This window comes from Cucurbita pepo, chromosome 6, assembly GCF_057944985.1.
Source record: "Cucurbita pepo subsp. pepo isolate OVF chromosome 6, ASM5794498v1, whole genome shotgun sequence".
Taxonomy (NCBI): domain Eukaryota; kingdom Viridiplantae; phylum Streptophyta; class Magnoliopsida; order Cucurbitales; family Cucurbitaceae; genus Cucurbita; species Cucurbita pepo.
In genome coordinates, this window is record NC_141803.1 from 14954596 (window position 1) to 15026684 (window position 72089).

The window sequence follows — 72089 nt, forward strand, 5'->3', positions numbered from 1 at the left end:
AGTACCCTATTCCGGGGACACTATGGATGCGGCCCACTTTTGTATATGATATAAACAATGTGATCACTAAATTGTACATGTGGAGACATGTGAGTGGGGGCGTCCTATGCAATGAGTATTGCATAAGATCGGACCATGAAGAAAATCACTCTCACTTTATAATGTCGTTTACTGTTGAGACAAATTTTCTTTTCATTCGATAACCTAGGTAACTCGATTTTAATCTTGAGCTAACCATGAACTCCTGTTTATTCGGAATTATCCTTAGATTTGCATGGGTGAGAGTGGCTCTAGTTCGCCGACTCAATAGGCCTCCCATTTCAGGGGTAAGACTGGGTGAATGGCTGGGGACGTGGGGTGCAAGATGGAATTCGCTCCTACCCACTTTTAGGGATAAAAGAGAGGTAGTTCCCTCAAGCACTAACTCCAGGTCTTGAACAAGGGGCCCCACCCTCTCATTGGCCTGAGAGGGATTCAGTTTACTAGTTGGACCACAAACCAATTGTTCATTAGAGGATCAGTGAGACATAAGGAACAAGAAGTAACTTCAAGGGTAAAACGGTAAATTGACCAAGCCCTAGTTACGAACAACCTGTGAAGGATCGACTTACTAATCATGGTTATATCAAATGGACAGAAATATATCTATAGTGAGGGGAGTGCAACTACTAGGCTATAGAGGAGTGTCCTAGTAGTTAACGAATGTTGGTTAACAAGGTTAATGAGTTTAACTGGTTAATCTTGGATGTTGGAGCCCATGATATATAGGTCCATTAGGACCCTCTGCTAGCTCATATCGGACTAAACCATAGAACAGTGTGACGAGTGAGTTCGAAGTGTTCGAATTCAAATTAGGGAATATGCGCTACATATATACGATATATTTAACCGCATTTTTGTTTTATTTACGAATTAAACAAAAAGAGAGAATCTGAGATATTTAAATAAGTTTTAAATATCTTAATCAATTATGGGTTGGAATTGATTGAGATTGGCATTTGAATTAATATTAAACATTAATTAAATAGTTTAATTATTACTTTAATGTTACTTAATTTGAAATTAATTATTCAAATTAATTGTTGAACTAAAATGAAGAAAGTCAAAATGTTGACTTCATTTAATGGAAAAATCCATGTTAGTAGAATTTTTAGGTGTCAAAATTTGGTTTAACTAAGCTTGCATGCTTGCCAAATAAACTCCACAAGTTTGAGTGAAATTTTGAGTGTCAAAATTTGGTTAACTCAAACATGCTTCCCACATAATCCCAAACATTTGAGTGAAATTTTGAGGGTCAAAATTTGGTGTTCTCAAATTTGCATGAACATGCAAACATGACTCTTTAAATAGAGTGATCATGGTACATGGAAGGTCTTCTGCTTGGTGAAAAACCTTGAGAAAAATCTCTCACAAACACTCTCTTCATATATACAAAATCCCTCCCAAGTTTAGTCACTCACCGGATTTCACAATCCCGTTCTTAGGGCGGAGGATAGTGGAGAAGACATTAGTGGTGGTTTGAAACCGGTTCGGGAGGAAAAAGGTGTTTGAACTACAAAAGATTGGTATTCAAACTCATTAAGTTTTAATACTTATGAATATGCTAGTTATTTACTATAATTGATGTTCTAAAAGTGCCTAAGATCCAAATTTCTCCCGTATGTGTTATATTAACATCATCATGCCGATATAGCTTGTTGTTCGCATTGGTCCCAAAAGATAAGAATGAATCAATTCTAATACTGTTGAAGCTCTACTCTTTGTGCTTTGGAAAGGAAAACGATGAGACTTGCCATATTGGCAGCCTGGACAAATCTCATCATGCTGAATATCTTTAGAAACAGGGACACCATCAAGAGGTTGTTTTGTAGATATTTTTTGCAACAACTGAAAACCCTCATGATCCAAACGAGCATGCCAAAGCGTTGAGCTTGCATTATGACCAGTTTTCTTGATATATCCATCACTAGCCGATAAAACATACAAAGATTCTTTTCTTTTTCCACATAACAGGATATCAGCAGCAACGTGTTTCACATTAGAAAGAATTTGAACATTTTTGGGACTAAAAAGAACATACCTTCCTGAATTTGTTATTTGTGATACAAAAGCAAGATTTTTCTTCAAACCAGGAACATGAGAACATACCTTCCTGAAGTCACATTTGTTGGTTGGTCTAGAACTTCAATAGTTAAATAGTGTTCCCAAAATGGGTCTGAAGAATTTTTATTTTCATGTAAACATTTGCTTATGATGCTTGCATTTTGACTTGGCAATTTGGCTTAATATGACCTGGCTTTCCGCAACGATTACACACCACTTTCACCCGACAATCTCATTTAAGATGACCAGGTTTTTCACACTTGTAACAAGATTGAAATGGCTTTTTTGACGACTCCTCACTTCTGAATTGATTCCCATTGCTTGATGAGGGCTTTGAATGAAAATTCTGTCACCTTTGATCTTTGACATACAACACATCTTCTGACTTTGAAGAAAACTTGTTGCTGCTAGTCATATTCTTAATCAAAACTTTCTGATTAGAAAGAAAATTCTCAAATTTAATAATTTTAGGCTTATTTGCCTACCCTTGTATTGAGAAAACAAAGGGCATAAAGTATTTTCATAATCCACGAATAAGATAATGTCGTAATCGAGCATCACTCACTGGCTCCTCAACATCTAATTATGAAATTTTAGAACATATATGTTTTACTTTCAAGAAATATACTTCAACGGAAAAATTACCTTGAGTTACCACAGCTAGTTCATTCTCTAGAAATTGCAATGAGATATTTTTCTTAGTGAACAGCTTTTGAAGTGTTTCCCACACTTGCTTTGGTGACTTTAAATCACGAACATGATCAATATATTCCTTGCTAATCAAAGTTCGCAAGGTAAATAAAGCTTTTTCACATTTGATCTTCCATTTTAAGTGTAAGTCAGCATTCTGTGGAGTATCTACTGGACTTTCTGTGTCATCACCTTCAATTAAATCCCACAAATCTTGGCCCTGTAGATAAGCTTCCATACATCACTTCCAATAATTATAATTATTGCCAACAAGCTCTTCCATAGCTATACCCGTAGAAGCACTTCCACCATTCATCTTGTTGAGTAATAATATCAAACCCTTGGTTAACAACCTGGCTCTGATACCAACTGACACAATATCTAACTCTTAAAAGTGTGAATAAATCTAAAATTATTATTACTCAAACAAGACAATATAGAAAAACTAAAATATGAAGTATTATACTTATGTAATTTATTAATAATAGGACTTCTATTTAAACTAAAATAACTCCCATAAAGACTCAACTTATTTGTATAGAACTACTTAACCTGTAACTAATTTATTTGCAGAAATAACTAATAGAAATCTAAAAATAAATAACTTGACTAATTCAGACTATCCATAAGTTGCACTAAATTATGAAACCATGTGAGCTCTAAATATTTTTGACGTATGAACCATGTTGAAAAGGATGACACTACTAGTAAAGGTCTATTATAAGGACTTAAGGTTTTTGTGCTAACGGGAAAATCTATGTATTTGAAGAAATGTTTATGACTAAATAGATTAGGGCTGACCTATTAAAAAAATTTCTTTGGTTATCCCTCGAGAAAACATGTTAATAGAGGAAAGCATGTCAATCTTCACTAAAGTGGGAAAATTGTTATTTAAGGTTCAATTAAGTATCAAATTGGTTGTGATTTCATAAAAGTCATACAAAATTCTTTTCCTTTAATCTCTTACTCAAAACTAAATATTGGTAACCAAATTAATATTACTTAATAAAATAAAAAGAAGATTTAACAACGACTACTGACCTCTTCAAATGACATATCTCTTCGGCCGAACTAGGTTTTGTTGACTTCCGACAATCACGAGGAAATCGTCGATGGATTAAAAACGGCCGAAGGAAATTTGTTGGAAGAAAGAAAATAACGGAAGATTAACAGAGAGAAAGTATGCGCTGAAGACCCGATGGATTGTTATTTTCATTCAGTTGACATATTTAAATAACCATTCTATCCTACAATTATCAGTAGGGGCACAAATCTTGCGCCAAAGTTGGCCCAAATGGCTAGCAAAAAATACGCTCTTCCATTATACTGGGAGCATTAATTCAGATATCCAAAAACTAAAAAGACAACTAACTAATTTTGAATAACCTAAATAAGGAAAAACGATAGCTTGTATCTAACAATCTAAAGCTGTGGTATATCTACCTTATTATTTGAACTCCGATTATTGAGCGTAGTTCTTTAAATTTTACCCACGCCAAGGACTTGGTGAAAATGTCTTCAAGCTGTTCCTCTGTTCGGATGAAATCAATCTTGATGAGCTCCCGATCTATACATTCTCGGATGTAGTGGAATCTGATATCTATGTGCTTGCTCCGGTCATGCAAAACTAGATTTTTTATTAGGGAGATCGTAGCTTTGTTGTCCACGTATAGCATTGGTGGATCGCCTTCTCTTCCGATGAGTTCTTCCATCAGTCGCACAAGCCAGACCCCCTATGTTGCCGCCGTCGAAGCGGCGATGTATTCTTCTTTGCAGGAAGACAAAGCAACTACCTTTTGTTTTGTTGATTGCCAGCAGATCGCGCCATTTAGAGGAAGTAAATCATCCTGCTGGTACTCTTACGATCATCAACGTCACCAGCCATGTCATTATCACTGTAGCCGATCAACTCAAGCTTCTCCTTTCCTCTCCCTACGTAGTATCTCACACCCCAGCCTTTGGTTCCAGCCACATAGCGCAGGATGCGCTTGACAGCCACAAGATGCTCCTCTCTAGGTGCTTCCACGAATCTACTCACGTATCTAACGAAATAAGCAAGGTCAGGGCGTGTGTTTACTAGATAGCGCAGGCTGCCGACAATGCTGCAGTAATTGATGGTGTCGACTGCCGTCGTAGTGCCGGCCTTCCTTAGTTGGAACTGGGCCTCCATTGGTGTCATTGTAGGGTTACTGTCTGCAAGCCCAGTTGTGTCCAACAGCTTCTTCTCGTACGCACTTTGGCAGATGGTGATGCCGACAGTACTCTGTTGCACTTTGATGCCGAGGTAGTAGCTGAGCACGTCGAGATCGCTCATCTTGAAGTTCTTTGACATCTCCCTCTTGAATCTTCCAAGGACTTCCATGTCGCCTCCAGTGATTATGAGGTCGTCGACGTACACTCCCACGATCAATCGCTGCTCGTCGTGGCCGTGCGTGTACATGCCATACTCAGAGGTACAGCGCTTGGGCTCTGATCCGAAGAACGAGTCAAGAAAGATTTATTCAAATTCCCCAGAGACGCTTGGGGAGTGGAGTAGGTCGAGTTTGACTGAACCACCGTAAAACTACGACGGTGTTATATTTTCTAACCCTTTCCTATTTAAATTGTAAATTATTATTAAGTTTTATTGCAATGTATTAAGTTCTTTTGTTATTACAAAAATTTAATCACATTTAAATTATTATATGGTTGAAACCCTATTCACCCCTCTAGGGTTGCCATATCGATCTAACAAAATGGTCTCATGTTTTTTAGGTGACCGAAAGGAACTAACCGAAGAGAAACACAAATTTGGAGCAGGTGCTACAAAGAGCCACACCGTAATTATTTTAATCTTTTAAATTATTTTTCTTATTAGGCCCAATGTACTATTTTAATTTGTAAATATAATATAATTATGTTTTGTTTTAAAGCATAAAATCTTATTGCATTATTTTACTTCGTCGCGTATGTTTTCAAGTAAGTCTTAAGATAGTCTCTGACTTGAGTTAGGAACCTACCTTTTATGAGTAACATACGTGGCTTAACAATTTCTTATAAACCTTGAGTAAACATGCTAGCATCACGTGTGTGGCATAATATATAGAGGCTTCATGCATCATACAAGATTGAGTTTACAACAAGGTCCATAGCGTAGAATAATGATAACATAAACATAATATAATAGACATCAAACAATCACAAAACACGACACATTTAGGGGTTACTGTGTACGCCATTCATACTTCATACCGTTCATCCAACCAATTTCATAGCAAAATCATTTACTTGTTGGCCTAAATCAAAATCACTACCCTATCATGATGATACTTTAAAACCTTCTCCTTCCATTCTAGTTCTCATAATTTAGAATTGAAGGTGGAAAATTGGCTCACTAAATTTCCATGAAATAATTTAAACTCTAATTAATTTTCCTCCCATAATCTAAACTTAACTTTAAATGGCTAACCTAATTTTCATGAAACAATCTAAACTTAACTTCAACTTATTTAAATTTATTAAAAATGAGTCATGCTAACCTTAAACACCTCCATAAGTGTAAAAAAAAAACGACTCTTGAAGATTAAAAAATGTAAGAAAAGGTTCCAACATATCAAATCCAAGGCTGATCAGCCTAGAAGTTGAGCTAGAGCCTTTAAAAAAATGTATTATTCGACTGACTTCAAATCCCCCAAATGAAATGAAACAGTGTAATTGTTGTGACTCAATAAGCCTAGAGACCTCCCTTTTATACCGACTCCTCACTTTTCCCAAACCTCCCAAATGGGATGAAAATGTATAATTGTTGTGACTCGATAAGTTAAGGTTCGTTTTATATTAGAGTCTGACTCCTCACTTTCCCCATCTAACCGATGTGGAACTTTATTTTATTTTATTTATTGTTTATTAAATATTTATTTTATCTTTAGTTTTTTTTTTCTCGTAATTCTCGAGTTTATATATATATATATATATATATATATATATATATATACACCACTTGTCACAATCGCACTCTTGATGGCAGCGGACTTGCGATTGTGCAGCACTCACTTTTCCACGACAAGTGAGCTAAGCCAATTCGTTTTTGCGTCGCCGACGACCAAGTGACGTATGCTCGAGCCTCTGGCCTTGGTTTTAAGAGAAGGTTTTAGAAAACGAGGGCAGAGAGAGAGATTTTCGAAAGAGAGATTTTTTAAAGAGACTTTATATAACCTTGGGTCTATATATATACATGTGTGTATGTATGTATATATACATTGAAATAATTATCTTGTAAGATGCTTATATTCTTTATCAACAAAGTACGACCTTGTGAACAAAATGACTATATAAATAATGCTATATTTTAACATTGTTTTTTGTAATGCACTATTTATTTCTTCTTACCTTTAAAAAAAAAAAAAAAAAAAAAAAAAAAAAAAATTGCTATAACTCTTAACTATATTTACTTCGAGAAATTATATATAATTAATTTATTACTATGATGCTAATAGCCTCTTGTTTACTAATATAAATTTATATTATTTAATTTACTAAAAAAGTTTAATATTAATTTATAAATATATTTTAATCGACAAATTAATTAGTCAAAGTATTAATATTTTATTTTAAAGCAATCAAAGTATTAATGTAATATAATTGGTAAACAAATAAATACTAATATAGGCAATTAAGATTAATTTTAATTTTAAGGCTAAGTTTTTAATGTAATTATTTACGTTATCAACTTTACCTTAAAACCATAAGCAACATATTCTCAAAATAAAATAATAATAAAATAAATGGGTCAAACAAAAAAGCACTAAAAAAATAACACAAATATAATATATATCAACTAGAGAGCTGAGAGGGACATTATTATGTTAGATACCATTATCAAATATTATATTTTAATACATATAGCTTAAGAGAGACATTTTGAGATCATACATAAAACTATATACCCTAAGTTATTCTCAACTTTAATCTTCGAACACATATAGCTAAGATATTATTCTAAATTCAATTCATATATCTTAGTTTGTTTGGCCGCCACCGCCACTGCTCTTAGTCGGTCGAGGAACACGTCTAGCGAGAGATGTCATAAATGTCTCGATACAGTGTGAAAACTGTAGTTCGAGTAATTTAAATTTGGTAAATGCCCAAAGTTCGCCGAGGGATTGGGAGATGGGTAAACTGGAAGAATCCTCACCTAAGCCATCACTTTGAGTCAGTCACAGGCAGGCGCACGGGTCAAAGTCAAGTCAAGGTGGTTCGGGTCGTGGGATGTGAGTCGATTCCTGATTGGTTGTGGATTCTTGGGTGAAAATGGTTGGGTCGTCGGGTTCTGGGCTGCGTATGCATGTGGGCTGGGGCGAAGATTGTGGACTGGGTCATAATAATAAAGAAAAACCTTTAACTACTTTAAATGCTCATTGCAAGTCAAACGACGATGATTTGAACGAACGCGTTTTGGAAAAGCGAGCCCAATTCAACTGGACCTTCGGAATGAACTTTTGGCATACGACTTTGTTTTGGTGCAATTTTAAAAGTTTGAATGGACATGCTTCATTTGAGGTATTTTGGCCTAAGAAATCACATTGGCTTTCTCAACGATGCGATGCTACAAACTGCATTTGGGCAGCTTTTAATGATGGATTTTACTTAAAAAATACTCATTCCAAGAAGTTAGAATTTATACCCCTTGGACAAAATGAAGTAAAATCTCCCTCACTCATTTTGGACCCACAAAACCTACCTTTTTTTTTTATTTTCTTTCATGTTTGATTGCTTTCACATGTAATAATTTTATGGAGAGCTGCGAGGTTTCTTTATAGACTTAAGATGTTGTATATTTAAGTCTAATAAAAGTGGGAGGAATCTTTTAAGATTTTATAGTTGTTTGGATGTTGATAATTTAGTTCTGTTTCAAGTTTCTACTTGTAACTGCCCATGTGCAAGCTTTGAAATCTTGATTTGGCAGTTAATGGCCCTAATATTCCCATAACAATATTGTCAAGTTATTTGCTCCTTGCTTCTAAAAGTGAAAAACACCATAGACCAACATGAGTCCTTCCAACATGTCTTTTCCTCACTCACATGTTTTCTACGGAAATTCTTAAGAGGTCTCCCAACATAAAATCTGGGTCACTTTCATTCGCATAAAATCTTGGTTTATTCATATACTCTATTTTACTCGGGTATCACTCTACACAAAACCCTTTCAGGATTAGAAATACTTGAGGTTTTAAACTTGAAATGGTAACAATTGAAGTAAAAAAGAAAATATGTATAATAATTGGAAAGGGGAAGGTTAAGATTATAAAACAGATATATGCAAAGAACTCAAGTCAATTTTCCTTAAAAAGAAATGATGATAAATTGCTTGCAACTTTTTTATATGGAACCAACCAACCCGCACACCATTTTCTTCATAAAAAATATCATTAAAGATTATTTGTCATGCTCGTAAAGAAAGAAAAAAAACATGTACAAGGAAAATGATCTTTACAAGACTATGAAAGGGAAGAAACTATGTGAAGACAGAGGGAAGAGATCAAGGAGAAATACCAAAGTAATCCTAATATTAAGACACTTTCGAGGAAGCAAGTTTCTTCTAGACGTGTATGATGTATGAACAAAATAATAATAATAATAATAATAATAATAATAAATTATTTATGTGTAATTAGACAGTTAGTTTAAATCATTAGGAGCAAGTTTTTATGCATAATTAGGCTTAGCTAGTTTAAATTACTACGAGTATATTTTAAATTATTTCTTGCAAGATTAGGTGAGTCAACTCCCATGTTAGTTCTAATTTAGGCCCAATTAAATTTCATAAAGCAGCGTTAAGTAGCGCTAGCATCAAGGAGTCATAGTAGCTTCGGTCTAGGACAACCAAGTAAGTGGCTCTACCATCATAAGATATAGAAATTGTATGTTGTATGTTTACACATGCCCGTGGTTTCGCACGTGTCATAATTTGTAAGTTGAGACAATTATGATTTAATACTAAATGTTATGCAACGTGAACGTTAAGTTATTTTGGATGAATTGATATGTGATATAATGTGATGTGATATGTTATGCTTGGATTGCATTATGTGACTGGTAAGGTATTTACTGTATGAATTGAGTTTTATGAAACGTTATGTTGAAAGCATGAAAATATTACGTTATGTCTTGTGAATTGCATGTATAGCATGATATGAATGACATGAAGAACGATAAATAGCATGAAATATAACCCCGATATAAGCATGAACAATATGATAACTGATATGAGAAATGGTATGATATTAATAAAATGATAGGGAGTTATATTTAATAATGTTGAAAATGGAAAAATATTGAGACCTCATGCATTAATGTGTGCTCATGCATTCAGGGATATCCCTATTCCTTCACGACAGTACGAGCGTTTACACCACTTGTCAAAAGAACTACCATTATGTTTTACATAATGCTGCCATGACAACTACTATTTTTAACGGGTATCTGGCATAGAGAGCTACCAAAGCATGCTCGCCCGATAAGGAAAGAGACCTAGGGTTATGCGAACCGACTGATGGGTCCATACTTGCATGTATGGGCCATGTGTAGACTATATGGTACACATCCAAGCTGTCCGTTAGAATAGTATTGTAGGAAAATTGATTGTTATGATAGGTCCCGTCATTGCATTTGCATGTTCTTGCATCATAACTCCGATAGGGGGTCGCTAACTGAGTATTCTTAAAACACTCAAGTCTCAAGCTACTACATTTTTTCACATACAGGCAAGGTGCCCTTGTAAGACTGACGAAGGCTTCGCAAACCCGAGATAGTGGCACATGCGTAGGATAGGTTCGCATTTCAAATTTAATAGTATAGGTTAGTATAGAATTAGTTTTATTTGCAATTGACACTAGTATAGTAGTATAGGTTGAGTTATATTTGCATTTAATAAAATATAGTTTAGGCCATTAGTTAGTATAGAGCATTTAATTCAGTAATGTTTTTTCTTTCTTTGTATATGTTTCTGAGGTAATAAATGAGAAATGAAGTTAATGTGGAATTTATAGTAAGGGTTAATTACGAATTAAATGTCAGGTTAAATGTGTAGTAATTATTTTAGGTTAAATAGGGCAATTTAGGATGGAAATCTTTCCTTAGCGCATTTTAAAACGGTGAAGGGTTCAATAGGGCAATTTATGGTGGAAATCTCTCCTTAAAGACTCATCTTAAAACTGTGAAGCAGACGATGATAAATAACGTGTTAAAGTAGACAAAGCGAACAATATCTAGTAGCGATGAATCTAGCTGTTATAGATCTTCTATTTTTGTGTTAAAATATCTGTGGTGAAATTTTTTTACCGTTGGACCACAGCTTTTAAATTTTGATTTTGTTTTGATTATCTCATTCTTATTAATCATATCTATTTTTCTTCGGGTTTAAATCAACTTGAGAATGCTAATTAAGAAGAAAATATAGAAAATGCAACCGTGTGGTTTATGTTTAACACAAATTGGTTTTCCCATCTCCACCAAAAATAACAAAAGAAAAAGAATTGATATTTATAAGTGTGCAACAAATATGGATATCCAACTTAAAAACATTCATAGAAATTAATTTTTTTGGGTGGATATTAACCTTAAATTAGCTTCCCAAACATCTTTATCAGCTTGTTCAACACAATTTTTTTTCCAGCTATATAATGAACCAAAATCCAAATGATTAAACATCAATAAACAAATCTAAAAAAATGAAGCCTCTAACTAGTTTGGGTTTCCTTTTATTGTTTGCTTTTGAATCAAACATTATTATTAACACTTGTTTTGCACCAAATGGCAAGTGACTATTTACAATTATCAAACAAACTCAGTTTTACATGCTCATTGCAAGTTAGAAGACGACGATTTGAGTGAACGAGTTTTGGAGAAGCAAGCCCAATTCAACTGGAGCTTCAGAATGAACTTTTGACATACGACTTTGTTTTGGTGCAATTTTAACAGTTTGAATGGACATGCTTCATTTGAGGTATTTTGGCTAGAACTCGCTTTATAGACGATGCGACGCTACAAACTGCGTTTGGGTAGCTTTTAATGATGCATTTTACTTAATAAATATTCAATCGAGGAAGTTAGAATTTAAACACCCTTGGAAAAAATGAATTAAAATCTCCCTCACTCATTTTGGTGCCACCAAACCGACTTTTTTTCTTTTCTTTCATGTTTGATTGCTTTCACATGTATTAATTTTATGGAGAGTTGTGGGGTTTCTTTATATACTAAAGATGTATATTTATGTCTAATAAAAGTGGGAGGAATCTTTTGGGATTTTATAGTTCTTTGGATGTTGATAATTTAGTTGTGTTTCAAGTTTCTACTTCTAATGGCCCACCGTAGTAGCTTAGCTTCCCTCCTCGCTTTTAAGAGTAAAAAATATCTACACAGACCAACATGAGTTCTTCTAGCATGTCTTTTCCTCACTCACATGTTTGCTAAGAAAATTTTTAAGAGGTCTCCCAACATAAAATTGTTCCAACAAAAGCACACTTAATCTCGAACTTCTTATGGTTAAGCCACCATAAAGGAAAGTACATCTAGTTGATATAGGTAGTAAGTTTCAATTCTTTTTAACCATTTCTTAGTCATGTATGCTCTGGGTCAGTTTCTTTAGGATATAATCTCGATTCATTCATGTACTGTCTTTTACTCGGGTATCTTCTACACAAAACCTTTCACGATAAGGAATATTTGAGGTTTTAAACTTGAAAGGTAACAATTTAGGACAAAAAAAAAATATGTATAATAATTGGAATTGGGAAGGTTAAGATCATAAAAGGGATATATGTAATGAACTCGAGGCAATTTTCCTAAAAATAAATAAATAATAATAATGGTCAACTTTCTAATATGAAACCAATCATAAACCTGTATAAGGAAAATAATAATAATAAAAATATCTAATGATTATTTGTCATACTCTTAAAGAAAGAAAAAAACATGTACAAGGAAAATGATTTTTACAAGACTTTGAAACAGAAGAAACTGTGTAAAGACAGAGGGAAGAGATTAAGGAGAAATACCCAAGTAATTTGAATATTAAGACACTTTTGAGAACGAAAGTTTCTTCTAGACGTGTATGATGTATGAACCAAAAAAAAAATATATATATATTTATGCTAATTAGACATAGTTAGTTTAAATCTTTAGGAGTATATTTTGATGCATAATTAGGCTTAGCTAGTTTAAATTATTAGGAGTGTGTTTAAAATTATTTCATGCAAGATTACATGAGACTAACTTCCATAGTAGTTCTAATTTATGATTGTTGGACACCTTAGGCATAATTAAATTTCAGAGACCAGCGTTAAGTAGCGCTAGCATCAAGAAGTCGTAGTAGCTTCGGCCTAGGCCAACCAAGTAAGTGACTACTGTCGTAAGATATAGAAATTGTATGTTGTATTTTGGCACATGCCCGTGGTTTCGCACGTGTCATAATTTGTATGTTGAGACCATTATGATTTAATACGTAAATATTATGCAACGTGAACGTTATGTTGTCTTGGATGAATTGATATTTGATATAATGTGAGGTGATATGTTATGCTCGGATTGCATTATGTGACTGGTAAGGTATTTACTGTATGAATTGAGCGCTATGAAACGTTATGTTGAAAGCATAAAAATGTTATGTTATGTCTTGTCAATTGCATGTATAGCATGATATGAATGACATGAACTATAAATAGCATGAAATAAAACCTCGGTATAAGCACAAACGATATGATAACTGATATGAGAAATGGTATGATATGAATAAAATGACAGTGAGTGTTATATTTAATAATGTTGAAAATGAAAAAAATATGTGGACCTCATGCATTCAAGGATACCCCTATTCCTTCCCGATTGTACGGGTGCATACACCACTTAGCAAGAGAACTACCATTAAGTTTTATATAATGCTGCCCTGACGGCTACTATTTCTAATGGGTATCCGGCATAGAGAGCTACCAAAGTATGCTCGCCCTACAAGGAAAGAGTCCAGAGGTATGCGAACCGACTAGTGGGTTCATAGTCGCACGTATGGGCCCTGTGCAGAGTATATGGTACACAACCAAGCTGCCCTTTGGATAGTACCGTAGGAAAATTGACTGTTATGATAGGTCTCGTCATTGCATTCGCATGTTCTTGCATAATAACCCTGATAGGGGCTTACTGAGAATTCTTAAAACACTTAAGCCTCGTGCTACTTCATTTTTCACATAAAGGCAAGGTGCCCCTATAAGACTGATGAGGCTTCACAACCCCGAGACCATGACACATGCATAGGATAGGTTTGCACTTCAAATTTAATAGTATAGGTTAGTATAGGTTGAGTTTTATTTGCATTCGACAATAGTATAGGTCAGTATATGTTGAGTTGTATTTGCATTTGACAGTAGTATAGGTGTAACGATTCAAGTTTCTGGAATAAAATAAAATCAAATAAATATAAAATAAATAATTAAATGTTCTCATGAAATCGTGGGATTTCCCGCGAGACATTTATTGCCTAATAGAAACATTTTTATTTCTCTAAGTTTTCCTTATTCTAAAAACTTTATACCTAATCAGTCGACCCCTTCCCTTAAAAGAAAACATACAGTTTTTGAAGAGGGAAATCGTAAGACGTACGGAAGGCTTCGAGTTTTTAGTGATGATTTTTGGGTAGAAGCGGAGTAACGTCGTGGGCGTTGCACAATGAGGAGTGGCAGACGAAACAACAGTAGGGATGAGCGTAAGCGTCGAAGTCTTGTTGTAATCGAAAGGAAAAAATCGTGTCTAGGGTTTTTGGTGTCTTTCGAGTAAGGAAGAAGAGGGATTGGATTAGGGCAGGTTTCGGCGTCTATGCACCCACAGGCTCACGCCACAAAAATCGCCGTCAACTGCAGCTCCTCTTGGCTCGACTTGGAGTGTGTGTCGGCTCAGCTTGACAGCTTAATTGGTCGGTTCGGTAGCATGGCTTATCGGCTCAGTATCGCTTTAATATATCGGTTCCTAGGTTTTTGGCCATTCTGAAGTCGTTTCTGCCCTTATTTTTACCATCCGAGGTCAGTATGATTCCTAACTGTCAAAGACAGATTATGTTGGGAGTTTATTTTGATAAATAGCAAGAGATTTAGCTAGTTATTATAGGACGTAATTAACCGTTGGAATTAGCTTGTTGTGAGTGACTTTGGCCAAGGCCATCGTGGTAAGTGACTTACTGTTGGAGTTAGCTTATTGTGTGATGTATGATGGTGCATGGCCTGTGGCCCCTGCATGCACCATTTTTTATATGATATGACTATATGATGTATGGATTATGTGACTGTTTACGCTATGAAAGGTTATGGATTATGTTGACTGTTGATTGTTTATGCTATGAAAAGTTAGTTGATCTACTAGTACTATATGCCATGAAAATGTTGATCGATGCCATGTATACACGTAGTATTATCGAGTCATGTCATGAAATGCTTATGAAACTGGAATGTACTTTCATGTACGTAATATGCCATGTAATGTAAGTTATGTGATATGCCATGTAATGTAAGAAACGTGTATGTGATGTTAGCAATGCTTATGTAATGCCATGTTAGGTATGTTAAGGGACCTCATGCATAAATGTATGTTACTTGCATCGAGATTCTTCCCCTTTATGTTAGGAAAGAATGAAATACAATATTTATGTTCGCCATGATATCATGCAGGCCCTTTTCTGTTCTGTGGTGTCCGGCAACATGTAATACGTTGTGCCCAACCAAGCCAGATCCAGGGGGTACGTATACGAGCCCGCCTGGTGGGTCCATGTGTGCGTACATGGACCGTGTGTAAAGGAGTACCACACATCTAACCCTACCTGGAATAGAAAAGCACCCAAGGCCATGTAAAGTTTATGAAAAGATAGGTCCCGCTCATATGTTGCATGTGTTTTCATTTCTAACCCCAACAGTGAGGTGACTTACCGAGTATTTCATAAAATACTCAAGTCACGTGCTGCCTACATTTTTCAGGTAAAGGCAAGGCACCAATGTACGGTTGACGATAGAGTTGAGGACACCATAAAAGTTAAAGAGGGGGACATTTTTAGTAGTTTATATTTATTTGTCTGTTTTAAGTTAAAGCATGGAACATTTTTTTTATTTAGATTTTTTTTAAAGTCAATTATTGAAAGTTTTATTTGGGAAATATGTTTGTTTTGGTTTTTTGGACATTTATGAAAGACTTTGTTGTGTTTATAAGGTTATTTATGATGAGCTTCCGCCTAATGAGTTATGTATGCATGGGTGACATCACTAATTAGATTTAGAAAATTAGGAACGTTACAATAGGTCAATATAGGTTGAGTTGTATTTGCATTCAATAAACTATAGGTTTAGTCGTGTTTTGGTTTTTTTTTTTTTTTTTGGACCTTTATTACAATAGGTCAATATAGGTTGAGTTGTATTTGCCTTTAATAAACTATAGGTTGAATTGTATTTTCATTTAATAAAGTACAGGTTTAGTCGTATTTTTAATTATTAGGCCATAGGTTAGTATAGGGCATTTAATTGAGTAATGTTTTTCCTTCTTTCTTTGTATATATTTGCATTTAATAAACTATAGGGTGATTCTTTGCTTTCGGAAGAAGTGATCATAAACAATTGATCTTCTTCTTCTTCTTTTTGATCAATTACCTGTGCATCTACTTCTTTCACCTGATCTTTGGCTTTGCAGATCACAACTTCATGTCCAAGTTGATTGCATTTGGAGAAGAAGGCGTCAGGTTTTCTCCAACACTTATATGGTGGATGACCTTTCTTCTCACAATGACGGCAAGGTGGATAGAATTTTTTGGAAACTCCTTTTGTCTTCTGATAATTGGCAAATGAATCTCAATACGTCAATTGATTTTTGAAATTTTTGTTGTTTTTATACCTGCTGCTGTCTTGATGCTCAACAAGTAAGGCATTTTCAATCACCCCTTCTTGCCTCATAGACCTCCTTTGCTCTTGTGCTTGTAAAGAATTCAAGAGCTCTGTAAGAGAACTTTTGACAAGTCTTTAGTGTTCGCTAGAGTAGTAATGGTGGCTTCAAACTTCTCTGGAATAGTGACTAGCAGCTTTTCAACGATCCTGGAATCATTTAATACAGAACCAAGCAATCTCACCTTGTTGGCAATGCTGAGAAGTCTGTCAAAGTACTCTTTGACCGACTTCGACTCCTTCATCTTCTGCAACTTTCATTCCACGAATCCTCTCATCTCCTTCATATTCAGCATTGAGATAATCCCAGATTTTCTTTGCTATTTTGAGGGACATTATTCGCATGAAGATAATTTGAGATACAACGGCAAATAGACAAGCTTTTGCCTTTGATTTTCTTGTCTTCTTTTCCTTCTGTACTTTGATTTGTGCTACAGTAGGATTTGCTGAAAGTGGAGGGACCTCGTAATCCTCTTCTATTGCTTTCCAAAGATCCAAGGCCTCCAGATAAGTCTCCATACGAACTGCCCACATTTGATAATTGTCTCCATCGAAGACGAGTGGTGCAACAGTTGAAAAATTGGATTCTCCTTCCATCTTGATCTCACAGATCCCTTAAGAAGATAGCTCTAATACCAATTGTTAGTGACAAAGTGAGTGATTGAATGGTTGATAAGAAGATTATATTATGAAGAGCAAGAATGCTCTATAGATAACCCTAATCCTCAACGGTATACTCCTCCTTCCATCCCACGACCATGAAAACTCAAATTGAGCTAATTTAAAAGTAATTAGAATTGCTTTGAAGGAATTTGATGAACCGTAGTCTCTTAATTTTGAAAAACATGAGATCAATGAAATTCATAACCCAAAAGCTTCCAACTCGAGTTTAAGGAAATTCAAGACTTCATTTTTGTTTAAATGAAAGCCCCTACTTAATACTTTACAGAAGAAGGGGTAACTGATAGTGAAACCTTAAAATCCTCTTAAATTTGAAGTTCATTTTTTAGAAAAATTAGTAAAATGACATTTTTGCCCTAATGCTTACGTTTTCCTTAACAAACCTTTTTCAAATGACTTGAATCCTTATCATTTCTTCCTAGGGTAAAATTACTTACTTAGGCCCTTTGTCTTTGCTTAGGTCTCTTAGTTCCTATCCTTGAGTCTTTTAAACATATTTGAGTTACCTTAACCTTACTTGGGGCTTTACAAGTAAGTAACGTGACCCTGTCGCAAGGGATACAGGGGAATGGACAGGACCACTATGTGTTAAATCTAATATTTGAATCCTGATCTGAATCTTTGACATGATTCGTTATAAATTGTATTAGAGCTCTAGGCTTATAGATTCTGTAGACTCGCATATGATGTACACTCAGAATGTTTCCATTGTCTGGCTTACCAAATATAATAAAAGATATTATTTTTACTTTTTTGTGACTTGCTATACTTAGAATGTGAGTGGTACATGATGTATTGATGATTCAATACCGGTTTAGATTTAGCAAAACTTGTATTCAAATCCTATGTTGGATGAAAGTCCCACGTTAGTTAATTTAGGGAATGATCATGGGTTTATAATCAAGGAATACTCTCTCGATTGGCTGAGGCCCTTTGGGGAAGCCTAAAGCAAAGTCATGCCCAAAGAAAAGCCATGAGAGCTTATGCTCAAAGTGGACAATATCATACCATTGTGGAGAGTTGTGTTCATCAACATGGTATCAGAGTCATGCCCTAAACTTAGTCATGTCAATAGATTCCTCAAAGGTTAAACAAAGGACTCTAAAAGAAAAAGGAGTCGAGCTTATGCTCAAAGTGGACAATACCATACCATTGTGGAGAGTTGTGTTTATCTATTAAAACTCGTGTACGCATGATTTTGCTCAGGAAGATTAGATGTTTTAATCGGATGTTTCAAACCATAAAAAAAAAAAAAAAAAAACAAAAAAAAAATGTAGTTTCATGATTATTAATGTTTTCGAGGCTTGTATGGATGTGGATTGCAATATGAGGTGTCTAAAATATGACATACAATTATGAAACTATGAATTCGGATTGAGCAAAGTGGGAGATTCACGATGATGAAAGTATATTATGAATTTTTTTCAAACCAATCTAGACTTTTCTCAAGTTTTACTTATAGGAATCACTAAAAAAAAATCTATATTAACTCTAATTTAAGTAAGAGTTAAGGGATTATGGAATAATTAAGACAACCAAAATTTAAAGTCCTAAACCAGACAATTTTGTCGAGATTCAAGTGACTTTAAAATAACCCACTGAATGGACTCTAATATCCATGATATTTTAATAGAAGACTTAGCATGACATGATTTGGCTAGGCATGAAATTTGGAGGTCATTTGACAATGTTAAAGGGTTGAACAAAGGATAAGTGTAAAATAACCAAAATGACTCTAAAGTTACATACCACTAGTTTATGACCCATGTTAACGCACTCAAAAGTGGGAATAAATTTGAAATTATTATTACTAAAACAAGGACAGTACAGAGAAAACTGAAATATGAAATGTTACTCGTATAACAGTAAGACTTCTATTTAAACTGAAATAACTCCTATAGACTCAACTTATTTGTATAGAACTACTAAACCTGCCACTAATTTAATTTCAGAAATAAATCTAACAAACTCCTAAAAATGAATAACTTGATTAATTAAAACTACCAATAAGTTGCACTAAATTCTGACCGCCTCCTTACTGCAAGCTTATTTCTCAATAACTCTTAGAGTCTTACCAATAACTTCAAACTTCACTTTGGCAAGTGTCTTAGTTAATATGTATGCAACATGCTCATTAGTTTGAATTGGCCGACTGAGAGTAGTCACAATTTCTTGAATAAGTTTCCTGAGCCACAACCATTTTCGAGTAGCCATTGTAGCAGCTACATATTCTGCTTCACAACTTGACAAAGCAAAAGTGCTTTGCTTTTTACTGTTCCATGAAATTGCAGCAGAGCCTGCTGTAAAACAAAAACTTGTTGTGGAGCGTCTGTTGTTCACGTCACCAGCCCAATCAACATGCACAAAACCACTCAAGAAAAATGACTTTTATTTCCCATACACTAATCCATAATTTAGGGTGGCCTTGATGTAATAAAGAATCATTTTCGCTGCAAGTAGATGAGTTTCATGTGGTTGATCCATAAATTGAGACACAAATCCTGCTGAAAAAGCAATTTCTGGCTGTGATAGTTAAATAGACAAAACTAACAAAAAGTTGTCGAAAGAATGTAGCATCTTCTAATTACTTCCCGTAATTTCTAGCTAATTTGAGATTTGGTTCCATAAGAGTAATTTTATCTCTTGAATTCTCTATACAAAACCGCTAATAAACTTGCTGCATATTCTTCTTGAGAGAGAAAATAACCATCACATTTCATAATTTCCAAATCAAGAAAACAATTAGTTTCACCTAATCTTTTCATTTCAAAACGAACTGACAAGGCATCTTGGAGACTACCGCTTTCAACAATATCATCACCAGTAATAATCATGTCATCAACATAAAGTAAGAGCAAGGTGCATACAGTTGCTGTTTTCTTAACAAACAAGTTTGGATCAGCACATGAAGACTTAAAACCATAATAATTAAGATCTTGAGCAATCTTACCAAACCAAGCACGAGGAGCTTGCTTGAGTCTATACAATGCCTTCTTAAATCTGCACACATAGTCAGGATATTCCTTAAAGGTAAATCCTTGCGGCTGCTCCATAAAAATATCACGATCTAAGTCTTCGTAAAGGAAAGCATTTTTCACATCAAGTTGCCATAATTTCCATCTTTTACAAGCAGCTAAAGAGATGATTGTCCATAATGTTACCATCCTTGTGACCGGACTAAAAGTCTCATCATAGTCTTAACCATATTTCTGAGAGAACCCACGGGCAACAAGACGAGCTTTGTGTCTATCAATTCTACCATTAGCTTTTTTCTTCAACTTGTAAACCCACTTACAAGTAATTAAATCGACATCATGAGGCTTTGGTACAAGCTCCCAGGTGTCATTTTTTCAAGTGCTGAAATTTCTTGCATCATTGCATTTTTCCATTCTAAAATCCTTTTAGCTTCATTGTACAACTTCAGCTCATCTTCACTTGTATCTGCCATAACAAAACAAGACAGAACAGAAAATTGATTAATATCAACTACAAAATCAGACAAATGATCTGGTAACCTTTTCTGTCTTTGAGGATTTTTTTCTTGTGCCAACTTCAATATTTGTAGTGGCTTATGTAGTCTCCTTAGCTTGAATGTCTATCGCAATTGAAAAATCTTTTCTCCCTAATGTATAATCATTAGGAAAGAGTGCAACAGTAGTTGTACTTTTGCTGCCATTTGCATTGTCTTTTTAACTTGAAATTTCATCAAACGGAATTTCCATTGTTCTTTTCATCAGAATTCCATTAATATCATTACAAATATCTTGTACTAAAAAAAATATTTATATATCAATATGATTTACATGTTCTAAGAAATTACATCATAAATCTGTCATAAAAAGGAGTTTAAAATGGATCATAAGTGGCCACATTTTACTTAAAAATTGTAGCAAAAGGGGAGAAAATTAAAAAAAAAAAAAAAAAGTTGTATGGTATTTACGATGAAACTGAAAGTGATAGTTTGATAAAATGGTACGTTTAGCAGACATATGTATTTATAAGACATATTTACAAGTGTGTGGCTGTTGCAAGGTTGCTTTGAAAATTGCCTTCTACAGTCCCTTTATTTCGTCATGAAACATTAAGATCAGTTGCATGAAAGAGCTAGAGATCAAGAATTCACCTCATCTGGACCTTAGCTAAAGTTATAAGCTTCAAAGTTAGTTCGAAAACTTAAATCTCACTAGAGTTAAAACCTAGAAACTTGTTATTTGTCGAAACGCTCTAGGCAATTTTAGCTCCCGATTCTTTCATGAGGTTTCTTCCTTATCTTTCTCTCAACCTAGGAAAATTCTCATGTATGCCACAAATTTCTCGATTCTTTCTTTCGACATGATACCAATTTTTTTTTGCAGATTCTGAAGGTAATTGCGAAACTTGATAGAGAGCTCGTCCGGTGTCAACTTCTTTATGAAATATTCTTTTCTCATCCTCTATAGGTTTATATAATCCTTGGATTGAATCTTAAGGGACCTTAGTCGAAAAATTTGTAGTTTTTTCCTAAACGAATCTCATAAATTTTTTCTTTGATTGTCCTTTATTTTTAGGTCTTTAGATTTTGGGTCTTCATGAAACTTCTTCATTGAGTGCCTAGAAACTGATTCATATTGGTTTGAATAGATGAATTTACTTGTAGTCTTAGCTCAATTTATGAGTCAAGGAAGTATATATTATAGCAATCGTGCTTAAAGTATAAATGAAAGGAGTGGCACAAAGTGTGGCTTCGAGAAACATGGGTATAGAAAGTCTTAAAGGGAGATCTTTCTTATCTTTCACAAAGTGACGGTGATGAAAATGAAATTACGTAGAATGAGATGAAGAAAGATCATGCTTTAGCATAGTATGTAGACGGAATCGCTTTCCAATTAAGAGGAGGCTTTTGCTACTATAACCTTCCCGACCACGATTTCTTTTTTGTTCTAGTTATAAAGGAACTCGACTTTGATTCTTAAATAATCTAACCTTCGGATGTAAATAACCCTAATCCTCAATGGTATACTCCTCGTCTCCTCCCACGACCATGAAAACTCAAATTGAGGGAATGTGCTTGGGATTTTTTCAACACTTGATTCCTTTGTGAAACTTGTTGGGGAGCTACTTTAAAAGTGATTTGAATTGCTTTGAGGGAATTTGATGAACCGTAGTCTCTTAATTTTGAAAAACATGAGATCAATGAAATTCATAATCCAAAAGCTTCCAACTAGAGTTTAAGGAAATTCAAGACTTCATTTTTGTTTAAATGAAAGCCCCTACTTAATATTTTTACGGAGGGAGAGGAAGGGGAACTGGTAGTAAAACCTTAAAATTCTCTTAAATTTGAAGTTTATTTTTTAGAAAAATTAGAAAAATGACATTTTTGCCCTTTATGCTTGCGTTTTCCTTAACAAACCTTTTTCAAACGCCTTGAATCCTTATAATTCCTTCCTATGGTAAAATTACTTACTAAGGCCCTTTGTCTTTGCTTAGGTCTCTTAGTTCCTATCCTTGAGTCTTTTAAACATCTTGTGGGCTTCTTAAACATACTTGAGTTACCTTAACCTTACTTGGGGACTTACAAGTAAGTAACGTAACCCTGTCGCAAAGGATACAGGGGAATGGATGGGACCACTATGTGTTAAATCTAATATTTGAATCATGATCTGAATCTATTGAATCATGATCTGAATCTTTGACATGATTCGTTATAAATTGTATTAGAGCTCTAGGCTTATAGATTCCGTAGACTAGCCTATGATGTACACTCACAATGTTTCCATTGTCTGGCTTACCAAATATAATAAAAGATATTATTTTTACTTTTTTGTGACTTGCTATACTTAGAATGTGAGTGGTACATGATGTATTGATGATTCAATACACGTTTAGATTTAGCAAAATTTGTATTCAAATCCTATTTGGATGAAAGTCCCACGTGAGTTAATCTAGGGAATGATCATGAGTTTATAATCAAGAAATACTCTCTCCATTGGCTAATGCCTTTTGGGGAAGCCCAAAGCAAAATCATCAGAGCTTATGCTCAAAGTGGACAATATCATACCATTGTGGAGAGTTGTATTCATCTAACATGGTATTAGAGCCATGCCCTAAACTTAGTCATGTCAATAGAATACTCAATGGTCGAACAAAGAACTCTAAAAGAAAAAGGAGTCAAGCTTATGCTCAAAGTGGACAGTACCATACCATTGTGGAGAGTTGTGTTTATCTAACATCGTCAAGTTATAGTATCATTAAAAATAGTAGGCTACTGAAACTAGTGTACGCATAAAAATGATTTTTCTCAGGAATATTAGATGTTTTAATCTGATGTTTCAAAACATTAAAAAAAAAAAAAAATGTAGTTTTATGATTATTAATGTTTTTTAGGCCTTTATGGATGTGGATTGCAATATGAGGTGTCCAAAATATGACATACAATTATGAAACTATGAATTCAGATTGAGCAAAGTGGGAGATTCATGATGATTAAAGTATATTATGAATCCAATCTACACTTTTCTCAAGTTTTACGGGTAGGAATCACTCAAAAATCTATATTAACTCTAATTTTTGTAAGAGGTAAGGGATTATGGAATAATTAAGACAACCAAAATTGAAAGTCCTAAACCAGACAATTTTGTCGAGATTTAAGGGACGTTAAAATAACCCTATGGATGGACTTTGATATCCATGATATTTGGCTATGCATGAAATTTGGAGGTCATTTGACAATGTTAAAGGGTTGAATAAAGTTACATACCACTAGTTTATGAACCATGTTGACGCAATATCTAACACTCAAAAGTGTCAATAAATTTGAAATTATTATTACTCAACTAATTTATTTGCAGAAATAAAGCTAACAAACTCCTAAAAATGAATAACTTGATTAATTAAAACCAGCAATAAGTTGCACTAAATTCTAATCACCTCCCTTACTGCAAGCTTATTTCTCAATAACTCCGAGAGCCTTACGAATAACTTCAAACTTCACTTTGGCAAGTGTCTTAGTAAATATGTTTGCAACATGCTCATTAGTATGTATTTTTTGCAATTGAACATACTGCGATAACACTTTCTCTCGAACAAAATGATAATGAGTTTCAATATGTTTCGAACGAGCATGAAACACCGTATTTCCAACAAGTTTTATTGCACTTTCATTATCACAATTAATTTGAATTGGCTGATTGAGAGTAGTCACCATTTCTTGAATAAGTTTCCTGAGCCACAACCATTCTCGAGTAGCCATTGTAGCAGCTACATATTCTGCTTCACAACTTGACAAAGCAAAAGTGCTTTGCTTTTTACTGTTCCGTGAAATTGCAGCAGAGCCTGCTGTAAAACAAAAACTTGTTGCGGAGAGTCTGTTGTTCACGTCACCAACCCAATCAACATCCACAAAACCACTCAAGAAAAATGACTTTGATTTCTCATACATTAATCCATAATTTAGGGTGCCCTTGATGGAATAAAGAATCATTTTTGCTGCAATTAGATGAGTTTCATGTGGTTGATCCATAAATGGAGACACAACTTCTATTGAAAAAGCAATGTCAAGAATGAGTCTCATGTGGCTGATCCCCAAATTGAGATACAACTCCTACTGAAACAGCAATTTCTGGTTGTGATAGTTAAATAGACAAAACTACCAAAAAGTTATCGAAAGAATGTAGCATCTTCTAATGACTTCATTTCTAGCTAATTTGAGATTTGGTTCCATAGGAGTAATTTTATCTCTTGAATTCTCTGTACAAAACCGCTAATAAACTTGCTGCATATTCTTCTTGAGAGAGAAAATAACCATCACATTTCTTAATTTTCAAATCGAGAAAACAATCAGCTTCAACTAATTTTTTCATTTCAAAACGAACAGAGAAGGCATCTTGGAGACTACTGCTTTCAACAATATCATCACCAGTAATAATCATGTCATCAACATAAAGTAAGAGCAAGGTGCATACAGTTACTGTTTCTTAACAAACAAGCTTGGATCAGCACATGAAGACTTAAAAGCATAAAAATTAAGATCTTGAGAAATCTTACCAAACCAAGCACGAGGAGCTTGCTTGAGTCCGTACAATGCCTTCTTAAATCTGCACACGTAGTCAGGATATTCCTTAAAGGTAAATCCTTGCGGCTGCTCCATAAAAATATCACGATCCAACTCTCCGTAAAGGAAAAGCATTTTTCACATCAAGTTGCCATAATTTCCATCTTTTACTAGCAGAGATGATTGTCCATAATGTTACCATCCTTGTGACCGGACTAAAAGTCTCATCATAGTCTTAACCATATTTCTGAGAGAACCCACGAGCAACAAGACGAGCTTTGTGTCTATCAATTCTACCATCAGCTTTTTTCTTCAACTTGTAAACCCATTTACAAGTAATTAAATCGACATCATGAGGCTTTAGTACAAGCTCCAAGGTGTCATTTTTTCAAGTGTTGAAATTTCTTGCATCATTGCATTTTTCCATTCTGAAATCCCTTTAGCTTCATTGTACAACTTCAGCTCATCTTCACTTGTATCTGCCATAACAAAACAAGACAGAATAGAAAATTGATTAATATCAACTACAAAATCAGACAAATGATCTGGTAACCTTTTCTGTCTTTGAGGATTTTTTCTTGTGGCAACTTTAATATTCGTAGTGGCTTATGTAGTCTCCTTAGCTTGAATGTCTATCGCAATTGAAAAATCTTTTCTCCCTTGTGTATAATCATCAGGAAAGAGTGCAACAGTAGTTGTACTTTTGCTGTCTTTTTAACTTGAAATTTCATCAAACATCACATCACGAGATACAATAACCTTCTTTGTTTTCAAATCCATACACCTCCAACCCTTTCTATGAGTATCGTAGCCAACAAAAATGCATTTCTTGGCCTTTGGGTCAAGTTTAGTTCCACTATGTTTCAGTACATGAACATAACAAATAGACCCAAAAATACGAAAATAACTCACATTGGGTTTACGATGTTAAATCAGCTCGAATGGTGATTATTCTGTCCCTGGCCATGGAGGCAGCCAATTTACAACATGGCATGCTGTTTGAAAAGCTGATGCCCATAGCTCTTTTGGAAGACTCCTCACATGTAGCTAAGACAAGCAAACTGATGTAAGATGAGCAAACTTGCGCTCAGCCACCCCATTTTGTTGCAGAGTTTCTAGACAAGTCAATTGACGCTGAATCACATGCTCCTTACAGTATTCCATAAAATCATTTGAAGGAAATTATCCTCCATTATCAGTGTGCAAGCACTTGTTTTTCAATTCAAATGATTTTTCTATAGCATGCTTAAATTGAATAAATTTTGAAAAAGCTTCACTTTTCTGTTCTAAGAAGTATACCCAACTGAAACAAGAGAAATCATCTGCAAACACCATCACGTAATGAATGCCGGTGTAGCTTGTTGTTCGCGTTGGTCCCAAAAGATAAGAATGAATCAATTCTAATACTGTTGAAGCTCTACTCTTTGTGCTTGGGAAAGGAAGACGATGAGACTTGTCATATTGGCAGCCTGGACAAATCTCATCATGCTGAATATCTTTAGAAACAGGGACACCATCAAGAAGTTGTTTTGTAGATATTTTCTGCAACAACTGAAAATCCTCATGATCCAAACGAGCATGCCAAAGCGTTGAGCTTGCATTATGACCAGTTTTCTTGATATATTCATCACTAGGCGATAAAACATACAAAGATTGTTTTCTTTTTCCACATAACAGGATATCAGCAGTAACATGTTTCACATGAAAAGTAACATGTTTCACATGAAAAAGAATTTGAACATTTTTAGGACCAAAAAGAACATACCTTCCTGAATTTGTTATTTGTGATACAAAAGCAAGATTTTTCTTCAAACCAGGAACATGATAAACGTTCTTGAGTAGAACACTCCCATCATTCAAATCTCCTTCTTTCGTCATAGGATGCATTGAATTATCAGCTGTCATAGTGACCTTCTTTTGACAATGTGGACGAACACCTGATAGAAGAGTTTCGTTTCCAGTTGCATGATGAGAACAACCAGAATCGACAATCCATTCTTTATTGTAGTCTATAAAGCCATGAGCATCTACAAAGACATCATCTTGATGTATAGGTGAAGTCACAGTTGTTGGCTGGTCTATAACTTCAATAGTTAAATAGTGTTCCCAAAATGGGTTTCAAGAATTTTTACTTTCATGTACAACATTCGCTTATGATTCCTGCATTTTGACTCGACAATTTGGCTTAATGTGACCTGGCTTTCCGCAACGATTACACACCACTTTCACCCGACAATCTCGTTTAAAATGACCAGGTTTTTCACACTTGTAACAAGCTTTAAATGGCTTCTTTGACGACTCCTCACTTCTGAATTGATTCCTATTGCTTGATGAAGGCTTTGAATGAAAATTCTGTCACCTGTGATCTTTGACATACAACACATCTTCTGACTTTGAAGAAAACTTGTTGCTGCTAGTCATTTTCTTAATCAAAACTTTCCGATTAGAAAGCAAATTCAATAATTCAATAATTTTAGGCTGATTTGCCCACCCTTGTATTGAGAAAACAAATGGCATAAAGTCTTTTCGTAATCCACGAATAAGATAACGCCGTAATCGAGCATCACTCACTGACTCCTCAACATCTAATTATGAAATTTTAGAACACATATTTTTCACTTTTGAAGAAATATTCTTCAACAGAAAAATTACCTGGAGTTACCACAGCTAGTTCATTCTCTAGAAATTGCAATGAGATCTATTTTTCTTAGTGAACAGCTTTTGAAGTGTTTCCCACACTTTCTTTGGTGACTTTAAATCACGAACATGATCAATATATTCCTTGCTAATCAAAGTTCGCAAGGTAAATAAAGCTCTTCCACATTTGATCTTCCGTTTTAAGCGTAAGTCAGCATTCGGTGGAGTATCTAATGGACTTTCTGTGTCATCACCTTCAATTAAATCCCGCAAATCTTGCCCCGATAGATAAGCTTCCATACATAACTTCCAATAATTATAATTATTTCCAACAAGCTCTTCCATAGCTATACTCGTAGAAGCACTTCCACCATTCATCTTGTTGAGTAATAATATCAAACCCTTGGTTAACAACCTGGCTCTGATACCAACTTACACAATATCTAACTCTTAAAAGTGTGAATAAATCTGAAATATGAAGTGTTATACTGTAGCTGTATTTTACTAATAGTAAGACTTCTATTTAAACTGAAACAACTCTTATGAAGACTAACTTATTTGTATAGAACTAGTTAACATGCAACTAATTTATTTGCAGAAATAAATTTAATAGAAATCTAAAAATGAATAACTTGACTAATTCACACTAACCATAAGTTGCACTAAATTCTGAAACCATGTGAGCTCTAAATGGCCTTAAATTTTATAAGAACTGTTGTTTCGTGGTTTAAAAGGAAAGTTTAAAGACCATTGGAATATCTTAAGAACTTAAACAAAGATTTGGGTTTTTAAATAGCAAAAATAGTCCTACACGAATTCTGAGATGTTTCAAGACTCTAAACGACTGCAAATGTTATGAAACTTTGTGTGTTACTCACTTTTGAGCATAAGGGTAATTATCAGAGATCTCATGAGGAGACTAGATATTTTTGACGTATGAACCATGTTGAAAAGTATGAAACTACTAGTAAAGGTCTATTATAAGGAATTAAGGTTTTTGTGGCAACCGGAAAATATATGTATTTGAAGAAATGTTTATGACTAAATGGATTAGGACTTACCTATTAAGAAATTTTCTTTCGCTATCCCTCCAGAAAACATGTTAATAGAGGAAAGCATGTCAACATACTTTTTAATTACTAATAGTTTAATTACTAATAGCATGTCAACATGTTAATAGAGGGTGTTGACTTTTTGGCTGTTAGTCTCTAAAATTAATTAATTAATTAATTAATTGATGTTTTGATGATAACCAACATACTTTTTAATTACTAATAGTTTCATTGTTTTGAAGTGTTCATAATATAAATTTTAGGAAGACGAGGTTTTTATTCAAATTTTCAAGAGACGCTTGAAGGGTGAAGTAGGTCGAGTTTGAATGAACCATTGTAAAATTACGATGTTACTTTCTCTAACTCTATCTCACTTAATTTTGAAATTATTATCATGATCGGTTAGTTTTCTTTTTAATTGTTTATTGTTTTAAATTGAATTATTTTTATACACTTTGTCGTGTATTAATTGTGACCTTCCATTGATAAAGAGTTTGATAATAAAAAAAAAAATTAGTTTTAAATAATTTTGTGTCAAAACCCTATTCACCCCTCCAGAGTTGTCATACCGATCCAACAGAGGGAGTAGAGTCGAGCCATAGATACGAAAGCTACTAAGTCAAAACTTTTAACACATTAAAGTTCTTTGTTGAACGCATTAGTTTTGATCGTTGAGAGAAAATGATTGACCCATGTGAGGATATATTTATTGAATATCATAAATTGATCAAGACAGCAATGAAAGAAGAGTTATGTTTCTACAAACAAAGGTTGTCTCAAATATATGTATCAATGTATGAAGAAGGACAATGCTTATAAGATTTTGCAAAGCTCGAAATGGTTGTTATAAGTTCGTGTAATGTCTTTAGACTCATTAATGTTCCATACCTTGTCACAGAAACTTGACGAAATAGGTGCAATCTATCCATTAGGCCCAGCATACACCTCCAACACCAAGACATGCCGAATAAAGCTAGAACAAATCAATAGAAGCAAGAGTAAATCTAAGTCAAAACAACTTCCAACGCCACATAATTTTATTTCCATATAAAGATTTACTTCGAAATAATAGTAAATCTAAGTTGAAATAAAAAGTATTTGTAAATATGACAATTTTATATCTAAAAATATTAATATTTGGTCTTTCATTAGTATATTATACATGTTTGTGACCGTTTTACCTTGATCAACAAGGCTCTGATCAGTGAAATATCTTAAGGAACGAGCTTAATAATATTTTATAACTTGATCGAGGTTAGTAATATTATTCTTCAGACTCGAGAGGTGATATAAGATGAATCCTTTGTCTTGGATCGGGAGAATTGATCCATTGTAAAGCTTCATGTTTCTAATGAACTTCTCATGAAGCTCCTTACACTGTGCTCGATCTTTAGTCATGTGGTCGGTCGCTCCTTTGTCTAGGTACCACATGTTTGTCTCTACTTGGTCTTCTCCATCTATGAAGGGGTTCACCGTAGCCTTTTCTTCATTGAGCACCAATAGGTTTGGCATCTTCTCAGCCAACATGACTGCAGGCTCTTTGTCATATGTGAATGTGAAGTCTGCCTCACTAGTGACATCATCATTCATACATAGGTGTCATACATTTACATGCAAAAGAAGTAGCACGTGGCTAAAGTATTTAAAAATACTTAGTACGTAGCCTAACTATTAAGGTTGGAAAATGCAATTCCATGCCATCATGGTGAGACTTATCTTTTCGTAAAAATTTTACTTGGTCACTACTTTATAATCCGAGTAGGGTTGGATATGTAGTACTTCTCTACTCACGACCCACACACATGATGGACCAACCAGTCATGGTCATATATGTATCTCTTGACCTGATTACGGGCCAACGCATACTCACGTTATGGGAAGCCACAGAGGAAAAGTGGAACATATAATATCATCGTATACGTGTCTATACTAATCATAACAAAAAAGTATCTCGATGCACATTACATACAAAAATAATATACGCACCATGACATATGAAGTAAATGCATCATATAACATTCATATAAAAATGTCATTTCATAATACAATGTAATCATAATATAACATAGCATCATAAGAAAATGACACATACAAGGTGCCACAGAGTATGTATCAGTCATACACCACATAGATTATCCAACCAAGCATGTGGGCATTTAACAACAAACCCACTTACCGGTTGATCTAAGCGAGAGTGTATTGTCACTTACATAGTAGAATGGCTCATTGATAAGCAATTTAACATTTTTCTCAAATATATTGTGGGTGGTCAAGCATGATTTCCTCTTTTCATCCACATTTATATCATCAATAGAGATACCGTTTGCACAAGAAAAAGCCTTGCAAATACTTGGCACCCTTTTCCCGAATCGTCAATAACAATGATAATATGGGCGTTTGTTTCAAAAGAAAAGTAATCATAAATGTTAAGAAAATACTATCATGGGGGATCTTGCTACATCATTCATTGTCGTTAACATTATCTAAATCCATCAACTGCAATTCTTTCTTGAGGCAATATGAGTGGTAATTTGTACTAAGCTATAGGTAACGTTAAGAGTTGTTAAAGGATATGTCCAAACAACTGTTCAGTTAATTTGAAGGGTACCAAAAAGTTCAATAGTTTTGAGGTTGTCATGGAATTCCTTCTAGGTTTACCTAATATAGCGAAAGGTCACACCGTCATTCGAATAGTGGTGGAAGGTTTCACTCACAAGCTTATACAGGTTACTTCGTCCTATGAAGAATAGGTGAGATTACAAGACCTCAGTTCATAAATAAGTTTGTTTCCAAGTAACATTTTATGAAGATCGCTCATATCCACCGTTATCAATGGACTACTGGTATGACACTATTTCAAGCCTGATATGAAAAACATTTCAGGCAAGCACGAATTTTTTATCCAAAGTAGGTTCAAGCCACCAATGACGACCCATGGTAGACATAAGAACTATGGTAATGAGTCCACCTATTCGTTCAATGTGCATGTGCATGGGCCGTGTGTAGAGAAGTACTACACATCTAACCCTACATAGATTGAAAAGTAGATACCAAAGAAATTTTTTATAAAGGGATAGGTCCTATTATGATTGCATGTAATTGCATTTTCCGACCACAACAGTGGGACTACATATTGAATACTTTTAAATACTCAAGCAATGTGCTACTTTTTTCTTCGAGTATACGAAAGACACCCAAATATAGAGCAGCACGTTTGGTTTTCTTTTTCTTCTTATTTTGGTATTGTTGTTTTATTTACACCACTTTTAGTTTAAATGGATTCTGGGAATGTTAGGAATTTCATGCATGTTATATTGACTTTTTATTTTTTTTCAAGGAGAAATAGGGTCATGTACAAAGGGCCACTTATGTACTTCTTGAAACTTATTTTGCTACTGTGTAAGCTATGGAGAGTAGGATAGAGGAGATTAATATTTTAAAAGATGATCATATGTGACTCGATCTTAGTCCGGAGTAAGTTCTGGACGGTAATTACTTTTATACTTGATTCAATATGCTTAAAATTTTGGAGACTATAAGAAATAGGGAGAAGCTCAAATAAGAAAAAGTAGACGAGTAGTTATCTTATAAATGTTGAAGTCAGAACTTGAACAATGGAGCCTCATTGTCTCATTGTCTAACGACTCACTTTTCGAGACTTTGAATCACGAATTGTTACATACATTCGAGGGTAAATCAATGATAATATTATTCATTTTTTAAAATAGGTGACTCAAAAGTAATTTAAAATATTAGAAATATAAATTTATATTAAGAATTTGAAACGTACAATACGTGTCCATGGAAGTTATACAAATGTTACAAATAAATACAATGTTCTGAAACAAAATTAAAATCTAAAACATGGACAATGATATAGATCTAACAGCCCTTGCAGTTACACAACTCTTGGATGCTCCCGTCATCGATCATCAATCAAAATTTGTTGCTTTGGCTGAGTGGTTAAGGCGTGTGCCTGCTAAGTACATGGGGTTTCCTCGCGAGAGTTCGAATCTCTTAAGCAACGAATTGTTTTTTAATAGCTTCCTTGAATTGTAATAATTTGCTCATTTGCTCATTTCCACCGTACATGTGCATGATCCAGCAACATAAATGATGCACACGACATTTTTTTTTTGGTCATCTAGACCGCTCATACATCGATTAGAGCCATAATTCTTCTAGGGTTGGGTCCTTAGAGGTCCCATTAATAAAGATACGGGGTTGTGTAACGATTTGGAAAAAAATGATATATTACAACCTCGTGGGAAATCTCACGATTTCCGACCAGGTATTATTTATGCGGAGTAATCAACCACAACCCCCTTGTTAAAAGCCCTACAATCATGCTCTCCACCACCAATATAATCTTTACTTCATTCTCCTACCAAAAGATGCATCTAAGAGTTATTCAGGAAAGAAAACGAGAGAATTGTCTGATAAGAAAATCGAGAGATTACCTCACGAAGATCTCAAATTTTATTTAAGATTTTGGAGATTTAGGAGCAAAGGAGTGTCGCGGTGTTATTGTACAAACAAGAGATGGACAAAGGATGATGGAATAACGCGTAAACGGTGTCACAAAGCCGTGAAAAAAGAGGGGAGAAAGATCGAGGATTACGACGTTTCTTTTTCTTTTTCTTCTTATTTTGGTTCTGTTGTTTTATTTACACTATTGTTAGTTTAAATGGATTCTAGGAAGGTTTTAGTCTATTACAAGTATTCAGTAAACTACTTTGAACTATATATATATATATATATCTATATATTTCACACATTCGGAATTTCATGCATCCTATTGACTTTATATTTTTAAAAGAAAAATTGGGTCATTAGAGCAAGTATCACTTATGCACTTTCTGAAACTTATTTTGCTACTTTAGAAGATATGAAGTGTAAGCTACAAAATATTAATATTTCACCAGATGATCATATGTGACTCGATCATAATCTTGAGTAAGTTCATAGATGGTAATTATTTTTATAGTTGATTCAAATGCCTAAAATTTTGGGGACTTGAAAGAGTAATAATTGTCTTACAGATAAAATTCACTCATTCTCAAATAAGCAAAAGTAGATGAGTAGTTCTCTTATAATTGTTGATATCAAAACTTGAACAATGGAGCCTCATTTTCTCATTGTCTAACGACCCACTTTTCGAAACTTTGAATCATGAATCGTTACATACATTGGAGGGTAAAACAGTGATAATATAATTCATTTTTTAAAATAGGTGACTCAAAAGTAGTTCAAAATATTAGAAATATAAATTTAGATTAAGAATTTGAGACGTACCATAGGTGTATATGAAAGTTATACAAATGTTACAAATAAATACAATAAATACATGAAACGAAGTTAGACTGAAACGAAGTTATACTTAGAAATTTTTTAAATATATATATATATATATTTTTGTTGGAGAATAATTTTATTGAAATAAAAAATAAAAAATCAAATAGTCATTTAAAATTGTAATATTATGTTTAAATAAAATTAATTAAAAGATTATTAGGGAGAATAAGACATTTGAAGATAAAAGAGGAACGCTTGGACTTGGCATTTCTTCTCCCTCGCTTGGGTAATGTTCTTCTTAAAATGCTTTCTTCAATTGTCATCATTTGCTCATGCATCATTCTCCAACATAAATGATAAATTATGTACAGTTCATACATTGATTATAACCATAGTTCTTTTCGGGTCGAGTCTTTAGAGGTCCTATAAAAGAAAGGGGGTTGTGTAGAAGTTTGGAAAAAAAAAAACGGTATACTCAAACTTCGCGGGGAATCGAGACATTATATCTGCAGAGTAACCAACCATAACCCCCCTTAAAAACCACTCGTGCTCTCCATCACCAACATAATCTTTTTTTCATTATGCAACCCACCTATGCATCCGAGAGCTATCAAAGCAAGAAAACGAGAGCGTTGTCTAAGAAGGAAACCAAGAGATTATCCCACGAAGATTTTAAATTTTAGTTAAGATTTTTGGGTTTTAGGAGCAAAGGAGTGTCGTGTTATTGCATAAACGAGAGGCAGACAAATGACGATAGAATCGTGCATAAACGACGTCATAAAGCTGTCAGAAAAGAGGGGAGAAAGATCAAGGATTACTATCCGTTCTTGGGCGAGGGAGGCAAAGCTGCCGGACTTAAGTCGGAGCCCTAACCCACGAACCTAACCCATTGCAGCCCATAAAGCTAATACCTATTCTAGACGTGCACGATCCAACTCATTTCGACCTGTGAGGACGTCTACTTTCCAGACGTGGGTCAACTAAGCCTAACATCTTGCAGTCAGGGACCCGTACTCGCACCTTGACTCGAGTGACAACCCGTTCCCTCAGCACTGCACGTGCCTTACACGTGACCCATTTTCCAATTGCGGATCCTCCGACTCGACTGAGCGGCTCGTTTGGCTTAGCTTCTCGACTCGCTCAAGCTCGACTTGGTGGCTCAACTCCTCGGCTTAGGCTTCAAGGTATACAAACCTATACCATTTCCTAAGTTGTCGACCCTCGTGAAGCTATTTTTGACCTTATTTGAGGAGTTTGAGTTGAGTAAGACTTCTATTTACCCAATTTTAGGTAGTTTTAGGACTTATTGGAAATAATTGTCATGTTTAGCTAGAATAAGTTATGGATATGCTCTAAAGTAAAAGTATGTGATATGGTTTTACATTGGTAAAATTAACCGTTGGAATATAGTTTTTGAAGTGGCTACCGAGTAATTAGTAACTTCGGTCATGGCCAACCAAGCAAGTGCTGTTGCAGTTGTTGTTAGATAATTGAGTGATGTATGATGGTTCATGCCTTGTGGTTAGGGGTGTAGATGGTTCGGGTTGGGTTGGGTTGGGTTGAGGGATTTTTTTTTACCCAACCCAAAAGTTCGGGTTGGTTGGATTAATAACCCAACCCAACCCAAAACTTTTCACAACCCAACCCAACTCAACCCTTTATTTTCGGGTTGGGTTCAGGTTGGGTTGTCAATTTTTTTTTAAGTTTTATTAATCCACACTTTATAATTATTCAGATACAATCTTATATAAAATATATTAAAACTTCACCAAAAAAAATAAATTAATAAATAAATAAAAACGACAAATTCATAAAAAAAAAAAAAAAAAAAAAAAAAAAACAAGTAGCTTAAATTCTAAGGACAAAAATGATTAGTTTATAAAAATATATAATAATGTTGCAACAAAAAAATACATTAAAATTTAGAAAATAAAAGATAAAAGACAAATTCAATAAAAAAAATTAAAAAAAAAAAACTAAAATTCTAATAATAAAAATTATTACTTTATTTTAATTGAAATATATGACCTTAGAGAAGATATAATAATGTTGCAACAAATAGATAATAAATACATCAAAATTTAGAAAATAAAAGATGGACAAATTCAGCAAAAAAAAATAAAAATAAACAAGTAGCTAAAATTCTTATACGTGACCGCTAAAATTCTAACCAAAATAATAGATAAATGTGATAATAGATAAAAATGATTAATTTATAAAAATATTTTAATTAAAATATGTGCTTATACGTGACAGCTAAAATTCTAACCATAAAAATGATTAGTTTATAAAAATATTTTAATTGAAATATGCGCTTATACGTGATCTTAGAGAGGATATAATAATGTTGCAACAAAGTGGTAATAAATACATTAAAATTTAAAAAATAAAATATAAAAAGACAAATTCAATAAAAAAAAAAAAAAAAAAAACAAGTAGCTAAAATATGCTCTTATAGGTGACCATTAAAATAATAAAAAGAAATATGTAATAGGTGACCATTAAAATAATAAAAAGAAATATGTATTAGACTGGATTAACATTATATATTAATTTGGATCGGGTCGCTTGGGTGTTTTGTCCCACAAACCCAAAACCGAACTAAATCAATTCGGGTTCAAAAAAATGAACCCGGTCCTTTTCGAAATATTAATCCAATCCAACCCAACCCAACCCTTATAGCTCGGGTTGGGTTGGTCCGGGTTCTCGGGTTGAATGTACACCCCTACTTGTGGTTCCTGCATGTACCATATTCATTATGTGATGCTTATATGCTCTTTTTATTGTCATGTGATTGTATGTTGTGTGTGCATGTGATGTCCATTACACTATATTATCAATGAAATAAAATTTCATGTCTGTAACGTTATGTCTTGCCATGTAAAGTTGTGTGATGGATTATGTGATGATTGCCATGTATACAATATGCATATATGAAATATGTTATGAATGACAAGAGAAAGAAAATGAAATTAATATCATGTTATATGAATGATCATGAGACCTCATGCATGTATGTATGTCATGTGCATTGAGATACTTCTCCGTTATGTTGTGCTAGTACGGGCGTTTACCTTTGATATTTATATTTGTCATGATATCACACGGGTCTTTCCTTTTCTTAGACGTCTGGTGACGTGCAATGCATTATGCTTGATTAAGCCCTAAGGGAGTACGTATACGAGCCTGCCTGGTGGGTCCATGTTTGCATACGTGGATCGTAGGTGGATAAGTGCTACATATCAAACCTTGCCCAAAACTGGAAAGAGTCTATAGTCATGTTACTGTTCTAAAAGATAGGTCCCAATCATGTTAGGTGTGTGATTGCATTACTAACCCTATGATACATGTTCTTAGGTTTGATACATGTCCTTCCATGGTCCTCCAACAGATGTACCGTCACACGTTAGGTATGCTTTTTAAAGATAATAACTGGTTTAATTAAATGGTACATGTAGTAGATTAATTTTTATTAAAATAAAGTTCATGTCGTCAAACATGTTAATGTAATTATATTAGTGCAAAGATTGTAAGCATGTGTTGGATACAATCATGTGATTGATTAGAGAAGTATGCAATGTATGTAAGTTAAGTATTATAGACTTAGTAGTTATGTTCTATGTATAGATTATGTCATCTAGAGGACAAGGAAGAGGGCGTCCCTATTAGAGATGGAGGAATGGGAAAGAAGAGATCGAGGTCCGGTATGCGAGGAATCGATGAATCAACCTGACGAAATTGTGCCACCCCCACCTCTAGCGACACCTCGGGCTGCACAATACCCCACAACTACCCTCATGGAATCATTGCAAGCAATTATGCAAACAATAGTAACAACACAATAGGAAAATACCTCATCGTCAACGAAAAAAGCAAAGCACCTGCGAGACTTCAAGAGGGATGACCCTCGTAACTTTAGTAGTTCTACAGATGATCTGATAGTGGCACACCTGTGGTTGAATTCAATAAAGATAGTGTTTAGGCTGACCAATTGCCCAGATGATCAAAAGATACAATGTGCAGAGTTCATGCTACGAGATAATTGAGAGTTATGAAAAATAGGGTTGTTACATATTTTGTTGTAAGTTTTTTTTATTCTTTGATAGAAACTATGTCTGCATCATTCACAAACTCGTTACATTATAAATAGATGGAGGTTTGACTTGCCTCATAATTTATGTCATTATTTTAAGGCACGTGGACCTCATACATTTTTGTGTGTCATATGCATCAAAATACTTTTATGTTATGACTAGTATAAACGTGTACCTTACGACCTACGACATTTATGTTTGCCATGATGTTATGTGGGTATTTTCCCTCTGTGGTGTCTGAAAGCATGTTAGCGAGTGCTAGCCCAATGAGATAGTCCTAGGGGGTACGTGAGGCCGCCTGGTGGGTCCATGTGCTCGTGGTTGGGTCGTGTGTAGGAGAGTACTATACATCCAACCTTGCTCGGACTGGAAAGCTACCTAAGGCCATGCCATGTTCTTTTTAAATAATAGGTCCATCATGTCACGTGTTTGTATTTCTCGACCTCAAACGTGCGGTTACTTACTAAATATTTCTTAAAATACTCAAACTACGTACTGCTCTTATTATTAAGGTAAAAGTAAGATACCCACGTACTAATGGTTACGTCGCAATGAAGGCCAGGAACAAGGGGTAGAGTTAGTCGCACTTATGTCTATTTAGTAGCCCTTAAGTTAGTTTAGGGCAATGTTTTTATTTTTCTTTATTTTATCTAGAGTTCACATTATTTCTTCTTTGCATTATTATTTCAAAATTTTTATTATGAATATTTCAGCTCATGGCACCTTTTATGAAATATTTTAAATGAATGTTCTGTACTTGCATTAGTCACGTCATGTATGTAGTAACAACTTTATTGTAGTAATGTTATGCGAAGGTGAACATCACATAAGGTTCGGCGAAGCCACAAAATTGGGGCGAAAAATATGAATGAGTCTTTAGTTCCCCTTAGGGCTTGTCAGAAGCATGTGAAGATCATGACGCCGTATGTTTGAAGATGTATGATCGTGACATAAAACTCTCATGCACTCCCACACGTCGACAAGTGGCATCATTCACCTAAAAAATAAAATGTAGAAAGAGGTGAATATTTCGAGGCTTTCATAGCATCTTTAACCTAATAGGTGTCCTATGGTTATCAACCTAGTCATTTTTTTTCTCCGACTTTAGGAAGTTCGAACTTAGTGTTATGCTATCAACCTTGTCTCATGCTATGTGAACATAGGACCATAAAATCACTCTAGTGTCCTATGGCCCTCAGCTACTATATCAACCTGCATGACCCCACACCCAATTTAGGATGGATTTAATTCACACAAAAATAACGTGAACATAGGACCATAAAATCCCTCTAGTGCCCTATGGCCCTCAGCTACTATGTCAACGTGCATGACATGACCCCACACCCTATTTAGGACCATAAAATCACTCTAGTGCCCCATCAGCTACTATGTCAACCTGCATTACCCCACACCCAATTGTAAGATGGATTTAATTTACACAATAATAAAACAGACAAATAGAGGTGAAAAGGGGATGCAAATCTCAATTTTGGTCCAAAGCATTTGGTCCAAAGCATAGGGTGTGGGTGATTCTCCTCCTTAAAATCATTACTCATTTGTTAACAAGATGACACGCCTAGTGGGACTCGAACCCACAATCGCCTGATTAGAAGTCAGACGCCTTATCCATTAGGCCATGGGCGCTTTTCATTATGTAACCATTTGGATGTAAACTGAACGTGGAGCTCATTGATTACAACTTATATGTAGATCAGATTGGCAAAGGAATAATAGTTTGTCAGAAGAAACTATTTTTGTAAGTCAATTTCCATGATTCTTTTCATCAAAATTCCATTAATATCGTTACAAATCTCTTGAACTGAAAAAAAAAATATATATATATCAATATGATTTACATGTTCTAAGAAATTACATCACAAATCTGTCATAAAAGGAGTTTAAAATGGATCATAAGTGGCCACATTTTACTTAAAAATTGTAGCAAAAGGGGAGAAAATTAACAAAAAAAAAAAAAAAAAGTTGTATAGTATTTACGATGAAACAGATAGGGATAGTTGATAAAATGGTACTTTTAGCACACATATGTATTTATAAGACATATTTATAAGTGTGTGGCTGTTGCGAGGTTGCTTTGATAATCGCCTTCTACAGTCCCTTCACTTCGTCATGAAACTTGAAGATCATGTTCCATGAAAGAGCTAGAGATCAAGAATTCACCTCATCTGGACCTTAGCTAAAGTAATAAGCTTCAAAGTTAGTTCGGAAACTTAAATCTCACTAGAGTTAAAACCTAGAAACTTGTTATTTGTCAAAACTCTCTAGGCAATTTTAGCTCCGGATTCTTTCATGAGGTTTCTTCCTTATCTTTCTCTCAGCCTTGGGAATTCATTTTTAAAGGAAAATTCTCATGTATGCCGCAAATTGCTCGATTCTTTCTTTTGACATGATACCAATTTTTTTTTGCAGATTCTAAAGGTAATTGCAAAACTTGATAGAGAGCTCGTCTGGTGTCAACTTCTTTATGAAATATTCTTTTCTCATCCTCTTCAAGTTTATATAATCCATAGATTAAATCTTAATGGACCTTAGTCGAAAAATTTGGAGTTTTTTCCTAAACGAATCTCATAAATTTTTTCTTTGATTGTCCTTTATTTTTAGGTCTTTAGATTTTTGGTCTTCATGAAACTTCTTCATTGAGTGCCTAGAAACTGATTCATATTGGTTTGAATAGATGAATTTACTTGTAGTCTGAGCTCAATTTATGAGTCAAGGAAGTATATATTATAGCAATCGTGCTTAGAGTATAAATGAAAGGAGTGGCACAAAGTGTGGCTTCGAGAAACATAGGTATAGAAAGTCTTAAAGGGAGATCTTTCATATCTTTCGAGATCAAAGTGACGGTGATGAAAATGAAATTACGTAGAATGAGATGAAGAAAGATCATGCTTTAGCCTAGTATGTAGACGGAATCGCTTTCCAATTAAGAGGAGGCTTTTGCTACTATAACCTTTCCGACCACGATTTCTTTTTTGTTCTAGTTATAAAGGAACTCGACTTTGATTCTTAAATAATCTAACCAGTATTTACAGCAATTTAACATTTCTGATGTAAATAACCCTAATCCTCAATAGTATACTCCTCCTCTCCATCCTACGACCATGAAAACTCAAATTGAGGGAATGTGCTTGGGATGTTTTCAACACTTGATTCCTTCATGAAACTTGTTGGGGAGCTAATTTAAAAGTGATTAGAATTGCTTTGAGGGAATTTGATGAACCGTAGTCTCTTGAGATCAATGAAATTCATAATCCAAAAGCTTCCAACCCAAGCTTAAGGAAATTCAAGACTTCATTTTTGTTTAAATGAAAGCCCCTACTTAATACTTTACCGAGGAAGAGGAAGGGTAACTCATAGTGAAACTCCTCGTAAATTTGAAGTTCATTTTTTAGAAAAATTAGAAAAATGACATTTTTGCCCTTTATGCTTGCGTTTTCCTTAACAAACCTTTTTCAAACGCCTTGAATCCTTATAATTCCTTCCTATGGTAAAATTACTTACTTAGGCCCTTTGTCTTTGCTTAGGTCTCTTAGTTCCTATCCTTGAGTCTTTTAAACATCTTGTGGGCTTCTTAAACATACTTGAGTTACCTTAACCTTACTTGGGGCTTTACAAGTAACCCTATCGCAAGGGATACAGGGGAATGGATGGGGCCACTATGTGTTAAATCTAATATTTGAATCATGATCTGAATCTTTGACATGATTCGTTATAAATTGTATTAGAGCTCTAGGCTTATAGATTCTGTAGACTAGCCTATGATGTACACTCACAATGTTTCCATTGTCTTGCTTACCAAATATAATAAAAGATATTATTTTTACATTTTTGTGACTTGCTATACTTAGAATGTGACTGGTACATGATGTATTGATGATTCAATACACGTTTAGATTTAGCAAAATTTGTATTCAAATCCTATGTTGGATGAAAGTCCACGTCAGTTAATCTAGGGAATGATCATGGGTTTATAATCAAGGAATACTCTCTCCATTGGCTGAGGCCTTTTGGGAAGCCAAAAGCAAAGTCATCGGAGCTTATGGTCAAAGTGGACAATTTCATACCATTGTGGAGAGTTGTATTTATCTAACATGATATCAGAGCCATGCCCTAAACTTAGTCATGTCAATAGAATCCTCAAAGGTCGAACAAAGAACTCTAAAAGAAAAAGAAGTCAAGCTTATGCTCAAAGTGGACAATACCATACCATTGTGGAGAGTTGTATTTATCTAACATCGCCAAGTTATAGTATCATTAAAAATAGTAGGCTACTGAAACTAGTGTACGCATAAAAATGATTTTGCTCACGAAGATTAGATGTTTTAATCTGATGTTTCAAAACATAAAAATAAAAATAAAAATGTAGTTTTATGATTATTAATGTTTTCGAGGCCTTTATGGATGTGGATTGCAATATGAGGTGTCCAAAATATGACATACAATTATGAAACTATGAATTCAGATTGAGCAAAGTGGGAGATTCACGATGATGAAAGTATATTATGAATTTTTTTTCAAGCCAATCTAGACTTTTCTCAAGTTAGGATTATGGAATAATTAAGACAACCAAAATTTAAAGTCCTAAACCAGGCAATTTTTTCCAGATTTAAGGGACTTTAAAATAACCCTCTGGATGGACTCTAATATTCATGATATTTTAATAGAAGACTTAGCATGACATGATTTGGCTAGGCATGAAATTTGGAGGTCATTTGACAATGTTAAAGGGTTGAACAAAGGATAAGTCTAAAATAACCAAAATGACTCTAAAGTTACGTACCACTAGTTTATGACCCATGTTGACGCAATATTTAACACTCAAAGGTGTGAATAAATCTAAAATTATTATTACTAAAAAAAAGATAGTACAGAGAAAAAGTGAAATATGAAGTGTCGTGTATTTTACTAACAGTAAGACATCGATTCAAACTCAAATAACTCTTATAAAACTCAACTGATTTATACATAACTACTTACTCTGCAACTAATTTATTTGCAGAAATAAAACTAACCGACTCCTAAAATTGAATAACTTGACTAATTCAAACTAGCAATGAGTTCCACTAAATTCTGACCTCCTCACTAAACTTAGTGCAAGTTTATTTCTCAATAACTACCAGAGCCTTGCCAATAACTTCAAACTTCACTTTGTCAAGTGCGTTAGTAAATATGTTTGCAACTTGCTTATTAGTATGTATTTTCTGCAATTCAACATACTGGGATAACATTTTCTCTCGAACAAAATGATAATGAGTTTCAATATGTTTCGAACGAGCATGAAACACTGAATTTCCAACAAGTTTTATTGTACTCTCATTATCACAATTAATTTGAATTGGCTGATTGTGAGTAGTCACCATTTCTTGAATAAGTTTCCTAAGCCACAAATATTCTTGAGCAGCCATTGTAGTACTACATATTCTGCTTCACAACTTGACAAAGCAAAAGTGCTTTCCTTTTTTCTGTTCCATGAAATTGAAGCAGAGCCTGCTATAAAACAACTAAAGAAATTACAGCAGAGCCCGCTATAAAACAACTAAAGAAATTGCAGCAGAGCCTGCTATAAACCTGTTGTGGAGCGTCTGTTGTTCACGTCACCAGCTCAATCAACATCCACAAAACCACTCAAGAAAAATGACTTTGATTTCTCATACATTAATCCATAATTTAGGGTGCCCTTGATGGAATAAAGAATCATTTTTGCTGCAATTAGATGAGTTTCATGTGGTTGATCCATAAATGGAGACACAACTTCTATTGAAAAAGCAATGTCAAGAATGAGTCTCATGTGGCTGATCCCCAAATTGAGATACAACTCCTACTGAAAAAGCAATTTCTGGCTGTGATAGTTAAATAGACAAAGCTACCAAAAAGTTGATGAAAGAATGTAGCATCTTCTACTGACTTCCCTTCATTTATAGCTAATTTGAGATTTGGTTCCATAGGAGTAATTTTATCTCTTGAATTCTCTATACAAAACCGCTAATAAACTAGCTGCATATCCTTCTTGAGAGAGAAAATAACCATCACATTTCTTAATTTCTAAATCCAGAAAACAATCCGCTTCACCTAATCTTTTCATTTCAAAGACAAGGCATCTTGGAGACTACTGATTTCAACAATATCATCACCAGTAATAATCATGTCATCAACATAAAGTAAGAGAAAGGTGCATACAGTTGTTGTTTTCTTAACAAACAAGCTTGGATCAGCACATGAAGACTTAAAACCATAAAAATTAAGATATTGAGCAATCTTACCAAACCAAGCACGAGAAGCTTACTTGAGTCCGTACAATGCCTTCTTAAATCTGCACACATAGTCAGGATATTCCTTAAAGGTAAATCCTTGCGGCTGCTCCATAAAAATATCACGATCCAACTCTCCTTAAAGGAAAACATTTTTCACATCAAGCTGCCATAATTTTCATCCTTTACCATCCTTGTGACTGGACTAAAAGTCTCATCATAGTCTTAACCATATTTCTGAGAGAACCCATGAGCAACAAGACGAGCTTTGTGTCTATCAATTCTACCATCAGTTTTTTTCTTCAACTTGTAAACCCACTTACAAGTAATTAAATCGACATCACGAGGCTTTGGTACAAGCTCCCAGGTGTCATTCTTTCAGGTGCTGAAATTTCTTCCATCATTGCATTTTTCCATTCTGAAATCCCTTTAGCTTCATTGTACAACTTCAGCTCATCTTCATTTGTATCTCTCATAACCAAACAAGACAGAACAGAAAATTGATTAATATCAACTACAAAATCAGACAAATGATCTGGTAACCTTTTCTGTCTTTGAGGATTTTTTCTTGTGGCAACTTCAATATTTGTAGTGGCTTCTGTAGTCTCCTTCGCTTGAATGTCTATCGCAATTGAAAAATCTTTTCTCCCTAATGTATAATCGTCAGGAAAGAGTGCAACAGTAGTTGTACTTTTGCTGCCATCAGCATTGTCTTTTAACTTGAAATTTCATCAAACATCACATCACGAGATACAATAACCTTCTTAGTTTCCAAATCCATACACCTCCAACCCTTTCTATGAGTATCATAGCCAACAAAAATGCATTTCTTGGCCTTTGGGTCAAGTTTAGTTCCATTATGTTTTAGTACATGAACATAACGAATGGTGATGATTCTGTCCCTGGCAATGGAGGCAGCCAATTTACAACATGGCAAGCTGTTTGAAAAGCTGATGCCCATAACTCTCTTGGAAGACTCCTCACATGCAACTAAGACAAGCAAACTGATGTAAGATGAGCTAACTTGCGCTCAACCACCCCATTTTGTTGCGGAGTTTCTAGACAAGTCAGTTGACGCTAAATCTCATGCTCCTTACAGTATTCCATAAAATCATTTGAAAGAAATTCTCCTCCATTATCATTGTGCAAGCACTTGTTTTTCAATTCAAATTCTTTTTCTATAACATGCTTAAATTCAATAAATTTTGAAAAAGCTTCACTTTTGTGTTCTAAGAAGTATACCCAACTGAAACAAGAGAAATCATTCACAAACACCATCACGTAATGAATGCCGGTATAGCTTTTTGTTCGCGTTGGTCCCAAAAGATAAGAATGATTCAAATCTAATACTGTCGAAGCTCTACTCTTTGAGCTTGGGAAAGGAAGCCGATGAGACTTGCCATATTGGCAGTCTTGACAAATCTCATCATGCTTAATATCTTTAGAAATAGGGACACCATCAAGAAGTTGTTTTGTAGATATTTTCTGCAACAACTAAAAACCCTCATGATCCGAACGAGCATGCCAAAGCGTTGAGCTTGTATTATGACCAGTTTTCTTGATATATTCATCACTAGCCGATAAAACATACAAAGATTCCTTTCTTTTTCCACATAACTGGATATTAGGAGCAACATGTTTCGCATTAAAAAGAATTTGAACATTTTTAGAACAAAAAAGAACATACCTTCTTGAATTTGTTATTTGTGATACAAAAGCAAGATTTTGCTTCAAACCAGGAACATGATAAACGTTCTTGAGTAGAACACTCTCATCATTCAAATCTCATTCTTTCGTCATAGGATGCATTGAATTATCAGCTGTCATAGTGACCTTCTTTTGACAATGTGGACGAACACTTGATAGAAGAGTTTCGTTTCCAGTTGCATGATGAGAACAACCAGAATCAACAATCCATTCTTTATTGTAGTCTATCAAGCCATGAGCATCTACAGAGACATCATCTTGATGTACAGGTGAAGTCACATTTGTTGGCTGCTCTAGAACTTCAATAGTTAAATAGTGTTCCCAAAATGGGTCTGAAGAATTTTTACTTTCATGTACAACATTCGCTTATGATTCCTGCATTTTGACTCGACAATTTGGCTTAATATGACCTGGCTTTCCGCAATGATTACACACCACTTTCACCCGACAATCTCGTTTAAGATGACCAGGTTTTTCACACTTGTAACAAGCTTTAAATGGCTTCTTTAACGACTCCTCACTTCTGAATTGATTCTCATTGCTTGATGAACGTTTTGAATGAAAATTCTGTCACCTTTGATCTTATACATACAATACATCTTCTGACTTTGAAGAAAACTTGTTGCTGCTAGTCATTTTCTTAATCAAAACTTTCCGATTAGAAAGCAAATTCTCAATATCAATAATTTTAGGCAGATTTGCTCACCCTTGTATTGAGAAAACAAAGGGCATAAAGTCTTTTCGTAATCCACGAATAAGATAACGCCGTAATCGAGCATCACTCACTGACTCTTCAACATCTAATTATGAAATTTTAGAACATATATTTTTCACTTTCAAGAAATATTCTTCAACATAAAAATTACCTTTAAGTTACAACACCTAGTTCATTCTCTAGAAATTGCAATGAGATATATTTTTCTTAGTGAAAAGCTTTTGAAGTGTTTCCCATACTTGCTTTGGTGACTTTAAATCACGAACATGATCAATATATTCCTTGTTAATCAAAGTTCGCAAGGTAAATAATGGAGTATCGGCTGAACTTTCTGTGTCATCACCTCCAATTAAATCCCACAAATCTTGCCCCTCTAGATAAGCTTCAATACATAACTTCCAATAATTATAATTATTGCCAACAAGCTCTTCCATAGCTATACCCATAGAAGCACTTCCACCATTCCTCTAGTTGAGTAATAATATCAAACCCTTGGTTACCAACCTGGCTCTGATACCAACCGACACAAATCTAACTCTTAAAAGTGTGAATAAATTTTATTATTACTCAAACAAGACAATATAGAAAAACTGAAATATGAAGTGTTATTCTATTTTATTAATAGTAAGACTTCTATTTAGACTAAAATAACTCCTCTAACGACTCAACTAATTTGTATATAACTACTTAACATGCAACTAATTTATTGGCAGAAATAAAGCTAATAGAAACCTAAAAATGAATAACTTACTAATTCAGACTAGCCATAAGTTGCACTAATTATGATAACAGGTAAACTCTAAATGGCCTTAAATTTTATAAAAAGTCTTGTTTCGTGGTTTAAAAGGAAAGTTTAAAGACCATTGGCATATCTTAAGAACTTAAACCAAGATTTGGGTTTTTAAATAGCAAAAATAGTCCTACACGGATTCTGAGATGTTTCAAGATTCTAAGAAACTCCAAATGTTATGAAACTTTGTGTGTTACTCACTTTTGAGCATAAGGGTAATTATGAGAGATCTCATTCGGGAACTAGATACTTTTGACTTATGTACCATATTGAAAAGGATGAAACTACTAGTAAAGGTCCATTATAAGGAATTAAGGTTTTTGTGGCAACTGTAAAATCTATGTATTCGAAGAAATGTTTATAACTAAATGGATTAGGGCTTACCTATTAAGAAATTTTCTTTATTTATCCCTCGAGAAAACATGTTAATAGAGGAAAGCATGTCAATCTTCACTAAAGTGGGAAAGTTGTTATATAAGGTTGAATTAAGTATCAACAGATGTTGATTTCAATAAAAAAAACTTGAGCCATAAACTCACTCTAAGTTTTTAAAATTATAGATAGGACGAGGGAGTTGACTTTTTAGCTGTTAGTCTCTCAAATTAATTAATTGATGTTTTTGATGATAACAAGCATACTTTTTAATTACTAATAATTTCATTGTTTTGAAGTGTTCATAATATAAATTTTAGGATGACGAGGTTTTTATTCAAATTTTCAAGAGACGTTTGAAGGGTGGAATAGGTCGAGTTTGACTGAACCATTGTAAAATTACGATGTTACTTTCTCTAACTCTATCTCACTTAGTTTTGAAATTATTATCATTATCGGTTAGTTTTATTTTTAATTTTATTGTTTTAAATTGAATTATTTTTATACACTTGTCGTGTATTAATTGTGACCTACCATTCATAAAGAGTTTGATAATAAAAGAAAAAACTTTAGTTTTAAATAATTTTGTGTCAAAACCCTACTCACCTCTCTAGGGTTGTCATACCGATCCAACAGAGGGGTAGAGTCGAGCCATAGATACGAAAGTTACAAAGTCAAAACTTTTAACACATTAAAGTTCTTTGTTGAACGTGTTAGTTTTGATTTTTGAGAGAAAATGATTGACCCTTGTGAGGATATATTTATTGAATATCATAAATTGATCAAGACAGGTTGTTTCTACAAACAAAGGTTGTCTCAAGTATATGTATCAATGTATGAAGAAGGACAATGCTTATAAGATTTTGCAAAGCTCGAAATGGTTGTTATAGGTTCGTGTAATGTCTTTAGACTCATTAGTGCTCCATACCCTGTCACAGAAACCTGACGAAATAAGTGCAATCTATCCATTAGGCCCAGCATACACCTCCAACACCAAGACATGCCGAAGAAATCTAGAACAAATCAATAGAAGCAAGAGTAAATCTAAGTCAAAACAACCTCCAACACCACATAATTTTATTTCCATATAAAGATTTACTTCGAAATAATAGTAAATCTAAGTTGAAATAAAAAGAATTTGTAAATATGACAATTTTATATCTAAAAATATTAATGTTTGGTCTTTCATTAGTATATTATACAGGTTTGTGACCGTATTACCTTGATCAACAAGGCTCCGTTTCAGTAAAATATCTTAAGGAACGAGCTTAATAATATTTTATAACTTGATCGAGGTTAATAATATTATTCTTCCGACTCGAGAGGTGATATAAGATGAATCCTTTGTCTTGGATCGGTACAATTGATCCATTGTAAAGCTTCATGTTTTCAATGAACTTCTCATGAAGCTCCTTGCACTTTGCTCGATCTTTAGTCATGTGGTTCATTGCTCCTTTGTCTAGGTACCACATGTTTGTCTCTACTTGGTCTTCTCCATCTGTGAAGGGGTTCACCGTAGCCTTTTTTTCATTGAGCACCAATAGGTTTGGCATCTTCTCAGCCAACATGAGTGCAACTCTTTGTCATATGTGAATGTGAAGTCTGCCTCACTAGTGACATCATCATTCATACATAGGTGTCATACCTTTACATGAAAAAGAAGTAGCACGTGGCTAAAGTATTTAAAAATACTTAGTAAGTAGCCTAACTGTTGAGGTTGGAAAATGCAATTCAATGCCATTATGGTGAGACTTATCTTTTCGTAAAACTTTTACTTGGTCACTACTTTCTAATCCAAGTAGGGTTGGATATGTAGTACTTCTCTACTCACGACGCACACACATGATGGACCAACAAGTCATGGTCATATATGTATCTCTTGACCTGATTACGGGCCAACGCAAACTCACGCTATCGGAAGCCACAGAGGAAAAGTGAAACATATAATATCATCGTGTACGTGTCTATACTAATCATAACAAAAAAGTATCTCGATGCACATTACATACAAAATGTATGAAGTCCTTTAGTTTCAAATCATGGTACGTCCTTATGATAAAAATCGTACTTCCATTCTTTTCATGATATAACGTTCCTATGAAGAATACATGGCTTATCAATGTCTCATATGCATAGTATTAACATGCAAAAATAATATACACACCATGACATATGGAAGTAAATGCATCATATAACATTCATATAAAAATGTCATTTCATAATACAACGTAATCATAACATTACATAGCATCATGAAAAAATGACACATACAAGTGCCACAGAGTATGTATCAATCATACACCACATAGATTATCCAACCAAGCATGTGGGCATTTAACAACAAACTCACTTACCGGTTGACCTAAGTGAGAGTGTATTGTCACTTGCATAGTAGAATGGCTCATTGATAAGCAATTCAACCTTTTTCGCAAAAATATATTGTGGGTGGTCAAGCATGATTTCCTCTTTTCATCAACTTTTATATCATCAATAGAGATACTGTTTGCACAAGAAAAAGCCTGCAAATACTTGGCACCCTTTTCCCGAATCGTCAATAACAATTATAATATGGGCGTTTGTTTCAAAAGAAAAGTAATCATAAATGTTAAGAAACCATTATCATCTGCAATCATGGGTGATCTTGCTACATCATTCATTGTCGTTAACATTATCTAAATCCATAACCTGCAATTCTTTCTTGAGGCAATATGAGTGGTAATTTGCACTAAGCTATAGGTAACGTTAAAGATTTGTTAAAGGATATGTCCAAACAACTGTTCAGTTAATTCGAAGGGTACCAAAAAGTTCAATAGTTTTGAGGTTATGTCATGGAATTCCTTCTAGGTTTACCTAATATAGTGAAAGGTCACACCGCCAGTCGAATAGTGGTGGAAGGTTTCACTCACAAGCTTATGCAAGTTATTTCAAGTAAAGTCTCCGTCCTATGAGAATAGGTGAAATTATGTGATGTCAGTATTAATAGTAACAAGACCTCAGTTTCATAAATAAGTTTGTTTCCAAGTAACATTTTATGGAGATTGCTCATATCTACCGTTATCAATGGACTATTGGTATGACACTATTTCAAGCCTGATATGAAAAACGTTTCAGGCAAGCACGAATTTTTTATCCAAAGTAGGTCCAAGCCACCAATGACGACCCATGGTAGACATAAGAACTATGGTAATGAGTCCACCTATTCATTCAATGTGCATGTGCATGGGCCATGTGTAGAGAAGTACTACACATTTAACCCTACATAGATTGAAAAGTAGAGACCAAAGAAAATTTTTATGAAGGGATAGGTACTATTATGATTGCATGTAATTGCATTTTTCCGATCCCAACCATGGGACTACATACTGAATACTTTTAAATACTCAAGCAATGTGCTACTTTTTTCTTCAAGTATACGAAAGACACCCAAATATAGGTGTCAACGTTACTATAGAGCAATGGAAATAATGTTAGAGTAGTTACATTTGCAATATATATTTTAGTTTTTAGGTTAGATCTCGAAGTTTGGTTTTCTTTTTCTTCTTATTTTGGTATTGTTGTTTTATTTACATCAATGTTAGTTTAAATGGATTTTGGGAATGTTTAGTCCATAACAAGGGTACATATTAGGAATTTCATGCCGGTTATATTGACTTTCTATTTTTTTTAAAGGAAAAATAGGATCATTGTAGAAAGGGCCACTTATGCACTTCTTGAAATTTATTTTGCTACTTTGTAAGCTACAGAGAGTAGGATAGAGAAGATTAATATTTCAAAGATAATCATATGTGACTCGATCTTAGTCTTGAGTAAGTTCTGGACGGTAATTACTTTTATACTTGATTCAATATGCTTAAAATTTTGGGGACTATACCAAACAGGGAGCAACTCAAATAAGAAAAAGTAGAGAGTAGTTATCTTATAAATGTTGAAGTCAAAACTTGAACAATGGAGCCTCATTGTTTCATTGTCTAGCGACTCACTTTTCAAGACTTTGAATCACGAATTGTTACATACATTCGAGGGTAAAACAATGATAATATTATTCATTTTTTAAAATAGGTGACTCAAAAGTAATTCAAAATATTAGAAATATAAATTTACGTAGGAAAGTTATACAAATGTTACAAATAAATACAATAAATACAATGTTCTGAAACTAAGTTTATTGAAATAAAAAATAAAAAAATAAAAACGAAGTTTACTGAAACTAAGTTATACTTAGAAATTTTTTAAATATTTTTTTTTTTGTTGGAGAATAATTTTATTGAAATAAAAAATAAAAAATAAAATAGTTAATATAAATTGTAATATTATGTTTAAATAAAATTAATTAAAAGATTATTTGGGAGAATACGACATTTGAAGATAAAGAAGAATGGTTAAAAAAAATAATAATAAATAAAGAGGAATGCTTGGGTAATATTCTTCTTAAAATGCTTTCTTCGATTGTGATCATTTGCTCATGGATCATTCTGCAACGTAAATGATAAATGATGTACACAACACTTTCTAGTTATTCTAACCGTTCATACATTGATTATAACCATAGCTATTCTAGGGTCGAGTCTTTAGAGGTCCTATAAAAGAAATGGGGTTGTGTAGAAGTTTGGGAAAAAAAAAACGGTATACTGAAACTTCGCCGGGAATCGAGACATTATAATTGTAGAGTAACCAACCATAACCCCCCTTAAATACCACTCCTTCTCTCCATCACCAACATAATCTTTTCTTCATTATGCAACCCACCTACACATCCGAGAGTTATCAAAGCAAGAAAACGAGAGCGTTGTCTGAGAAGGAAACCGAGAAATTATCCCACGAAGATTTTAAATTTTAGTTAATATTTTTGGGTTTTAGGAGCAAAGGAGTGTCGTGTTATTGCATAAACGAGAGGTAGACAAATGACGATAGAATCATGCATAAACGACGTCATAAAACTGTCAAAAAAGAGGGGAGAAAGATCAAGGATTACTATCCGTTTTTGGGCGAAGAAGGCAAAGCTGTTGGACTTAAGTCGGAGCCCTAACCCACGAACCTAACCCATTGCAGCCCATAAAGCTAATACCTATTCTAGACGTGCACGACCCAACTCATTTCGACCTGTGAAGATGTCTACTCTCTAGACGTGGGCCAACTAAGCCTAACATCCTACAGCCAAGGACCCGTGCTCGCACCTTGACTCGAGTGACAACCCGTTCCCTCAGCACTGCACGTGCCTTACACGTGACCCATTTTCCAACTGCGGATCCTCCGACTCGACTAAGCAACTTTGCGATTTGGCTCAGTGGCTCGTTTGGCTTAGCTTCTTGACTCGCTCAAGCTCGACTTGGTGGCTCAACTCCTCGGCTTAGGCTTCTCGGTATACAAACCTATACCATGTCCTAAGTTGTCGACCCTCATGAAGCTATTTCTAACCTTATTTGAGGCGTTTGAGTTCAGTAAGACTTCTATTTACCCAATTTTAGGTAGTTTTAGGATTTATTGGAAATAATCGTCATTAGCTAGAATAAGTTATGGATATGCTCTAAAGTAAAAGTATGTGATATGGTTTTACATTGGTAAAATTAAGCGTCGGAATATAGTTTTTGAAGTGGCTACCGAGTAATTAGTAATTTCGGCCATGGCCAACCAAGCAAGTGACGTTGCTGTTGGAGTTAGATAATTGAGTGATGTATGATGGTTAATGCCTTGTGGTTAGGGGTGTACATGGTTCGGGTTGGGTTGGGTTGAGGGATTTATTTTTTTACCCAACCCAAAAGTACGGGTTGGTTGGATTGATAACCCAACCCAACCCAACCCAATACTTTTCACAACTCACCCCAACTCAACCCTCTATTCTCGGGTTGGGTTGTCAATTTTTTTTTTTTTTTAAGTTTTATTAATCCACACTTCATAATTATTCCGATACCATCTTAGATAAAATATATTAATACTTCACCAAAAAAAACAAAAAAGAAAAAAAAAAACAAAAAACAAATTCAGCACAAGTAGCTAAAATTATAAAAATAAAAAACAAAGACAAATCCAGTAAAAAAAACAAGTAGCTAAAATAATGATTAGTTTATAAAAATATAAAAACAAAGACAAATTCGTAAAAAAAAAACAAGTAGCTAAAATATGCGTGACCATTAAAATAATAAAAAGAAATATGTAATAGACTGGAGTCAAACCCAAGCACGAGTCTCACTAGAACGTCCAGAGTACCGCTCTGGCAAACCCATTAAAATTAAAAGATTCTTAATATACATTATATATTAATTTGGATCGGGTCGCTCGGGTGTTTTGTCCCACAAACCTGAAACCGAACCGATTCAATTCAGGTTCAAAAAAATGAACCCGGCCCTTCCTGAAATGCTAATCCTATCCAACCCAACCCAACCCAACCTAACCTTTATAGTTCGGGTTGGGTTGGTCCGGGTTGTTGGGTTGAATGTACACCCCTATTTGTGGTTCCTGCATGTACCATATTCATTATGTGATGCTTATATGCTGTTTTTATTGTCATGTGATTGTATGCTATGTGTGCATGTGATGTCCATTACACTATATTATGAATGAAATAAAATTTTATGTCTGTATGTCTTGCCATGTAAAGTTGTGTGATGGATTATGTGATGATTTCCATGTATAATATGCATATATGAAATATGTTATGAATGAAAGGAGAAAGAAAATGAAATTAATGTCATGTTATATGAATGATCATGAGACCTCATGCATGTATGTATGTCATGTGCATTGAGATACTTCTTCGTTATGTTATGCTAGTACGGGTGTTTACCTTTGATATTTATATTCGTCATGATATCATGCGGGTCTTTCGTTTTCTTAGGCGTCTGGTGACGTGTAATTCATTGTGCTTCATTAAGCCCTAAAGGAGTACGTATACGAGCCTGCCTGGTGGGTTCATGTTCGCATACGTGGGTCATAGGTGGAGAAGTACTACACATCGAATCCTGGCCGAAACTGGAAAGATTCTAAGGTCATGTTACAGTTTTAAAAGATAGGTCCCAATCATGTTAGGTGTGTGATTGAATTACTAACCCTATGATACATGTCCTAAGGTATGATACATGTCCTTCCATGGTCCTCCAACAGATGTACTGTCACCATTAGGTATGCTTTTTAAAGATAGTTACTGGTTTCATTAAATGGTACAGTAGTAGATTAATTTTTATTAAAATAAAGTTCATGTCGTCAAGCATGCTAATATAATTATATTAATGCAAAGATGGTAAGCATGCATTGGATGTAATGTAATAGCCCAAAAATAAATAAAGAAATAAAGAAATAAAAAAAATAGTTAAAATAATAATAATAATTAATTAATTAAGTAAAATTAAAAATAAAATAAAAAAATCCCCCACCTCTCCACTAACCTCTCATCCCTTCCCACAATTATCTCTCCTCCACCCATTTTACGTCAACTGCAAAAGAAGAAAGAAACAGAAAAATAACAATGTTAAGATTTGAGAAGTAAAATGGCTTTCAGCATATTCACAGTTTGTCAGTTATTACGGTAAAATTCTATCTCAGATTTCCTTTTCCTTTAGGGTTATGATTATAAGAAATTAATTTATTTATGGTTATAAGAAATTAATCTAGGATCAAATCTTCTTTCCTATCTTAAAAGTGGGTAATAATTAGATCCCATATAGAATTATTAGATTTTTGTTAGCATTTTAGTTATACGAAATAAGATTATAAGGTTAGATTCAATAAAAATTTTAGGTGACAGATCTATAAACTAAAAGATGGTAGCTTGTACTTAAAATTGGCCAGTAATATTGTTTACACAATTGAAAAACCTAATTACAGAATGAAAAAAAAATGAGAGAGAGAGGGAGGGAGATTAAAGAAAGATTTGTTAAACAGTATTTAACAATAAAAGTAAATATCAGAGGGGAGTGAGCTCCTTTAGCTCCTAAGATCAAAGTTTTTATAAGATCAAAGTTTTTATAAGAGGGAAGTGAGCTTCTTTAAATTTTGTCTAACAGAAAAGATCAAAATTTTAAGATGGCCAATGTAAATTAGGGAAATAATTTTATAGAGTTAAAACTTGAAACTGATGTCATGAGCTCATATAGGTTGACTCAGATTTCAAAGGACGGAATCGAACATTCATTAAAGATATATTTGTGACAATGACTTAAGCGAGCCAGGTAAGTGACCTTACTATCGGCATGGTTATTTTTTATGTTGACACGTGCCCTGTGGTTCTGCACGTGTCATATATGTTGATATGTGTGAATTGTCTGTGGATCGATATGCTTCCTATATGTTATGTTATGTTATAATATGTGGATTGTATGATAATAATTATGGTACGATGTCCTCTAGGAGATGTTTGAGATAGGATACAAGAAGGATGCACAAAACAAAATGTAATGATAGGAGTAAGATACGTTCATGAAACGTTAAGCTTAGGTTACATACCGGAGTACTATGGATAGGAGAGATTGATGAAAGAATACGGTTAGGTTATGGGTAGAAAGGGATAGGTTTGTGATAGATTGATAGAACGATGGCGTTAGGATACGTTCTGGTGATGATATGACTAAGGTACGTTACGTAATGACATGTCTGTGATAGGTATAAGAATGTTAAGGCTATGGTAAGTTAGAGAACGATATGACTATGAAGTGTTTACGTTATGACTTGTTTATGATATGATGCATTGTATGCTAGATTATTGTGCTTAAGTACGTAGTTATGTGAACGTGAATGTATGCTTTTAGTCTGATGTGATGTGTAATGCATGTAACGATGTGTGGTCCTTGAACGATTATGGCTTGTTTGTATGAATATTTGAATGTAACGGCATAAATTGTATGACATGAAATATGGTAAATTGCATGAAACATAACCCCGTTGGGAATATGTATGATATGTAAAGAAATGAGAATGAGAATGACATGTAAGCATGAAAACGTGACAGGGGGTTATGTTCATTAATGATAACTGTAGGACTGGTAGGACCTCATGCATATTGTGTGCTCATGCATTTGGGGGGATACCCCTATCCCATCACGAGGGTACGGACGCATACATCCAATGACAGGACAACGATCGTTATGCTTTGCATACCGCTGCCGTGACGGTTCTAGTTTTAACGGGTCCCGGTAGGCTCCCAGAGCATGCCCACCGGCTAGGGACAGTGGCCCAGCGGTGTGCGAACTAGCTGGTGAGCCCATACTCGCACGTATGGGCTGCGTGTAGAGTATATGGTACACGTCCACGATTACCTGTTAGGATTACACCGTAGGGAAAACGAAATGAAACGAAATGAAACGAAATGAAATGAAACGAAACGAAACGAAATGAAAGATAAGTCCCATCATTTCATTGCATGTGATTGTTGCATTTAACCCCAATAGTGGGGTCACTTACTGAGTATTTCTTTAAATACTCAAGCCATGTGCTACTACATTTTTCAGGTTAAGGCAAGACATTCCTGTACGGCTGACGACAGCATCGCAACTCAAGATCATGGCACATGCATAGGATAGTGGCATTTATTTTCTTAGACTTAGGATAGAATAGGATGTGTTAAACTGAAACGCTTATTTATTTTATTTCGAGTCTTTTGTTGTGTTGTTTTAAAGATGTTTTCGAAACACGTAAGTCCATTGCTGTGTTTTAAGTTAAAGGTTATGTTTTATGGAATTTAAATGAAGTCTTCCACATTTAATGTTTATTGTATGTATACAGTAGCGACCTTAAATTAAGTAGAAAATTTCGGGTCGTTACATGTAATCATGTGATTGATTATAGAAGTATGTAATGTATGTAAGTTAAGTATTATAGACTTAGTAGTTACGTTCTATGTATAGATTATGTCATCTAGAGGACGAGGAAGAGGGCACCCCTTTTGAGATAGAGGAATGGGAAAGAAGAGATCGAGGTCCAGTACGCGAGGAATCGATGAATCGACCTGACGAAATGGTGCCACCCCCACCTCTAGTGACACCACAGGCATCACAAGACCCCACATCTACCCTCATGGAATCATTGCAAGCAATTATGCAAACAATAGTAACAACGCAATAGGAAAATGCCTCGTCGTCAACCAAAAAAGCAAAGCACCTGCGAGACTTCAAGAGGGATGACCCTCGTAACTTTAGTGGTTCTACAGATGATGTGACAGTGGCACAACTATGGTTGAATTCAATAGAGATAGTGTTTAGGCTGACCAATTGCCCAGGTGATCAAAAGACACAATGTGTAGAGTTCATGCTGCGAGATGATATACTAGAAATTTAATTTACTTATCTTGATGTCAAACTCATGTCGACATATCAATAGAAATATAAAATAACGATTGCAAGACGTGATAATTGTCTCAACCATGTTATTGTCTAAAATCTTTTAGGAGATGTATTGTAAATATTTTTTCTGAATCAAGATAACTAAAGTCTTCTTGCGAACAAAAATAAATAAATAAAGTACTTTACTTTAATCGACTCTGGCAAGTTTTCTCTCCACTCATAAGGTTCTTTCCCTCCAACACTCTCCAAATAACATCTTTTTCTCTCAATCTCTACGTTAATGTGATACCCCACATTGGTTTGGGAGGAGAACAAAACACTCTTTATAACTCTAGTAGACGAATTTTAAAGTTTGAGAGTAAGTTCGAAAGGGAAAACCTAAAGATGACAATATCGCCTAATGATAGGCCTTGGTCGTTACAGTTAGAGTCACTTTGCAAAAATAGGAATTTACGGGCAACAACAAATCAAAAATAACTCAACTCGATTGAAAATTAGGTTAAATTAGGTTAAAAAAAAAAAAGAGGAAACACAAAAAGAAAAAGGGAAAATCAAAGGAATTTGTCCATGTCCAAGCCTGAGGCTCAGAATCCGACCAATGCATCTAGCCAATGAGTGCATCCTTCGGCCCAATAGGCACTCGGTCCAAAACGCTCGTCTCCCAGCCCAGCAGCCTCACAACCCATGTGCTTGACTTGATAGTAGTCCAACCCAGATGTGTGTATATATCCTAACCCTATGATATGTGTCCTTACCCGCGCTCCTAGCCTGACCCGCGTCCCTTTCGAGCATCAGCTTCTCGGCTCGGCTCGGCTTGGCACAGTAGCGGCTCCAATAGCGTGAACAACTTGGTTTACAAATTTCCAATTCGTTCCACTACTTTGAACCCTTTCCTACAATATTTTTAGTATAATAAGCTAATTATAGGTTTAATCGTCAACCTTACGTAAGTAAATTCAATTAATGTGTTTATATTAGTGTCATAAATTCATATAGGATGACTTGATTTCAAGGGAAGAATTTGGACTAGCTCCAAAGATAAACTAACAACCATTGTTTAACCTAATCAAATGACTCTACTATTTGCTTGGTTGGATGAATTGTATTACGTATTATGACGCATACCTGTGGCTGTTGCACCTGTCATAATTATGATTGCTATACTATTCAATGTTGTGTTACGTCGTGTTTATAAGCTATACTATAGTGTGATTATACTATGTTGTAATAATATGTTATCATGATGATAGACCATGCCGTGTTTACATCGTGTTCATAGACCATGCCGTGTAAGTTATGTTATTTAAGAAAAATTTGATAGACACTATGTCTGCATCGTTCACAGACTTATTATGTTATAAATAGAAGGCATGTGGACCTCATACATTTTTGTATCATATGCATCAGAATATTTTTCTCTTATGATTAGTATAAATGTATACCTTACGACTTGCAACATTTATGTTCCTCATGATGTTATGCTGATATTTTCCCACTTTGGTTACGAAAGCACGTTAGCGAGTGCTAGCCCAATGAAACAGGCTAGGGGGTACGTGAGCGTGCCTGGTGGGTTCATGTGATCGTGGTTGGGTTGTGTGTATGAGAGTACTACACATCCAACCTTGCTCGAATTGGAAAGCTACCTAAGGCCATGTCACATGTGTTTGTATTTCTCGACCTCAAACGTGCGGTTACTTGCTAAGTATTTCTTAAAATACTCAAACCACATACTGCTCCTATTATTAAGGTAAAGTTAAGGCACCCACGTACTAATGATGACGTCGCAATGAAGGCTAGGAACAAGAGGTAGAGTTAGTCACACTTATGTCTATTTAATGAGTCTTTAGTTCCTTTTAGGGCTTGTCATGAGCATGTGAAGATCATGACGCCGCATGCTTGAATATGTATGATCGATATATAACTCTCATGCACTCTCACACGTCGACAAGTGGCATCATTCACCTAAAAACTAAAATATAGAAAGAGGTGAGTGTAAAAACACTCAGTAAAAAATCTATTTTCATGCTTTCATAGCATCTTTAACCTAATAGGTATTCTTGGATTTTTTTTTTCTTTGAGCTTTAGGAAGTTCGAACCTAGTCTCATGCTATCTGAACATAGGACCATAAAGTCACTCTAGTGCCCTATGGCCGCTAGCTACTATGTCAACCTGCATGATCCCACACCCAATCTTAGATGGATTTACTGCATAGTGATCCCTGTTCAGCTAAATTTCCCATAGGAAAGGTGCTCAAATTTTCAAAAATTCCTCTGATCGAACATAATTTACATAAAAATAACGTTAGTGTCGAAATTAAGAAAAGAAAAACAGCCAAATAGAGGTCAAACAAATGGAAAAAGAAGTATCACTCATTGGCCATGTGCCTACAAATGCGCAAGTGTGGTCACACGTGCAACGTGCAAAGATATCATGCGTAAAGGCGGTGCACGATCTCAATTTTGGAGATAAGCATAGGGGTGTGGGTCATGATTTGAGTGAGGAGTCGAGTTTGATCTTAGCTACTTGTGTCTCCTTCACTAAAAGTGTAGATTTTTACGAGATGACACGCCCAATGGGACTCAAACCCACAATCGCCTGATTATAAGTCAGACGCTTTATCCCTTAGGCCATGGGCGCTTTTCATATGTGACCACTTGAATGTAAATTGAATTTTAAATTGTTTACTATAAGATTTTTTCCCAAACGTGGAGCCTATTGATTACAACTTATATGTAGATGAGACTGATGAAGGAATAATTGTTTGTCACAAGAAACTATTATGGTAGGTCAATTTCCAAGATTCTTTTCATCAGAATTCCATTAATTTCGTTATAAATCTCTTGAACTAAAAAATAAATAAATATCAAAATAATCAACATGTTCTAGGAAATTACATAATAAATCTATCATCAAAAGGAGTTTAAAATTGATCATAAGGGCCACATTTTACTTAAAAATTGTAGCAAAAGGAGAGATTTTTTTTTTTTTTACATGTGTGGCCGGTTGCAAGGTTGGTTTGAGAATCGCCTTCTACATCTCCTTTATTTCTTCACGAAACTTGAAGATTATGTTGCATGGAAGAGCTTGAGATCAAGAATTCACCTCAGGATGGACCTTAGCTAAAGTTATAAACTTCAAAGTTCGTTGGGAAACTTAAATCTCGCCACGGTTAAAACCCGGAAACTTGTAATTTGTTGAAATGTTCAAGGCACTTTTAGCTGCCGATTCCTTCATGAGGTTTCTTCCTTATCTTTCTCTCAACCATGAGAATTCATTTTGAAACGAAAGTTCTCATGTATGCCGCAAATTTCTCGATTCTTTCTCTCGACATGGTACCTATTTTTTGCAGATTCTAAAGGTTATTGCGAAACTTGATAGAGAGCTCTTCCGGTGTCAACTTCTTTAAGAAATATTCTTTTCTCATCCTCTTCGAGTTTATATACTCCATGGATTAAAGCTTAAAGGACCTTAGTCGAAAAATTTGGAGTTTTTTCCAAAATTCATAAAAAACAAATCTCATAAGTTTTTTCTTTGATTGTCCTTTCTTTTTAGGTCTTCAGATTTTGGGTCTTCATGAAACTTCTTCATTGAGTGCCTAGAAACCGATTCGTATTGGTTTGGCTAGATGAGTTTCCTTGTAGCTTTTTCCATCCCACAACCATTAAAAATCAATGAAGGAAATGTGTTTGGGATGTTTTCAGCACATTCCTTCGTGAAACTTGTTGGGGAACTAATTTAAAAGTGATTAGAATTTCTTTGAGCAAATTTGATGGAGGATAGTCTATAAATTTTGAAAAACCCAAGATTAATGAAATTAATAATCCAAAAGCTTCCAACTCGAGTTTAAGGAACTTTCAAGACTTCATTTTTGTTTCAAATGAAAGCCCCTACTTAATAATTTATAGAGGAAGCGTAAACTGATAGTGAAACCTTAAAATCCTCGTAAATTTGAAGTTCATTTTTTAGTAAAATGACATTTTGCCCTTTATGCTTACGTTTTCCTTAACAAACCTTTGAATCCTTATAATTTCTTCCTAGGATATTAACATTACTTACTTAGGCCCCTTGTCTTTGCTTAGGTCTCTTAGTTCCTATCCTTGAGTCTTTTAAACATCTTAGTGGGCTTCTTAAACATACTTGAGTTACGTTAACCTTATTTGGGATCTTATAAGCAAGTAACGTGACCTTGTCGTAAGGGATATAGGGGAATGGACGAGGTCACTAGGTGCTGAATCTAATATTTGAATCCTGATTTGAATCTCTGACATGATTTGTTATAAATTGTATTAGAGCTCTAGGCTTATAGATTCTATAGACTAGCCTAAGATGTACACTCAGAATGTTTCCATTGTCTTGCAGCAAACGCTTCATCACAGTCAGGTATGCCTTACGAAAGATAATAAAAGATATTATTTTTACTTTTATGTGACTTACTATACTTAGAATGTGAGTGGTACATGATGTATGGATGATTCAATACCGCTTTAGCAAAATTTGTATTCAAATCGTATGTTGCATGAAAGTCCCACGTTAATTTAGGGAATGATCATGGGTTTATAATCAAGGAATACTCTCTCCATTGGCAGAGGCCTTCTGGGGAAGCCCGAAGCAAAGCCATCAGAGCTTATGCTCAAAGTGGACAATATCATACCATTGTGGATTGTTGTGTTCATCTAACATGGTATTAGAGCCATGCCCTAAACATAGCCATGTCAATAGAATCCTTAAAGATCGAACAAAGAACTCTAAAAGAAAAAGGAGTCGAGCTTATACTCAAAGTGAACAATATCATACCATTGTGGAGAGTTGTGTTTATCTAACATCGTTAAGTTATAGCATCATCAAAAGTAGTAGGCTACTGAAACTAGTATACACATGAAAATGATTTTGTTGAGGAAGATTAGATGTTTTAATCGGATGTTTCAAAAATTTTTAAAAACAAAACATTGTAGTTTCATAATTATTAATGTTTTCAAGGCTTGTATGGATGTGAATTGCAATACGAGGTATCCAAAATATGACATACAATTATAAAACTATGAATTGAGATTGAGCAAAGTGGGAGATTCACCCTCATAAAAGTATATGAATTATTTTCAAATCAATTTAGACTTTTCTCAAGTTTTATATGTAGGAATCACTCAAAAATCTATACGAACTCTAATTTAAGTAAGAAATAAAAATGGGTATGGAATAATTACTTTAAAATAACTCTCTAAATGGACTCTAATATCCATGATATTTTTATAGAAAACTTGGCATGACATAATTAGGTTATGCAGGAAATTTGGAGTTCATTTGACAATGTTAAAGGGTTGAACAAAGGATAAGGGTAAAATAACCAAAATTACTCTAAAGTTACATACTACTAGTTTATGATCCATGTGACCTCTAAATGACATTAAATGAAGTCTTATTTCGTGGCTTAAAATGATGGTAAAAAGTTTCCAGATCACTGGAATATGTTCCGAACTTAAACCAAGTTTTGAATTTTTAAATAGCTAAAATTGTCCTACAAGAATTATGAGATGTTTCAAGACCAATAGGGAGTCCAAGTGGTTTGAAACTTTATGTGTTACTCACTTATGATTATAAGGGTAATCAAGGGGATCTCATGAGGGGATTAGATATGTTTGGACTATGAACCATGTGGAAAAGGACAAACTACTCGTAAAGACTCATTATAAGGAATTAAGGTTTTTGTGGCAACGGTCAAGATGCTTAGATTTATGCATTTAAAGAAGTGCTTAGGACTTATATGGATTAGCATCTGGTTTTTTCTTGTCTCAGTTTATCGGCTTCTTTTTCTTTCGATCCACTTATTTCTTCTTTCTTTTCTTGCTACCAATGCTAATGGAGGTTTTTAGATGATGTTGATGGTCTTTCATTAGTATCTTATATAAGCAATTTGCAACCATTTTACTTGGATCAACAAGGTTTTGTTTCATTCAAATATCTTAATAAACGAGCTTAATAATTATAATTTGACCAAGGATAATAATATTGTTCTTTAAACTTGAGATGTGATGTACCTTGGTCATTAAACATTGATCGCGTTTTTACACTGAAACAAGGTGAATCATTTGTCTTGGATAGGTACAATTGATCCATTGTAAAGCTTCATGTTTCCAATGAACTTCTCATTAAGCTCCTTTAATTTTGCTCGATATTCCGTCATGTGATTGCTCACCTTAATGTCTAAGTACCACATGTTTGTCTCCACTTGGTCTTCAACATTTGTGAAGGGGTTCGCCATAACCTTTTCTTCATTAAGCACCAATTAGGTTTGACATCTTCTTGGCCACATGAGTGCAGGCTCTTTGTCATTTATGAGTGTGAAATTTGCCTCACTAGTGACGTCATCATTCGTAAATAAGTGTCATACCTTTCCATGAAAAAGAAGTAGCATGTGGCTGAAGTATTAAAATATACTTAGTAAGTCGCCCTACTATTAAGGTTGGAAAATGCAATTACATGCAATTATGGTAAAAACTTATCTTTCCGTAGAACTTTTCCTTGGTCACTACTTTTTAATCCTTGTAGGGTTGGATACGTTGTACTTCTCAATACACGGCTCACACACATGCGCATGGACCAACAAGTCATGGTCATATATGTATCCATTTACCTAATTATGGCCCAATGCATACTCACGGTACTGGAAGCCACATGGGGAAAGGAGAATATATAATATCATGGTGTGTGTCTGTACTAATCATAAATAGGAAAATATCTCGATACACATTACGTACAAAATGCATGAAGTCCTTTAGTTTCAAATCATGGTACGTACTTATGATAAAAATCGTACCTCTATTCTTTTCATGATATAACGTTCCTATGAAGAATACATGACTTATCAATATCTCACATGCATAGTGTTAACATGCAAAAAATAATATACGCACCATGACATATGGAAGTAAATATCATATAACATTCATGTTACTATTGATACTCATGTTACTATTAATATTGACATCAGATAATCTCACCTATTCTTCATAGGACGGAGACTTTACTTGAAGTAACTTGTGTAAGCTTGTGAGTGCAACCATCCACCACTATTTGAATGGCGGTGTGACCTTTCGTTATATTAGGTAAACCTAGAAGGAATTCCGTGACATAACCTCAAAACTATCAAACTTCTTGGTACCCTTTGAATTAACTGAACAGTTGTTTGGACATATCCTTTAACAACTTTTAACGTTACGTATAGCTTAGTGCAAATTACAATTCATATTGCCTCAAGAAAGAATTGCATTTTATGAATTTAGAGAATGGAGGCTTGCAATGTTAACAACAATGAATAATGTAGCACAATCCCCCATGATTACAGATGATAGTCTTTTCTTAACATCTATGATTACTTTTCTTTTGAAACGAACGCCCATATTATCACTGTTCTTGACGATTCAGGAAAAGGGTGCCAAGTATTTGAAGCCTTTTTCTTATTCAAAGAGTGTCAACCCGTGTGCTGTATGACTGATACGTACTCTGTGGCACCTGTACATGTCATTTTTTTATGATGCTATGTTATGTTATGATTATGTTGTATTATGAAATGACGTTTTTATATGAAGACCTCAGTTTCATAAATAAGTTTGTTTCCAAGTAACATTTTATGGGGATTGCTCATAACCACCGTTATCAATGGACTATTGGTATGACACTATTTCAAGCCTTATATGGAAACGTTTAAGGCGAGCACAATTTTTTTAAAAGTAGGTCCAAGCCACCAACGACGATCCATACGATCCATGGTAGACATAAAAAATATTGTAATGAGTCCACCTATTCATTCAATGTGCATGTGCATGAGTCGTGTGTAGAGAAGTACTAACCCTACATAGATTGAAGAGTAGAGAAAGGATAGATCCTATTATGATTGCATGTAATTGCATTTTCTGAGCTCAACAGTGGGACTACATACTGAATACTTTTAAATACTAAAGCAATGTGCTGCTTTTTTTTCTTCAGACACCCAAATATAGATGTCAACTTCACTGTAGAGACAATGAAATAATGTTAGAGTAGTCACATTTGCAATATATATTTTAGTCTTTAGGTTAGGTCACCACGTTTGGTTTCCTTTTTCTTTTTATAGAGGCAATGAAATAATGTTAGAGTAGTCACATTTGCAATATATACTATAGTCTTTAGGTTATGTCACCACGTTTGATTTCCTTTTTTCTTTTTATTTTGGTATTGTTGTTTTATTTAGAAGGAAAAATAGGGCCACTTATGCACTTTTTGAAACTTATTTTGCTAGTTTGTAAGCTATGGAGAGTAGGGTAAAGAATATTAATATTTCAGATGATCGTATATGACTCAATGGAGAGTAGCAGCTATCTGGCATTGGGTGTGACTCAATGGAGAATAGCAACTATTTGGTATTGGGTGTATTGGGATCTAGAAATATTTAATATTTTGTGATGAAAACCTTCTTTGGATTTGCGGAAGATTTTTTAAATTCATTTATTTCTCTCAGGGTTGGGTTGCTTTGGTTTTGGTGCATTTCATGTAATCGGATTGTATGGTCCGGAAATATTGGTATCCGATCCTTTTTCTTTCGATCCATTTGTTTCTTCTTTCTTTTTTTGCTATCAATGTTAATGGAGGTTTTTAGAAGATGTTGATGGTCTTTCATTAGTATCTTATACAAGCTATGTGCAATTGTTTTACCTTGATCTACAAGGCTCTGTTTCACTCAAATATCTCACTAAACGAGCTTAATAATATTTTATAATTTGACCGAAGATAAAACGTCATTTCATAATACAACATAATACAACATAATCATAATACTCAAGTACCACTTCATATAAAAACGTCATTTCATAATACAACATAATCATAACATAACATAGCATCATAAAAAATTGACACGTATAGGTGTCACAGAGTACGTATCAGTCATACAGCACACAGGTTATCCAACCAAACATATGGGCATTTAACAACAACCTCAATTACCGGTTGACCTAAGCAGGAGTGGATTGTCACTTACATAGTAAAATAGCTCATTGATATGAAATTCAACCATTTTTCTCAAACATATGGTGGGTGGGTCAAGCATGATTTCCTCTTTTCATCAACTTTTATATCATCAATAGAGATACCGTTTGCATAAGAAAAAGTCTGCATGTGTCACAATGAAGATGAACAGTGCTAGACGCTTGCCTCGTGTGACTTGCATGGAAGATGTTTGAAGAATAGTATATGTAACGCCCTATTTTTTAGCCAAAATTAGTGGTGTTACACAGGCATGCTTTAATCTCATTGGTAAAGTTTATAATAAATAATTTAAAAAATAAATTCGTGGACTTATATATTTAATTTAAAACAATAAATTAATCGTAACATATTTTTTAATATATATAAAAAAAATTGCATTTAAAACACTTACCAACTACTAAATAAAATTGAATGCACTCTATTGCTCTATCATGCCTTATTCTGACTTCCATGATCTTTCCAGCATTCACCGTGATCCGAACGTGGAGCTTTACCTTTACCTGGAAAGTATAAGGGTAGCACATGACTTAAGTATTTTACGAAATACTCAGTAAATCATCCGACGGTTGGGTTTAGCAATGCAATTACGCACATAACATGATTGAGACCTATCTTAAAACCGTCACATGTGCTTGGACTATTTTCAGTTTCGGGCAAGGTGGGCTCATATACGTACCCCTGGGCCTGACATGTTCAGGCTTAATGGGTTACATGTCGCCAAATGCCATAGAAAAGGAAAGACCCCCATGCTATCATGGGAAACATGTATATCAAAGGTACACATCCCTATTAACATAACATAACGGGGAAGTATCCCAATGCACATGACACACATACATGCATGAGGTGCCCATGATTTACATTTAAAACATAGTATTAACGTCATTTCTTTTCTCATTTCATCCATGATATATTCCATACATGCACTATGTATACCTAGTAAACATCACATAGTCTATTACATCATTTTTCAATTCTATTCTTGCATAGCATTTCATTTTATTCATAACATGATATAATTGACATGACATTGTATACATAATTAAACGTCACATTTCAATGCATAAAGCATTCAATGCATAAAAAATATGGTGCATGTTGGGGCCACAAGATTACTTAGGTGATTAGCTTAACCTGTTGTCACTAATTTACTTACCTGATTCTTTAAAATAAAATTCAAGTCAACTTAGGTGAGCCCATGACATCATATTCATGTTTGAACTTCTGAAGAATAATTTATCTCATTTACAATAGTCTATGGGTTAGATTTCATGCGAACATTATCGTCTTTGCCGCAGTAAAGTTTTGGAATGTTTATATATGTTTTTTATAATATTATTTTCATACAAATATTTTCGTTATAATATTATTTTCGTACAACCCATTTATTACGGTAACACTTTACCCATCTTTCTTTCTCTCCTTCTCTTTTAATTCCGTACACAATCTTCCCTCTTTCTTTCTATTTTTTTCTTTTTCTTCTTTTAAAAAATTCTAGATTGTGATCAGATTTTTGTAACAAGGTAAAATGTTTTTGGTATTTAATTTTTAACAAAAATAAAAATAAAAATAAAAATAAAAAATCTAAATAATTACAACAAAATAAAGATAAGAGAAGGACGATGTAAAATATAATTATGGTAATAGCAAATTACCAAGCGACATCTTTCTCGTTAAATTTGCAATATAAATTATTTTTTAATTGAATACTTTTAGATGTTAAAATAATTAATTTATTATTGTGATTAGATCATTATGACTCCGGTCAAAAAAAAAAACATCCCATGTAAAATTATTAGATGTGATATTTTTTTTTCGTTAAAGTTTACTACAAATACTTTACAAGTTTCAATATATACCCAAATATTCATTATCAATATTATGTTGATTTATGATAATGACGGTAAAAAATAAGAAACAAATAGAAAATATTGAAATCAACATGGCTCATCGAGTATAAAGCATGTATTGTCTGTGAAAAATCGATTAAAATGTTGTTTTAATCCATGGCCAAACATATTGTTAAACTAAAAAAATTTGACATCTCTCTTATACATAAATTCATGTATTATCTTTAAATTCTTAAATACGCTACTGAAATTTTAGTTTGTTTGACCACCGTTGCCATGACGAACACTACGGCTTAAAGAAGTTACAAATGTATCAGTTGATGGTGGCGGTAAATAAGGAGCGCTGGGTCAATGGCGGTAGACGGCAGAGCTTAGTCGCAGTTGTACAAAATTTTCAGAGAACAAAATTGAAACCTTACATAATTACAACCATCCCTTATTTCGACACAAAATCTTGTGTTTGAACCATGCTTAATTTTGAATCATTATATCTCTTGACAAACAATTCAACTTTGAACCACAAATTAAAAGTCATTCAAACATCTTAGAGGATGTCTTTCTGTTTAACCCTAATGGATGTCTTAAATACGACGACTAAAATCTTAGTTTGTTTAACCATCGCCGCCAAGGCTTGGTGGCAGAGGAACACTTCACGTAAATTAATTATATTATAGAACTTGTTTATAATATAATATGGCATGCCGCTACTCGAATCAAATCGAGATGCTCTAGTACTGGTTCCTTTAGATGCGTGTCTACAAACTTCACTATAGTGTCTTTCTCGAAATCATAACAACCTATTATTATTTACTTGTCGAGAATGAAAACATAGAATTAGAATCGATTTTATTAATATAAAAATAGTTTGATTTTAAATCTTACAAACAAATTTAGTTATGTATACCGAGATATTTTATATTAAATCGATAAATTCATTGGTTATGGTATCATTTAGTAGATTGTAAAATCTATAAAAACTTGTTTCATTAAATTTTAAAAATATCTTTAATTAAAATAGATAATTAGAGAAAAAGGTAGGAAAATCATTCCATTTAGAAAAAGAATATAGAAATAATGAATTTGTCCACAAAATAGTCCTTTGGCTTAAGTTTTTCTTTGTTAATGGCCAAAGAAACATCCATGCTTAACAATTACTCTCAAGCTTGTGTGCTACTTGGTGCAATGGTTGGGGTTAGAGCAACGCTTCTCCCATCCGATGCAGCCTCAGGGGTTAGAGCAATGCTGCTCCCATCCGATGCAGCCTCAGGGGTTAGAGCAATGCTGCTCCCATCCGATGCAGCCTCAGGGGTTAGAGCAATGCTGCTCCCATCCGATGCAGCCTCAGGGGTTAGAGCAATGCTGCTCCCATCCGATGCAGCCTCAGGGGTTAGAGCAATGCTGCTCCCATCCGATGCAGCCTCAGGGGTTAGAGCAATGCTGCTCCCATCCGATGCAGCCTCCGGGGTTAGAGCAACGCTGCTCCCATCCGATGCAGCCTCCGGGGTTAGAGCAACGCTGCTCCCATCCGATGCAGCCTCCGGGGTTAGAGCAACGCTGCTCCCATCCGATGCAGCCTTCGGGGTTAGAGCAACGCTGCTCCCATCCGATGCAGCCTCCGGGGTTAGAGCAACGCTGCTCCCATCCGATGCAGCCTCCGGGGTTAGAGCAACGCTGCTCCCATCCGATGCAGCCTCCGGGGTTAGAGCAACGCTGCTCCCATCCGATGCAGCCTCCGGGGTTAGAGCAACGCTGCTCCCATCCGATGCAGCCTCCGGGGTTAGAGCAACGCTGCTCCCATCCGATGCAGCCTCCGGGGTTAGAGCAACGCTGCTCCCATCCGATGCAGCCTCCGGGGTTAGAGCAACGCTGCTCCCATCCGATGCAGCCTCCGGGGTTAGAGCAACGCTGCTCCCATCCGATGCAGCCTCCGGGGTTAGAGCAACGCTGCTCCCATCCGATGCAGCCTCCGGGGTTAGAGCAACGCTGCTCCCATCCGATGCAGCCTCCGGGGTTAGAGCAACGCTGCTCCCATCCGACGCAGCCTCCGGGGTTAGAGCAACGCTGCTCCCATCCGACGCAGCCTCCGGGGTTAGAGCAACGCTGCTCCCATCCGACGCAGCCTCGGGGGTTTGAGCATCGCTGCTCCCATCCGACGCAGCCTCGGGGGTTTGAGCATCGCTGCTCCCATCCGACGCAGCCTCGGGGGTTTGAGCATCGCTGCTCCCATCCGACGCAGCCTCGGGGGTTTGAGCATCGCTGCTCCCATCCGACGCAGCCTCGGGGGTTTGAGCATCGCTGCTCCCATCCGACGCAGCCTCGGGGGTTTGAGCATCGCTGCTTCCATCCGACGCAGCCTCGGGGGTTTGAGCATCGCTGCTTCCATCCGACGCAGCCTCGGGGGTTTGAGCATCGCTGCTTCCATCCGACGCAGCCTCGGGGGTTTGAGCATCGCTGCTTCCATCCGACGCAGCCTCGGGGGTTTGAGCATCGCTGCTTCCATCCGACGCAGCCTCGGGGGTTTGAGCATCGCTGCTTCCATCCGACGCAGCCTCGGGGGTTTGAGCATCGCTGCTTCCATCCG

General features: G+C 34.8%; 2 non-coding genes across 2 annotated transcripts; one reads left to right on the forward strand and one right to left on the reverse strand.

The window, feature by feature from the left end:
- Positions 1 to 33077: 33077 nt before the first annotated feature.
- Positions 33078 to 33159, forward strand: TRNAS-GCU (transfer RNA serine (anticodon GCU)). The gene has a single exon. It is a non-coding gene; the product is annotated as a tRNA-Ser (tRNA).
- A 6933-nt stretch (positions 33160 to 40092) lies between these two features.
- Positions 40093 to 40165, reverse strand: TRNAR-UCU (transfer RNA arginine (anticodon UCU)). The gene has a single exon. It is a non-coding gene; the product is annotated as a tRNA-Arg (tRNA).
- Positions 40166 to 72089: the final 31924 nt, after the last annotated feature.